General features: G+C 43.4%; 1 protein-coding gene and 1 pseudogene across 2 annotated transcripts; both read left to right on the top strand.

Moving 5' to 3' along the window:
• Positions 1–9,771: 9,771 nt before the first annotated feature.
• LOC120056619 (butyrophilin-like protein 1) lies at positions 9,772–24,337 on the top strand. 2 transcript variants are annotated; one of them, XM_039004820.1, is made up of 7 exons: positions 9,772–10,194; positions 12,651–12,962; positions 13,308–13,574; positions 21,352–21,690; positions 21,824–21,955; positions 22,168–22,230; positions 23,674–24,337. In XM_039004820.1, the coding sequence occupies exons 1-7, from the start codon at positions 10,116–10,118 to the stop codon at positions 23,742–23,744; spliced, it is 1,263 nt and encodes a 420-aa protein (XP_038860748.1). In that variant the 5' UTR covers positions 9,772–10,115; the 3' UTR covers positions 23,745–24,337. The 2 variants fall into 2 exon arrangements, with proteins under 2 accessions (XP_038860748.1, XP_038860749.1); XM_039004821.1 differs by lacking the exon at positions 21,824–21,955.
• A 10,587-nt stretch (positions 24,338–34,924) lies between these two features.
• LOC120057573 lies at positions 34,925–36,207 on the top strand (annotated as a pseudogene).
• Positions 36,208–57,261: the final 21,054 nt, after the last annotated feature.

The following is a 57,261-nucleotide window of genomic DNA, read 5'->3' on the forward strand; positions in this document are numbered from 1 at the left end:
GTACACTTTTGACTACTTTAATACACCTAGAAGTGAATTTGTCCCAAAACTTTTGCTCCTCTAAAATGGGGGGACTATGTACAAAAAGTGCTGTAATTTAACAACGGTTCACCCAATATGGATACAAATATCCTCAAATTGAAGCTCATAGTCTGCACTTTAACCCCATAGTCCAAAGTGCTGGAGTAAAGCGACAATACAATGTGTCACTGTCCCAATACTTTTGGAGTTCACTGTATGTCTGTTCTACATGCTTATTCTGAACTAATTTGTATAAAAGCTGCTATGGATTTATTTAAACCATTGATCATAAAAGAGGTTTAAATATGCCAATATTTTCAGTTGCTTTTCTGTCTGCACAACAAAACTATTCATTGTACTCCTGTAAACCAACCCTATTTTCCAGTGTCTCGCAAATGCCAGTGATTTAAACCTCATGCAATCTGCTAACCCCAAATATTTACATCATATCACTTCATCCTCCTAGATCCTCCTCTTAATATCTGCAAAGCATCAACATCCAGCTAATCTGGAAGAATGGGGATAGATTGCCAAATACCAACCATCGAATGTTGAGCATCTGTGAGCCAAAATGAGGTGAGGGAGAGATAGAGGAGCTATATTTGAGATAATGAGCACGGATAATGAAAGAGGAACAGAGACCTCCAAATTGGTGGATTATTACAGGAATGTTAATAGTAATAAGTAATAGTGTTTACAGGGGCATAGGCACGGCCCATCCACTGGGGAGCCAGGCCCACCCAATCAGATCTTTTTTTCTCTACTTGACAGTGTTCCAAATGGGACATAATTAGCATTTTTACCTAAACACAGTACTTTACTTGGGCAGGAACTCACTGGAGCTGATTACCAGCACCTAAAATGTTCTTCTGCTTGAGTTCCTGCACCTCCTATAGAATATTATCTCAAAAGTATTGAGGAGTCCCTGTGCCCAAGAACGCCAAGGTAACCTGCCTAAATGACTACCGCCCCAGAGCACTCACGTCTGTAGCCATGAAGTGCTTTGAAAGGCTGGTCATGGCTAAAATCAACACCGTCATCCTGGAAACCCTAGACCCACTCCCATTCACAAGCCCTTTCCAAACCTGGGCAAAAGGAACACCTATGTGAGAATGCTGTTCATTGACTACAGCTCAGCGTTCAACACCCCCAGTGCCCACAAAGCTCATCACTAAGCTAAGGACCTTGGAACTAAACACCTCCCTCTGAAACTGGATACTGGACTTCCTGATGGGCCGCCCCCAGGTGGTAAGGGTAGGCAACAACACATCTGCCACGCTGATCCTCAACACGGGGGCCCCTCACCCCTCAGGGGTGAGTGCTCAGTGCACTCCTGTACTCCCTGATCGCTCATGACAACAACATCTCCCTTAACGTGATCAAGTAAAAGGAGATGATTGTGGACTACAGGAAAAGGAGGACTGAGCACGCCCCCATTCTCATCGACAGGGCTGCAGTGGAGCAGGTTGAGAGCTTCAAGTTCCTTGGTGTCCACATCACCAACAAACTAGCATGGTCCAAACACACTAAGGCAGTCATGGAGAGGGCACGACAAAGCCTATTCCCCCCCAGGAGACTGAAAAGATTTGGCATAGGTCCTCAGATCCTCAAAAGTTTATACAGCTGCACCATCGAGAGCATCCTGACTGGTTGCATCACTGCCTAGTATAGCAACTGCTCGGCCGCTGACCACAATGCACTACAGAGGGTAGTGTGTACGGCCAAGTACATCACTGGGGCCCAGCTTCCTGCCATCCAGGACCTTTATACCAGGCAGTGTCAGAGGAAGGCCCTAAAAATTGGCAAAGACTCCAGCCACCCTAGTCATGGACTATTCTCTCTGCTACTTCACGGCAAGCGGTACCGGAGCGCCAAGTCTTGGTCCAAAAGGCTTCAGATTCTACCTCAAGCCATAAGACTCCTGAACAGCTAATCATAGGGCTACCCAGACCACTCTTTTACGCTGATGTTACTCTCTGTTTATTATCTATGCATAGTCACTTTAACTCTACCTACATGTACATATTACCTCAATTACCTCGACTAACCGGTATCCCCTGTATACAGCCTCGTTATTATTATTTTACTCCTGCTGTTTAATTATTTGTTAATTTTATTTTACATTTTTTACTTATCTATTTTTACTGAAAACTTAAGCATTTCACTGTAAGGCGCATTTGACAAATACAATGTGATTAGATATTTTTTAATTTGATGCTGCCACCACCATGCTTTACCGTAGGGATGGTGCCAGGTTTCCTCCAGATGTGACGCTTTGCATTCAGGTCAAAGAGTTCAATATTGGTTTTTCAGACCAGAGAATCCTGTTTCTCATGGTTTGAGAGTCCTTTAGGTGCCTTTTGGCAAATTCCAAGTGGGCTGTCAGGTGCCTTTTACTGAGGAGTGGCTTCCGTCTGGCCACTCTACCATAAAGGCCTGATTGGTGGAGTGCTGCAGAGATGGTTGTCCTTCTGGAAGGTTCGCCCATCTCCACAGAGGAACTCTGGAGCTCTGTCAGAGTGACCATCTGGGTCTTGGTCACCTCCCTGACGAAGGCCCTTCTTCCTCGATTGCTCAGTTTGGGGGCCAGCTCTAGGAATAGTCTTGGTGGTTCCAAACTTCTTCCTTTTAAGAATGATGGAGGGCACTGTGTTCTTGGGGACCTTCAATTCTGAAGACATTTTTTGGTACCCTTCCCCAGATCTGTGCCTCAACACAATCCTGTATCGGAGCTCTACAGACAATTCCTTCGACCTATTGGCTTGGTTTTTGCTCTGACATGCACTGTCAAATGTGGGACCTTATATAGATAGGTGTGTGCCTTTCCAAATCATGTCCAATCAATTGAATTTACCACAGGTGGAGTCCAATCAAGTTGTAGAAACATCTCAAGGATGATTAATGGAAACAGGATGCACCTGAGTTAAATAACGAGTCTCATAGCAAAGGGTCTGAATACATATGTAAATAAGGTATTACTGTTTTTTATTTTTTATAAATTAGCAAAAATGTCTAAAAAACAGTTTTTACTTTGTCATTATATGGTATTGTGTGTAGATTGATGAGGGGGAAAAACAATTTAATCCATTTTAGAATACGGCTGTAATGTAACAAAATGTTGAAAAAGTCATGTTAGGCGGAGCGACACAGGGGAACCCAAAGAGCAGACTCAGATGAGGAAACAGGGATGAATGAACCAATATATGTATTGTAACACAGGGAGATATGGAGTGCAGATCCAGGGAAGCTCGGATGAGTTGTAGAAAACCAGATGTGGAGACTGAGGTTGAAATGAGCTGGGTAGAACCGGGTAAACAGGTCCGGAGTGGAATCCAAGGTAGTGGTGGTGAGCTAAATCCAGAACAGGGTAGTAGGGTGGTGAGATGTGGAACGGGAGACAGGAGCCAGAGACAGAGCGGTAAACTGCAATGAGAGGATAAACAGCGTCAGGCAGGGAAACAGGCACAGCAGAGTTACAGGATCTTGAATAATCATAAATAGCTAGAAGCATGAACTGACTGAGCAGAGATTACGATCTGGCAGAGTGGAAGTGGCAGGACTGAGTATTTGTAGAGGTCTTGATTATGGAACGAGTTGCAGCTGGTAGGGATCTGCTCTGACTCCAGCACACCTGTCTCCAACCACACAATCACACAGAGAGGGAGAGGGAGAGAGAGAGTGTGTACTGGGGGAGTAACTGCAGGTCAAGAAGACACCGGATGAACACAAGAAGGCGTAGCAGGAGCAGATGTGACAAGTCAAGGGGTCTGAATACTTTCCGAATGTACTGTATATACACTACCGTTCAAAAGTTTGGGGTCACTTAGAAATGTCCTTGTTTTTGAAAGAAAAGCACATTTTATGTCCATTAACTTATTTGGGAACGGGGGGCAGTATTGAGTAGCTTGGATGAATAAGGTGCCCAGAGTAAACTGCCTGCTACTCAGGCCCAGAAGCTAGAATATAATTAGTAGATTTGGATAGAAAACACTCTAAAGTTTCCAAAACTGTTCAAATTATGTCTGTGAGTATAACATAACTCATATGGCAGGCAGAAACCTGAGAAGAATCCAACCAGGTAGTGGGAAATCTGAGGTTTGTAGTTTTTTTAAGTGATTGCCTATCCAATATACAGTGTCTATGGGGTCAGATTGCACTTCCTAAGGCTTCCACTAGATGTCAACAGTCTTTAGAACATTGTTTCAGGCTTCTACTATGAAAGGGGAGCGAATAAGAGCTGTTTGAACCAGGGGTCTGGCTGAAAGCCTTTAGCTAAGTTTCGCGCACGGCCGTGAGCGCGAGCTCCGTTCCCTTTCATTTCTAAAGACAAAGGAATTGTCTGGTTGGAGTATTATTGAAGATGTATGATTAAAAACCTCCTAAAGATTGATTATATACATCGTTTGACATTTTTCGTCTGGACTTAGTGCCCGCGCCTTGTCCATTTGGATTACTGAACTACACGAGCGAACAAAAAGGAGCTATTTGGACATAAAGATGAACTTTATCGAACAAAAACAAACATTTATTGTCTAACATGGAGACCTGGGAGTGCTATCAGATGAAGATCATCAAAGGTTAGTGATTCATTTTAACGCTATTTCTGACTTTTGTGACACCTCTCCTTCTTTGGAAAATGGCTGTATGGTTTTCTGTCGCTAGGCGCTGACCTAACATAATCGCGAAGTGTGCTTTCGCCATAAAGCCTTTTTGAAATCAGACACTGTGGCTGGATTAACAAGAAGTTTATCTTTAAAATGTTGTATAATACTTGTATGTTTGAGGAATTTTAATTATGAGATTTCTGTTGTTTGAATTTGGAGCCCTGCAATTTCACTGGCAGTTGGCGAGGTGGGACGCTACCGTCCCACATATCCCAGAGAGGTTTTAAAATAACATGAAATTGATCAGAAATACAGTGCAGACATTTATAAATGACTATTGTCGCTGGAAACGGCAGATTTGTTATGGAATATCAACATAGTCATTCGGAGGCTCATTATCAGCAACCATCACTCCTATATTTCAATGGCACGTTGTGTTAGTTAATCCAAGTTTATAATTTTAAAAGGCTAATTGATCATTAGAAAACCCTTTTGCAATTATGTTAGCACAGCTGAAAACGGTTGTGCTGGTTAAAGAAGCAATAAAACTGGCCTACTTTAGACTAGTTGAGTATCTGGATCATCAGCATTTGTAGGTTCGACAGGCTAAAAATGGCCAGAAACAAAGACCGTTCTTCTGAAACTTGTCAGTATTCTTGTTCTGAGAAATGAAGGCTACTCCATGCGAGAAATTGCCAAGAAACTGAAGATTTCGTACAACGCTGTGTACTACTCCCTTCACAGAACAGCGCAAACTGACTCTAACCTGAATAGAAAGAGGAGTGGGAGGCCCCGGTGCACAACTGAGCAAGAGGACAAGTACCTTAGAGTGTCTAGTTTGAGAAACAGACGCCTCACAAGTCCTTAACTGGCAGCTTCATTTAATAGTACACCAGTCTCAAAGTCAACAGTGAAGAGGCGACTCCGGGATGCTGGCCTTCAAGGCAGAGTTGCAAAGAAAAAGGCATATCTCAGACTGGTCAATAAAAATGTAAGATTAAGATGGGCAAAAAAATACAGACACTGTACAGAGGAACTCTGCCTAGAAGGCCAGCATCTCGGAGTCGCCTCTTCACTGTTGACGTTGAGACGGATGTTTTGCGGGTACTATTTAATGAAGCTGTCAGTTGAGGATTGACGAGTTTCATAAGAAAGGTCTTTGTTTCTGGCCATTTTGAGCCTGTAATCGAACCCACAAATGTTGATGCTCCAGATACTCAACTCGTCTAAAGAAGTTTTATTGCTTCTTTAATCAGGACAACAGTTTTCAGCTGTGCTAACATAATTGCAAAATGATCAATTCTAATGATCAATTAGCCTTTTAAAATGATCAACTTGGATTAACTAACACAACTTGCCATTGGAACACAGAAGTGATTGTTGCGGATAATGGGCCTCCAAACGCCTATGTTGATATTCCATAAAAAATCTGCCGTTTCCAGCTACAATAGTCGTTTTAAACATTAACAATGTCTACACTCTATTTCTGATCAATTTCATGTTATTGTAATGGACAAAAATGTGCTTTTCATTCAAAAACAAGGACATTTCTAAGTGATCCCAAACTTTTGAAAGGTAGTGTATATTATTCATTTATTTTTAATTAAGCATAATGATAATGGCACTAAATTGCAGGGGAAAGCTGTTTCAGGCTTTTGAAAAATGTAAAATTCTCCAACTTCCAGACGGGGGCTTGTGGTACAGGGTAGCCTAATTTAATGATGGCCCTGCTGGCCCTACCATCAATGGATTTCTGCCCATTTCACTGAATAGTATAGTAATAGTACTATGATCATGATCATTCATAGAATACACCCGTGAATATGTTCATGAAAGGAACAGAAATGTGCATGTACTCTACATGTTTCTGTATTGGTTGTGTGGATTATAAAGTTGACTAAAATAGTGGTGTCATAGCTGCTTTTATATTATTAGATATTGGCTATGCAATGTCTATAGTTCAAGGCTATCAGTGCATGTTTTCCAGTTATTTAAAACAATGATTTACTTTACTGACTAATGTAGGCCAGTCATGAATGTCAGGCCAGTTAAATGTTGGCTCTTATCAACCAGAGAGTCTGCTAATGTCACCACAAGGGGTTTGGATTACTGCTGGTAATATTCATAGGTATAATTGCCTGGGAATGGATGGAAACAAGGTTTAGTCACTGGAATATAACCAGAATTAAACCATATTACACAGAGAGAGAAAAAATACATGATCACTACATTATAGTGATGACTAAACACACATTATTAGAAAATCAAATAATAAATCAAATCAAATCAAATTTTATTTGTCACATACACATGGTTAGCAGATGTTAATGCGAGTGTAGCGAAATGCTTGTGCTTCTAGTTCCAACCATGCAGTAATAACCAACGAGTAATCTAACCTAACAATTCCACAACTACTACCTTATACACAAGTGTAAAGGGATAAAGAATATGTACATAAAGATATATGAATGAGTGATGGTACAGAACGGCATAGGCAAGATGCAGTAGATGGTATCAAGTACAGTATATACATATGAGATGAGTAATGTAGGGTATGTAAACATAAAAGTGCATAGTTTAAAGTGGCTAGTGATACATGTATTACAAAAAGATGGCAAGATGCAGTAGATGATATAGGGTACAGTATATGCATGTACATTATATTAAGTGGCATTGTTTAAAGTGGCTAGTGATACCAGAGGAAGTATAAAAGTGAGTCAGGAAGAGACCGGTAGAGAATCAATGATCAAATGAATGCGCCCACAGCATAATCTCAGTCCAGTGGCATGCTCCTTTAATCTGGGATTAGCGTTGATTGAGGGCAGAGATGAGTGCTGCCATCTTTAAGAGGCATTGACGTGGAGCTGGGGTTTCCCTTCACACGCGCCTCCTAAGGACCGTAAAGGAGAGGTGTAGCTACACATCATGGAGTAAATACATGATCATCTCTCAATCACACACTTTAGTGCTCGTGTAGCAGTGTGATGTTGTTCCCCTAGATTACGCACCAAATTGCACACAAGGACCAATTCAAATAGGCCAGGTCAAGAGGGGATGTTAATAATCTGATAATAATAATAATAATTCAGTGTATTTTTTTATTTAATTACAGCTGCATAGCTAATGTTTTTATTTGGTGTACAAACACTTTTTCATACCAATATTGTACATACAAGTGATTGTAAAAGTTTTGTATATTTTGGTTTGGCCCATCGCGGGTTATCTGTATTCCCATACCACTTTATCGTTCTCTTTTGCCTGACCCTCGGCTAGCAAGGTATGTTGTCCTTGGCTCCGAAACTGTTTAATATAAAACCGTCATAAGGTTATACAATGTACTGTTTTGCAACCATACGTTTGTTATAGTGTGGACAGTGTAGGAATTTATGTTAACAAGTTTCACAGAGCTCACTGACTGGGGTATCTGTTGTAACTTCTGAGTACTTGTGACAGTGGTTGAGTGAGTGTCCATGTGCTCGCGCAGGTGCCGGAGAGCTGTGACTGCACCAAGGGTAACGTGTGTGTTGTCTCTTCGTGTGCAGGTATGTCTTTTATTTTGTCAGAATTATGTTCTGTATAGTTTTACTTGTATATGCTGTTGTGCAGCGAGTGTGTGCACGCAGCACCTGTTAATTCCTTTTGGCGCTCTTTTGCCTGACCCTCGGCTAGCAAGGTGCCGGAGAGCTGTGACTGCACCAAGGGTAACGTGTGTGTTGTCTCTTCGTGTGCAGGGCAAATAAAAAGATTTCAACGAGCAGACCATCAGTTGTGGCAGCGTCCTAATTAAAAACACACAACGCAGAATGAACCACGCTACACTCGCTGTTGGTTAATCATGGCAACAGAGTGAGGCCTCCACACTAAAACATGTTTGCTATGATAGACAGATACTCTGGCGTATTAAAACCCCAACCACTCATTATTGACACATATTTCTGCTTTGAAATGATTGTGCGTTTCTTCTGTGCTCATCTCTGTTTATCGGCTACTATGGGATAAATAGGACATTTATCATTAGTGACTCATCATAATGTGGCATTGTTATGGTTTTATTTCACCCCTTGGAGGCCAATGACACTGAACACAAGGAACTAACGTGAGAAAACATGTTGCATCATCCAACGTGAGGGCAAACTTCCTGAAAGGTTCCTGAACGTTAGGTGCCGTCAGCCACAACAATAAATAGATTAGGATTCAGGTTTAGTGTGGTCTGTGATCGTGTGTGTATAACACAGTGGCAGTAGTGCCCAGTGGGATGCAGACAGAAACAACAGTGACTGAATATGTTCCACATTGAACTATAATTGACCTTGTGGTTCACCTCATGCCTGCCTGCTAGTGGCAGGGCACTTTGACATCCCACGTTTCTTGTCCAAACCAGTTCTCTATGATTAATGAAGGCATTGAAGGCTTGAGACATAAAGAACATGCCTTTCATGGAACTAGAAGATACAAGAAAATATACTGTTTCAGTGGAAACTACAATATGAAAAGAGCAGTATACCTAGTCTACCGTGTGCACAGTTATTATTCGGAGAAGGCGTGAGATGTAAAAGTGGTGACATACAGAGTGACATGGAAAGAAATCAATCAGATGACAAGAGGTTCTATGAGGCACTGAGTGTGAGGGGTGGGGAAGGGGTGGGGAGGTTTGACAGGGAGATAAGAGGGAAAGAGATATTTCCAAGTAACACAGTGTGACCATTGATTCCACCGTGCCTCGATGTCTCTGTAGATGGGTTTGTATTTCAGAAAAGCCTGTCTGCCCTGCCGCTCCCTCCTTCTCGCTCTCTCTTCCTGTTACACTCCCTCTTTTCTCACTGTGAGAGGAGCTAGTTTCTCTGACAGGGAAACTGCTTTTCTGCTCTGACACAAGTGGTTCCAGGTGGGCCCTTTTGTATGTCTGTGGCAGTGAGTTTCAGACTCATTGGCTCTCATTTGTGTTAACAAGGATATTTTCCATCTGGATCCTTTAAAGTGACAGCAAAGCAAAGTGACAGGCAGGTAAGAAGCAAAGAGGCGTTTCCAAGTAACACATTGTAACCAATGATTCCACCGTGCCTCTGCCTCTGTAGAGGGGGGTGTATTTAAAACCTGCCTGTCTGCCCTGCCGCTCCCTCCTTCTCGCTTTCCCTTCCTCTTACAGTCCCTCTCTTGCACTGTGAGAGGAGCTAGTTTCTCTGACAGGGAAACTGCTTTTCTGCTCTGACACAAGTGGTTCCAGGTGGGCCCTTTCGTATGTCTGCGGCAGTGAGTTTCAGACTCATTGGCTCTCATTTGTGTTTACAAGGATATTTTCCATCTGGATCCTTTAACCTTTAAAGTGACAGCAAGTGCTTTTGATCTACACCAACCCAGAGGCTGAAATGTGAGATCTAAGAGAGACCAAGACACTAATTGTGATTCAGAGCTCCTAATTGCTTTACGATTGCTACTGATTGAAATCAGGACGGGAGTCAACAGCAACCATACTTGTGACTTTGTGAATGAATGAGAATGGTAAAGGCACTTGCTCAAGCTTTTTTGAGGTTGTTGTGGATTCTCCCCTTGGCAAAGTGTAAGATCCCAGGTAAGGATAAGATCTCTCTATCCGCTTTTGAAGGTAGTAGTGCAAGAATTGTCAGGATAGGCTCATGGGTCAAGGTTCAAGGCACGGGATGTCTTTAGTGTAAGGAAACAAATAATCTGACTACTTTAAATACTTACATTTGATCTAATCTTAAAATACATCTCTATCTAAAAACATTCCTTACCCCAGGACACTTCAATGGGTGACTGTCCAGGAAAATAAAGACAAGCAAACTTACTTACCTGTTTCTGATGGAGGTGATTACGCCAAAATGTAAACCTGTTTGCATGTTGTCCCGTCAATAAATAATCAGATCTATGCAGAAACAATGTACTCCTTTTTCTTTATTTTCCTGGATAGTCACCAGTTTGAAGTGTCCTGGGGTAAGGAATGGTAGTCACCAGTTTGAAGTGTCCTGGGGTAAGGAATGGTAGTCACCAGTTTGAAGTGTCCTGGGGTAAGGAATGGTAGTCACCAGTTTGAAGTGTCCTGGGGTAAGGAATGGTAGTCACCAGTTTGAAGTGTCCTGGGGTAAGGAATGGTAGTCACCAGTTTGAAGTGTCCTGGGGTAAGGAATGGTAGTCACCAGTTTGAAGTGTCCTGGGGTAAGGAATGGTAGTCACCAGTTTGAAGTGTCCTGGGGTAAGGAATGGTAGTCACCAGTTTGAAGTGTCCTGGGGTAAGGAATGGTAGTCACCAGTTTGAAGTGTCCTGGGGTAAGGAATGGTAGTCACCAGTTTGAAGTGTCCTGGGGTAAGGAATGTTTCCCTTTTTGTTCAAGAGCGTTTTGGTACACTTTTTTTCTCTAAATCTCTTGTTCATGGAACAGATGCTTTTTGCATTGTGTCCCTTTCACTGCACAAGAAATCATAGTTCTTCTTGGCAAAACTAAAACGAGACAGACATCTGAAAAATAACAAGAACTACTTTAACATGTGGTCCCAAAAGGAGAGGGATTTTCCATAAGACAAATCCAGTGTAAAGTATTAGTTTAAAGAGAATGGTTGGGCCAGGAGTTTTATGAATACAAACAACCATTCCTATACAACAGAAATTACATATTGTCACTGCACTGTTCCTGTAACTTGTCGATGAAGTCTTTATCCACCCTCAGCAAATCTGAGGATTTATGAAGTAAAAACCTCCTTCAAGGCAATGCTGAGCCTCTATTGCTGTGCATGTGGAAATATGTTGTCCATTTCCCTGTAAATCCTTGAGAGGTGGTCAGTCAGTGGGCAGTGAGCAGGAGTCGAGATGTGTTCTCTCTGAGGAATCCAGTAGCCCACGGCGTCTGTGATAGCTGGCCCTCTGGCCCTCGGCATGCCTCTGTTTGTTCTGGTTGGGAGACTAGGGAGGCCGGGTCCCACTGTCCTGTCCAGTATTTAGACTGGCCAGACCATGCTGGGAGCCAGGTCAGCTGTCTCCTCTGTTTGGAATGTTGCTGAGGAGATGAAAGACTCACAGTCCCACAGGGACATCATTGACTCTTTACACATTTGCACACATGCTAATTCTATATAGTCATGCACTATATTTGACTCTGAGTGGGTGCCCTGTCTATGAAGGACTTCACTGGTGTTACCACTGTTATTTTGGCAGTAAAAAGCCCATAAATTCACCTGTGAACATGGATGTTACATTTACTCATTCACAGTGCAATGTCTTGTTGCAACCACATTTAGTGCAAAACAAATGACTGAAAAAAACAGATGTTGAGAATAGGCTGTGTGATTACCAGTTTCAAGGGTATTATCTAATACTTATCCAGTCAAACTCTGCATTTAACTCAAAAATTGTAATGTATGTATGTAATGTTTGGCTTTAGATGTGCCACCATAACCATAGGTGCCGGCGCTCACTGTGAGTTGTGTGGTGGCTAAAATGCTGGGACTGCATGTTACAGTTGGGTAAGACAAAACATAGTGAATGTTTCAGAACCGTGAGAATAACACAACCTATAGCAAGATGGAAAAAGGGGGAGAAAAGTTCACTCGTTACCATGAGGTTTCAGTACACGTCATACGTGATATACCGATATGGAAAGGACATACTGTGAGTAGGTGTTGTGGGCTGAAATAAAAGGATAGGAATGGAGAGAACATTTAGTTAATTCCGCCTTCTACTGCAGTGGGCTAAATAGGGGGTCACACATAGTGTTTCTTGGTAGTCTTAAATCTACTTTGAAACAAAATTATATACCTCAAACACATAGTTATGGGCTTTAAAAAATAATATACCTGTACCATATCAGATATGGAGTTGAAATGTATTACATTTTAAGTTTGCATTGAAATATTGCACTTTATATACGTCACAGAAGACTGAAATATAAAATATAACAAAACCGTTTGACATAGCAACACTGGATTTTTTGCGGGTTTTTTGAAAGAATGTTAACTAATTATTAAATGAAGGTCACCTTTTCCCAAACTGTTATCTCTCTACTTCTCCCTTAGATGCCCATTTGACATGCCTGTTCTCAGAAGACTGTGTGCTACCCTGCAGCTTCAAACCTAGCGGAAATGAGATCATCAGCTGGTACCGCCAGGAGGTACTCCTCCTCAGCCACTTCCATCAGGGTGGAGACCAGTCGGACCAGCCTCCCAAGGACCACCGTACCAGGATGTACCTGCTTCAGGACCAGCTATCCCGGGGCAACGCCTCGCTCCACCTCAGCCAGTGTGGCATCAAGGACCGAGGCCGCTACAGGTGTCTGGTTAACAGCACTCTGGGACAACAGGAGTCCTTTATCATCATGAAAGTGGAGGGTTAGTAGTACTGCTGGCGCTAGTATCGAGGCTAGAGTATACTGCTGAGTATCCACTTCACATATCAAATTCTTTCAGCATAGCTTGTGGTAAAATACCCTCTGTTAAGAGACATGAATCATTTTTTGTCGACCAGCTGCCGCTGTATTGGAGCTGTTAGAGCTAGAGCCAAATTGCTAAACTGATGCCAAGCCAAGAGTCGAGTATTTGCTTTTGTTATTGGTTTTGTGACTTTGCTGTACAAAAACCTTTTGAGTGGTTTTTTGCTCTCAAATTCACTGTTTGTAGTGAAACCACTCAAGGCTGTTACTCTCTAACCTTGGCTCTCTATCACTGTTATTCCAGCTCCCATCAAGATGGTTACTATGGAGATAAGTAAGAACACAGAGATTCAGTGCCTGTCTAAGGATATCTTCCCTGCTCCCCGTGTGCAATGGTCCACTCTGCCACCTAAAGCCAACCTGAGATCCACCACACATATGGCACCCAACACTGAGGGCCTCTACTCTGTTCAGAGCAAACTGAGAATGTTTGGAAATACCCCCACTTACGTCTGCACCGTTAATTCCACATATGGATCACAGTCATGGAAGAGCTCACTACAAAAAGGAGGTACGGAATAATCAGCATTGTCTTTCTCATTCTCTCTTTCTCTCTCATTTTGCAGATGCATAGTTTATGGTTGATACATTCTAATTTAAACAGTAATACACTGCTGGGAGTGACTGTTATTTAAAAAAAATTATGATTATTTAACCTTTATTTAACTAGGCAAGTCAGTTAATTAAGAACAAATTCTTATTTTCAATGACGGTCTACCAAAAGACTACAGGCTTCCTGCGGGGGCGGGGCGGGGTCTGGGATTAAAATGAAACACTACATAAAGAGAGACCCAAGACAACAACACAGCATGGAAGCGACACAACATGACAACAACATGGTAGCAACACAACATGGCAGCAGCAAAACATTTAGGAATTCGAACACTAGAATGGACAGTAACTTTCTTATGATGGGATTAAGGTCAGCCATTTTGTTCAGGGAGTTGGTCAACCATGGTTTGCCAGTGCTGTGATAAGATATGGTGTAAAATAATGTATATAGATACATTATTCAAATTCATTATTTTACACAGTATTTTTGTCAGCTAGCTAGACATTACATTTTTCAAATTAACTGCCAATATGCAAACATTCCATTCAAACAATGCGGTCAATCTACAGTCATACACTGGCTGTAATCAGTTGATGTTAGGACTTAGACAAGTTGTAAATGGACCATAATAGCACTCACAGCTTTCCAAGAAAAACATTTGAGACAATTCTGATCTGTTTACATACAGTACTAGTCCAAAGTTTGGACACACCTACTCATTCAAGGGTTTTTCCTTATTTTTACTATTTTCTACATTTTAGAATAATAGAAAAGACATCAAAACTATGAAATAACACATATGGAATCATGTAGTAAGCAAAAAAGTGTTAAACGGGGGGAAAGTTTGCGGGACTCTACCCGGAGGGGCAGATTCTGAGTAGACAGCCATACCCTCTGCCCAAGAAGATAGCGGGGAGCCGGGGTCCGGTGGCAGTCTGCCTGTCAACGGTACCTGGAGGTAGTCTTGAGAAGAGCAGACCCGAGAGGGTATGATGACCTCTTCCTCTTGCTCAGGGAAGAGCGTGGGCTGATAACCCATGGAGCACTCGAAGGGCGAGAGCCCAGTGGCGAGCAGGGAAGGGTGTTCCGGGCGTACTCCAGCCACACAAGTTGTTGGCTCCGGATGGTGTGGTTGGCCGAGACGATGCACCGAAGAGTTGTATCCAGGTCCTGATTGGCACGCTCCAACTGGCCGTTGGATTGGGGATGAAAACCGGAGGACAGGCTGGCCGATAACCCAATGAGTGTGCAGAACGCCTTCCAGAACCGGGACGAGAATTGACGACCACGGTCGGAAACCATGTCCACTGGAAGTCCATGGATCCGGAAGACGTGCTGCACCATGAGCTGGGCCGTCTCCTTGGCCGAGGAAGCTTGGGGAGGGGAATGAAATGGGCAGCTTTGGAAAACCTGCCCACCACCTTGAGGATAGTGGTGTTGCCATCAGACGGAGTGGGACCAGTGACGAAGTCCAGGGATATATGTGACCAGGGATGGTGAAGGACAGGAAGAGGTTGAAGTAGGCCAACCGGAGCTTACCGAGGAGTCTTTTTCTTAGCACAGACAGTGCAGGCGGCAATGAACGGCGATGTCGGAGATGTCGGAGATGCCGGAACTATGGTGGGCCACCTGCCACCCTGGCTCTATTCCCCAGACGAGGGTAGCCACCAGGCACGAGGTAGGAAGAACAATTTAGGGGTCCGAGGGTGTAGAAGCGGGGCAATATCGGCGTGAAAGTGCGTCCGGCTTAACATTCTTAGACCCCGGGTGGTAGGAGATGGTGAAGTTGAACCGGGTGAACAACAGGGCGCATCGAGCTTGCCTGGAGTTGAGATACTTGGCGGTGCGGAGATATTCCAGGTTCTTGTGATCCGTCCACACTATGAATGGAAGTTCCGCCCCATCTAACCATTGTCTCCACTCCTACAAAGCCATCTTCACCGCGAGTAGTTCTCGATTCCCCACATCATAATTCCTCTCCGTGGCGTTAAGGTAATAGGAGAAGAAGGCGCAGGGATGCAGCTTAAGTTCCAGGGCAGAACGCTGGGACAGGACAGCCCCCACTCTAACATCCGAAGCGTCTACCTTGATCCGGATGGATCAATATGGGAGGTGTGGTGAAGCGGTGCTTAAGGTCCAGGAATGCCCGGTCAGCAGCTGGGGACCACATGAATGGGACCTTCGGAGATGTGAGTGCTGACAAGGGAGAGGCCAGGGTGGATAAAACGGTGATAGGAATTGGCGAATCCTAAGAAACATTGCAATCTACTACCGCTCTCACCTTTCCCGGATCCATCTGCACATTCCTAGCACTGATGATGTATCCAAGGAAGGAGATGATGGAGAGATGGAACTCGCATTTGACAAACAGCTGGTACTCCAGGAGACGCTGGAGGACTTGTTGGACGTGGAGAACGTGTTCTTGAGCTAAGCGGGAAAAGACGAGGATGTCATCAAGGTAGACCGGTTCAACATATCCCGGTTCAACATATCCCGGAGAACGTCATTAACCAGGGCCTGGAACACAGCAAGAGCATTGGTCAAACCGAATTGCATCACCAGGTATTTATAGTGTCCGCTAGCAGTGTTGAAGGCTGTCTTCCACTCGTCACCTTCCCGTATCCGTACCAGGTGGTAGGCGTTCCCCTAACTTAGAGAACATAGTGGCCCCCTGGAGCGGCTCAAAACCGAGGCGATGAGTGGGTAGCGGTTCTTAACCGTGATGTCATTGAGGCCCCGGTAGTCGATGTACGGGCGCAGAGTTTCGTCCTTCTTCTCCACAAAGAAGAACCCTGCGCCGGCGGGGGAGTCAGAAGGACGGATACCCCCTGCAGCCAGGGACCCGACAGTGAATACAGCCATCCCCGGGGTGGTAGTGCCCGAGAGAAGGTCAATCCCGCAGTCATTGGGTCGATGCGGAGGAAGCGAAGTGATCCGGGCCTTGATGAAAACCTCCCATAGATCCTGGTACTCTGCAGGAATGGCAGAGAGGTCCGAGGCTTCGTCCCGGGGCAGGCAATGGGCGTGGCAGAACGGGCTCCAGCCCATGATAGTACTAGCAGTCTAGTTGATAAGGGGATTGTGGCACTGGAGCCAAGAAAACCCCAATACCACGGGAACCTGAGCAGACTTTATGAGCATAAACTGTATAGATCACTGTGGTTCCCGGACACACACAGGTGGATAGGAGTAGTATTGTGGGTAACTGTCAAGAGAATTTTCATTCACAATGATAATAACTAACAATCAATAAACTTTGACCAATCCCCGAGGTTTGTAAGACCTTGTCACGTTCGCTGGAATAAATATCGGACCAAGGTGCAGCGGATGTTGAGTTCCACATAATTTAATGATAAAGTGAAACTTAGCAAAGACAAAAACAAATAAATAATAAACTAACCGTGACTACAGAGGTGCTACATGCACTAACTCAAAACAATATCCCATAAAACACAGGTGGAAAAAATGCTACTTAAATATGATCCCCAATTAGAGACAACGATTACCAGCTGCCTCTAATTGGGAATCATACAAAATCACCAACATAGAAAAACAAAACTAGAACCAGAAATAGAAATAATAAACTAGACTAACCCCCAGTCACGCCCCGACCTACTCTACCATAGAAAATAAGGGCTCTCTATGGTCAGGACGTGACAGACCTTGGGTTTAATAATAATTAGGCAAAGACTCAGCTTATGCAAAAGGTTCGTACAGTTTATTCACGAGAACGTTCTGAAGTCCATAATACAAAAACATCCATTTTATAACTTGCTCCCTACTCACGCGCATACCTCCACAAAACAGTAGATATCCTACGCACATACATACACACGAACAGTAGGTGAGTTCTCACCACTGTTTATCACTACCCAGCCAACAGTTCCATTCCCCCGAGATTAGAGGAACCTTGAGAAGGACTCCCTGTCCTATCATAAGTTTCTCAGAGTTCTAGCCAGGTCGGATCAAACACAGTTGAAATGTTCTCTGTATTTTCTTAGGCACATACATACACACACATTTCTCTCCCTCACAGGTCTCTTCTGAACCTTGTTGGACTTACGTTTAATACTTTAATTATTCATTATACATGCTACATAAACTAATAATCACTAATTAGTTACGTTTCAGGGTGGGGTTCTTTAATCAGTACCTTTAAGCATATAATTCCCTACTCAGTAATCCTGCCTAGAGAGCGCACATCCAGTGCTCTAACATCCACGTGACTGGAGAGGGGCTGAGTGGGGATGCCCAGCTCAGACACCAGGGTGGCGTCCATGAAACTCTCATTGGCCCCAGAGTCTATGAGAACCCAGGGAGATTTAGATTGGTCGCCCCACAGCAGGATGGCATGGAGAGGGGTGCGAGTAAGGGGAGAAGAAAAACTCTCCGTATGGCCCACCAGAGTACTCGTACCTACTGACGAGCCTGGTCTTCTTAAAAGACAGGTTGACACATAATGACCGGCAGTTCTGCAATACAGACAACTCTGGGTGTTAAGTCTGCATAAGTGTTCGGCTGGAGACAGCCTAGCTCTGCCAAGTTGCATCGGCTACGAAAAGGGGAGTCAGCAGACCTCAGAGACTCTCGGGGGAACTCGGGTAAGCTTGGATTCTCTCGGGGACGTAGACGCCGGGATCTTCCGGAGTTCCTCAGAGGCAAGGTGGGATCCTTAGGGCGAGAGATTGGGACCGGAATCAGACCTCTTCTCCTGCCTATGTTCCCGTAGCCGCCCATCGATTCGGATAGTCAAGGCGATGAGAGAATCGAGATCCGTAGGCAGTTCCCGGGCTGCAAGCTCATCCTTAACATCCTCCGATAATCCATGAAGGAATGTGTCAAACAGGGATTCCGAGTTCCAGGCACTCTCGGCAGCCAAATCAACCGCATAGTCCACCACAATGCGGGAGTCTTGGGGAAGCTGGAGTAACTTCTGGGCAGCCTCTCTCCCAGACAACGGAGAATTTAAAACCTTTTTCACCTCATCCACGAACTCCTCCAGGCTGAAACACTCGGTAGATTGTTGCTCCCACACCGCAGTAGCCCAGGCAAGAGCCCTCCCGGACAATAGCGGTCCGAGGGGAAGGACGAGGGCAGCAGCTCAAAGATGAGGGAACACTGGGAGAGAAACACCCGACAGGTTCCTGACCGTCCAGCGAAGTGTTCCGGAGGAGGTAAGCGGGGTTATCGGGAAGCCAGGGTGGCCTAGAGAGACGCACTGCTGACAGCGGTGTTACTGGGGGGCTGGGAGGCTACTGTCGTGGCCGGTGGACTCACAGATAATCCGCGGAATTGCTCCAGCAATGTAGTCAAGGCACAGTCATGGCGTTCTGCCAAGGTCTGGAATCCGTCCATTAGACCTCGGAGTAACTCCTCGTGTCTCCCAATGGTGGCTCCTTGGGAGGAGATGGTGTTGTGGAGTTGGTCCAAGTCTACTGGGTCAGTCATGGCCAGGTCGTACAATCAGACCTCAGGAGAAGACCTAGATGCAGACAGTTCGAAGCAACAAAAGTTTAATAAAAAAACAGGTGGCAGGCAAACAACAGGTCAAGGGCAGGCAGAGGTCAGTAATCCAGAGCAGAGTCCGAAAGGTACAAAACAGCAGGCTCAGGGTCAGGGCAGGCAGAGGTCATTAATCCAGGGCAGTGTCACAAGGTATGGAATAGCAGGCAGTCTCAGGGTCGGGGCAGGCAGAATGGTCAAGACTGGGAAAGCTAGAAAACAAGGACAAGAGAGAAAAACAGGAGTACAGGAAAAATGCTGGTAGGCTTGACGAGACAAGACGAACTGGCAACAGACAAACAGAAAACACAGGTATAAATGCACAGGGGATAATGGGGGAAATGGGTGACACCTGGAGGGGGTGGAGGCAAGCACAAGACAGGTGAAACAGATCAGGGTGTGACAATGACAGCTTTGCACACTCTTGGCATTCTCTCAACCAGCTTCATGAGGTAGTCACCTGGAATGCATTTCAATTAACAGGTGTGCCTTTCCTTCTTAATGCTTTTGAGCCAATCAGTTGTGTTGTGACAAGGTATGGGTGGTATACAGAAGATAGCCTTATTTGGAAAAATACCATGTCCGTATTATAGCAAGAACGCCTCAAATAAGCAAAGAGAAATGACAGTCCATCATTACTTTAAGACATGAAGGTCAGTCAATCCGGAAAATGTCAATAACTTTTAAAGTTTCTTCAAGTGCAGTCGCAAAAACCATCAAGCGCTATGATGAAACTGGCTCTCATGAGGACCCCCACAGGAAAGGAAGACCCAGAGTTACCTCTGCTGCAGAGGATAAGTTCATTAGAGTTACCAGCCTCAGAAATTGTAGCCCAAATAAATGCTTCACAGAGTTCAAATATCTCAACATCAACTGTTCGGAGGAGACTGTGTGAATCAGGCCTTCATGGTCGAAATCCTGCAAAGGAACCACTACTAAAGGACACCAATAATAAGAAGAGACTTGCTTGGGCCAAGAAACACGACCAGTGGACATTAGACCGATGGAAATTTTCCTTTGGTATGATGAGTCCAAATTTGAGCTTTTTAATTCCAACTGGATGATTTCCGCATGTGTGGCTCCCACCATTAAGCATGAAGCATGGAGGAGGAGGTGTGATGGTGTGGGGTGCTTTGCTGGTGACACTGTCTGTGATTTATTTAACCAGCATGGCTACCACAGCATTCTGCAGCGATATGCCATCCCATCTGGTTTGCGCTTAGTAAGACTATAATTTGTTTTTCAACAGGACAATGACCCAAAACACACCTCCAGGCTGTGTAAGGGCTATTTGACCAAGGAGAGTGATGAAGGGCTGCATCAGATGACCTGGCCTCCACAATCACTCGACCTCAACCCAATTGAGATGGTTTGGGATGAGTTGGACCGCAGAGTGTAGGAAAAGCAGCCAACAAGTGCTCAGCATATGTGGGAACTCCTTCAAGACTGTTGGAAAAGCATTCCTCATGAAGCTGGTTGAGAGAATGCCAAGAGTGTGCAAAGCTGTCATCAAGTCAAAGGGTGGCTACTTTGAAGAATCTAAAAGATATTTTGATTTGTTTAATAGTTTTGATTTCTTCACTATTATTCTACAATGTAGAAAATAGTAAAAAATAAAGGAAACCCTTGAATGAGTAGGTGTGTCCAAACTTTTTACTGGTACTGTATATTTTAGAGGCTATTTATACAGAAAATATGTGTAAAACCTGTATAAACTGTATTTACAATTATTTGACAATATTTTATGTTGACAATAATTCTATTACACCATTTCTGATATATCCCATGTCTTACTTTTATTTTCCTGCAAGTGTGTTTTGGGTCAAATCTGGATTATATACCTCTATTGCCATTCGTTCCAATTAGAGTGGTTTGTATTTTGCCCTGACCAATATGGCTGCCATTTCCCCACCTTTCTGGAACCTTGAGGGTTTATGAAAACCCCTCTAGTAATTTAATAGGGTCTCTATGGTAACAACGCCCTCTAGTGTTGAAGAGAGTGACTACAGCGGGAAGTCTGCTAAGGGACAATGATATATACCTTTTACGTTGACATTTAGCAGAAACTCTTAACGTGAGGAACTTACATAAGTCAGTGCATTCATTTTTGTACTGGTCCCCCGTGGGATTCGAAACCCACAAACCTGGCGTTGAAAGCGCCATGCTCTACCAACTGAGCCACAAATAAAATGCTTTCACTGGCTCACAATTCATAAACTTATTTCATCAACAGAGTTGATTGGAGAGGCAGGGCGAGAGCTGTCCATCCCTTGCATGGCTCCACAGAACTTCCAGAACTTTTTCCTCACCTGGACCTTCACTAGAACCAATGATAAACCCAAGGACATCCTCAGCTATGTCAGCCAAACCAGACGGACCTCCAACTTCTGGGAGGGCCGGGTTGAACTGGAGCAGGACCGAGTTCTGATGGGAGATGGATCCCTCCTTCTTCACAACCCAGAGAGTCAGGAACACACAGGAACCTACACCTGTACATTCTCAGGCTTCCAGAGCAGACACATGGTCCAAACCCAGGTCGCCATCAGGTCAACATCACGGCGGTCGTTGACAGGTACATAAAAGTTATACCTTTAAATTATTTACACCTTATGTGCTTATTATGCATGCACGGTTATTGATGATAAGTGTTCACATCTTTACATAATGCTGAATTTTTCACACATTTACATTGTCCAAACGTCTAGACAATATGCCAAATGCTGAAGACCAGGTTGGGCGTACATGGGAAAGTCACTCCAAGATGTGGGTTATTGCTGTAGTAGTTGCAGTGGTTGCACTAGTAACAACAGCTCTACTACTGTATAGAAAACAAAGAGGTAAGTATAAAGACAGGTCTTGACCCGGGCCTGCAGTGGGAGTATATCAGCGTATCAAAGAGATGTCTGCTATCCTACTGTTCACTCTACTATAACTAATGTGATGGAATACCTGAGAGTAAATGAATCACTTCTGAACACCATGCATTCTGTACTCATACTCACATGGCAATGAAGGAAGTGATGACTCATATGATTTATGAACTCCCTAGCCAACCAAGGGAAGGCTGATAGGACCACTCTGGAGGACACAGAGATGCAGCCAATGGAAACTAGTAAGTGAAGGTCTATTTTAGTAGTTGTCAGGACTCATCATTATATGGCCTTTGTCCTATTATAATCCAATCCAACAATCTTACACTATATATACAAAAGTATGTGGACACCCCTTCAAATGAGTGGATTCGGCTATTTCAGTCACAACCGTTGCTGACAGGTGTTTATACAATCGAGCACAAATCCATGAAACCTCCATAGACAAATATTGGCAGTGGAATGGCCCGTACTTAAGAGCTCAGTGACTTTCAACGTGGGACCTAAATAGGATGCCACATTTCCAACAAGTCAGTTTGTCAAATTTCTGCCCTGCTAGAACTGCCCCGGTCAACTGTAAGTGCTGTTATTGTGAAGTGGAAACGCCTAGGAGCAACAACGGTTCAGGAGCGAAGTGGTAGGCCACACATGCTCACAGAACGGGACCGCCAAGTGTGGAAGTGTGTAGTGCGTAAAAATCGTCTCTCCTCGGTTGCAACAAACTGCCTCTGTAAATAACTGTTCGTCAGGAGTGGTGTACAGCTTGCCGCCATTGGACTCTGGAGCAGTGGAAATGTGTTCTCTGGAGTAATTAATCACGCTTCACCATCTGGCAGTCTGACGGATGAAACTTGGTTTGGCAGATGCCAGGAGAATGCTACCTGCACCAATGCATAGTGCCAACTGTAAAGTTTGGTGGAGGAGGAATAATGGGCAGGGGCTGTTTTCATGGTTCGGGCCTTAGTTCCAGTGAAGGGAAATATTGATGCTACAGCATATAATGACATGCTAGACGATTTTGTGTTTCCAACTTTGTGGCAATAGTTTGGAGAAGGCCCTTTCCTGTTTCCGCATGACAATGCCCCCGTGCACTAAGCGAGGTCCATACAGAAATGGTTTGTCGAGATCGGTGTGGAAGAACTTGACTGGCCTGCACAGAGCCCTGACTTCAACTCCATCGAACACATTTGGGATGAATTGTAAAGCCGACTCCGAGTCAGGCCTAATCGCCTGATCTCACCAATGCTCTTGTGGCTAAATGGAAGCAAGTCCCCGGAGCAATGTTCCAACATCTAGTGGAAAGCCTTCCCAGAACAGTGGAGGCTATTATGGCAGCAAATGGGGGACCAACTCCATATTAATGCCCATGATTTTGGAATGTTCGATGAGCAGGTGTCCACATACATATGGCCATGTAGTGTATCTGATTTTATCCTATTCTGCAAGGCCAAAACAAAAGTGACTTGTGTAGCCTTCAGCCCAGATACCTTTAGCCTTAACAACATTCATAAAACTTCTACTTTTCTATCATTTGAATGAATTTATCTGTATACTAAAGTTCTTATTTATTCACGTTTGGTTGAAGTACACTGAAAGGAAATACTGCTGGCTTTAGAGTTATTCCTTCATTGGCTAATACCTATTGCCCTGCCTTACTAATGGGCCTTTCCATCTCTCCCTCACAGTTAAAACATCTGATGATTTGCCAATGGATAACTGCCAGCTGACAGCAGGACACAACAACGGCCATACATAGCTCTGACTGACAAGACGTACTAGATGACAGTCATACTGTTCCTAATCACAGACCTGACATCATCAGTCAACCATGCATTTGTAGCTTGACTGATTGTTAGAAAATATGCCCATGGACAACAACCCACATGTTTTGCTCAAGGGGGGAAATTATATCATTGGAGAGTACTGCTCTACAGTGGAGTACATCTGTGTTCTAAACAATAAAATAACTGTACAGTCTTCATAATTTACATTAAAGTTTTGAATGACGTGTTCATTGTAGCAGTCATCTGTGAGTGTCTGAACAGTTGTCAACTCTGAGATACCTTACCCTTCTAAGGTATCTAGCTAGCTACAGCAGGCTACCGAGACAGAAATAGACATTGCCATGCTGTTCGTAATGGAGCGTAACATTTTCGTCCCGAATTTGAGCTTTCGTTTTAACAACAAGACCAAACAACTTTGGAATTCTATATCGGACAAAATGCGTGTTGCAGGCATATTTTGATATTTAAGATTGTGAAAATGTTGTACAGTTATTCCCTCTTAGAAAAAACGGTTCCAAAAGGGTTCTTCAGCTGTCCCCATAAGAGAACACTTTTTGGTTCCTGGTAGAACCCTATTTTTGGGTTCCATGTAGAACCCTCTGTGGAAAGGGTTCTACATGGAACCAAAATGGTTCTAACCTGGAACCAAAAGGGTTCTACCTGGAGGCAAAAATAGTTATTCAAAGGGTTCTTTTATGGGAACAGCCGAAGAACCCCTTTAGGTTCTAGATAGCACCTTTTTTTCTAAGAGTGTACACCTAGATGTGTGAGTAGAAGTATACTTGTAAAGGAAACAAAGGAATAACAGGGTAATCTTGTTATTTACCCTGCAACTGGCTGAAAATGTCACTACAGGTAAGAATACTACAAATGTTGATTATCAGAAATGTTTGATTGCAATTATATAACATTATCCTCTGGAATCTAAACTTCTATTAAAGATTTTTTTTAAAGTCCATGTCTTGTCTCTCTGGTGACCTGTCTCTACTCTGAGGACTGTGTGCTGCCACGTAGCTTCAAACGAAATGAAGATAAGGAGATTCATTGGTACAGACAGCAAACACCCGTCCATAGCTACTACAATGACATTGACTAGTTACAATTTCAGACTGAACATTTCAGTGGAAAGACATCTTTGTTTAAAGACCAGCCTTTTCATATAAATAAATCAGTCCTACTCAGGAGGGTAGATGTTTCAGATGAGGGTATATACACTACCGTTCAAAAGTTTGGGGTCACTTAGAAATGTCCTTGTTTTTGAAAGAAAAGCCAATTTTTTTGCCCATTAAAATAACATAAAATTGATCAGAAATGCAGTGTAGACATTGTTAAAGTGGTAAATGACTATTGTAGCTGGAAACAGCAAATATTAAATGGAATATCTAACACTACTGTTCAAAAGTTTGGGGTCACTTAGAAATGTCCTTGTTTTTGAAAGAAAAGCAAATGTTTTGTTCATTAAAATAACATAAAATTGATCAGAAATGCAGTGTTGACATTGTTAATGTTATAAATGACTATTGTAGCTGGTAACAGCAGATTTTTTATGGAATATCTACATAGGCATACAGAGGCCCATTATCAGCAACCATCACTCCTGTGTTCCAATGGAAAGTTGTGTTAGCTAATCCAAGTTTATAATTTTAAAAGGCTAATTGATCATTAGAAAACCCTTTTGCAATTATGTTAGCACAGCTGAAAACGGTTGTGCTGATTAAAGAAGCAATACTGGCCTTCTTTAGACTAGTTGAGTATCTGGATCATCAGCATTTGTGGGTTCGATAACAGGCTCTAAATGGCCAACAACAAAGAACTTTCTTCTGAAACTCATCAGTCTATTCTTGTTCTGAGAAATGAAGGCTATTCCATACGAGAAATTGCCAAGAAACTGAAGATCTCGTACAACGCTGTGTACTACTCCCTTCACAAAACAGCGCAAACTGGCTCTAACCAGAATAGAAAGAGGAGTGGGAGGCCCCGGTGCACAACTGAGCAAGAGGACAAGTACATTAGAGTACATTAGAGTATCTAGTTTGAGAAACAGACACCTCACAAGTCATTAACTGGCAGCTTCATTAAATAAACTCAGCAAAAAAAGAAATGTCCTCTCACTGTCAACTTTGTTTATTTTCAGCATAAACTGAACAAGTTCCACAGACATGTGACTAACAGAAATGGAATAATGTGTCCCTGAACAAAGGGGATGTCAAAATCAAAAGTAACAGTCAGTATCTGGTGTGGCCACCAGCTGCATTAATTACTGCAGTGCATTTCCTCCTCATGGACTGCACCAGATTTGTCAGTTCTTGCTGTGAGACGTTACCCCACTCTTCCACCAAGGCACCTGCAAGTTCCTGGACATTTCTGGGGGGAATGGCCCTAGCCTTCACCCTCCGATCCAACAGGTCCCAGACGTGCTCAATGGGATTGAGGTCCGGGCTCTTCGCTGGCCATGGCAGAACACTGACATTCCTGTCTTGCAGGAAATCACGCACAGAACGAGCAGTATAGCTGGTGGCATTGTCATGCTGGAGGGTCATGTCAGGATGAGCCTGCAGGAAGGGAAACACATGAGGGAGGAGGATGTCTTCCTTGTAATGCACAGCATTGAGATTGCCTGCAATGACAACAAGCTCAGTCCGATGATGCTGTGACACACCGCCCCAGACCATGATGGACCCTCCACCTCCAAATCGATCCCGCTCCAGAGTATATACAGGCCTCGGTGGGACGCTCATTCCTTCGACGATAAACGCAAATCCGACCATCACCCCTGGTGAGACAAAACTGCGACTCGTCAGTGAAGAGCACTTTTTGCCAGTCCTGTCTGGTCCAGCGATGGTGGGTTTGTGCCCATAGGTGACGTTGTTGCCGGTGATGTCTGGTGAGGATCTGCCTAACAGGCCTACAAGCCCTCAGTCCAGCCTCTCTCAGCCTATTGTGGACGGTCTGAGCACTGATGGAGGGATTGTGCATTCCTGGTGTAACTCGGGCAGTTGTTGTTGCCATCCTGTACCTGTCCCGCAGGTGTGATGCTCGGATGTACCGATCCTGTGCAGGTGTTGTTACACGTGGTCTGCAACTGCGAGGACGATCAGCTGTCCGTCCTGTCTCCCTGTAGTGCTGTCTTAGGCGTCTCACAGTACGGACATTGTAATTTATTGCCCTGGCCACATTTGCAGTCCTCATGCCTCCTTGCAGCATGCCTAAGGCACGTTCACGCAGATGAGCCGGGACACTGGGCATCTTTCTTTTGGTGTTTTTCAGAGTCAGTAGAAAGGCCTCTTTAGTGTCCTAAGTTTTCATAACTGTGACCTTAATTGCCTACAGTCTGTAAGCTGTTAGTGTCTTAACGACCGTTCCACAGGTGCATGTTCATTTATTGTTTATGGTTCATTGAACAAGCATGGGAAACAGTGTTTAAACCCTTTACAATGAAGATCTGTGAAGTTATTTGGATTTTTAAGAATTATTTTTGAAAGACATGGTCCTGAAAAAGGGACATTTCTTTTTTTGGCTGAGTGTAGTACCCGCAAAACACCAGTCTCAACGTCAACAGTGAAGAGGCGACTCTGGGATGCTGGCCTTCTAGGCAGAGTTGCAAAGAAAAAGCCATATCTTAGACTGGCCAATAAAAATAAAAAGATTAAGATGGGCAAAAGAACACAGACACTGAACAGACTAATCTAAGTTTGAGGTGTTCGGATCACAAAGAAGAACATTCGTGAGACGCAGAAAAAATTTAACGATGCTGGAGGAGTGCTCGATGACCTGTGTCAAGCATGGTGGAGGCAATGTGGTGGTCTGGGGGTTGCTTTGGTGGTGGTAAAGTGGGACATTTGTACAGGGTAAAAGGGATCTTGAAGAAGGAAGGCTATCACCCCATTTTGCAACGCCATGCCATACCCTGTGGACGGAGCTTAATTGGAGCCAATTTCTTCCTACAACAGGACAATGACCCAAAGCACAGCTCCAAACTATGCAAGAACTATTTAGGGAAGAAGCAGTCAGCTGGTATTCTGTCTATAATGGAGTGGCCAGCACAGTCACCGTATCTCAGCCCTATTGAGCTGTTGTGGGAGCAGCTTGACCGTATTGTACGTAAGAAGTGCCCATCAAGCCAATCCAACTTGGGGGAGGTGCTTCAGGAAGCATGGGGTGAAACCTCTTCATATTACCTCAACAAATTGACAACTAGAATGGGCTGTAATTGCTGCAAATGGAGGATTCTTTGATGAAAGAAAAGTTTGAAGGACACAATTATTATTTCAATTAAAAATCATTATTTATAACCTTGTCAACGTCTTGACTATATTTCCTATTAATTTTGCAACTCATTTCATGTATGTTTTCATGGAAAACAAGGACATTTCTAAGTGACCCCAAACGTTTGAACGGTACCGTATATGTGTTACACCAGTACCATTATGGGTAACCAGGAAACCTTTGTGGATGTTATTAAGGTGGAAGGTTAGTTGCTGCTGTTACTGTGTGAAACATGTCTGAAGTAAGCAGTGCTTTGTTTTATCATGCTTATAAAAACGTTTTTTTTTTTTTATTCAACAGAGAACACTTTTTTCTTAATCTCAGAACATCTATCCTGTCTCTCAGGTGGCATGGACCACAGAACCACGATCTGTCCCAAAAACACTACAGAACTCCACCATCAAAACCGCCGACACCAAAGGTCTGTACACATTGGAGAGCAGAGTGAGGATCCTGGGTAATGTCTCTAACTACCCCTACTTCTGTTTGGTCATCTCTGCAGACAAGGCCCAGGTGTGGAGCACCTCCATAAAGCAGACAGGTATTCTGATCCTTCACCCATTTATCCACCATAACAATATTAAGGCTCCAAAAGTTGGACAAAACCAGCCTGTGACACTTTGGGTGAATGTGTCTCTATTTCAGAGGAATGTGTTGGAGTGGCAGGCTGAGTGCTGTCCATCCCCTGCATTGCTCCACATAACCTCCAGAACTTCTCCCTCACGTGGACCTTCACCAGAACCAATGAACCTACGACAGCAGAACCAGACTGACCTCTAACTTCTGGGAGGGCTGGACTGGAGCAGGACCAGGTTCTGATGGGCAACAGATCCCTCCTTCTTCACAACCCAGAGAATCAGGAACACACAGGAACCTACACCTGTACATTCTCAGGCTTCCAGAACAGACACATGGTCCAAACCCAGGTCACCATCACAGCCAGATGAGCCACTGCAGGTAATATAGGATGAATATTAAAAGTAAAATTACCATGATATTTCCAATTACTGGTGTAACATGCTGTGAATGATTCCTCCAGTGTCAACACTTCTGTGGCAGTGCTTATGGTACCATATATATTAATGTAAATAAATAATAATTTTTGTACTTTGTCTTATGTGGTGTGATTTCACATGGATGAATTTACAATTTGGGAAAGAGGTTAAATGCCAGCAACCTTTTTTAAATGGTAAACAAAGGCCAGACACACACTTACACTCAGGCAGTTTTTATGGCACACGCTGCATGGTTGATTGGTCTGTGAACTCAATTCCTGTGGCCTGGTTTAATGGAGTAATGTGTCATGTGTACTGAAGCAGACAGTGGCTTGGGAGGTGCACTGTAAAAAAGGACACCTTAGGTCAACCTAAAAAAAAAATGGTTCAACTGGTTACAATTAAATTAGTTAGGTTTTCTCTATAAAAAAAACGACATTTGTTGCAAACAAATATATGATTCAATGTCAACTGTTATATTTGATTATTAATAAACCTATATTTCAAGTTGTAACCTATTTCATTCAACACGCAACCTACATTTCTCCTTTGGTTAAACCTAAAAATAACAAATACAAACAAATATTTCATGTAAATACAACCCGTTCTTTAATCTTGTTCCAAGTCACTTTTTACTTAGGAATTATTGATCCAGATTTCTTCAACTGGGTTACAAGCAATTGAATCAATTCCCTGTGAATTAAGAAATAACATTTGTTCAATATCTTAAAATAATGTTTTCAAACATATTCTTTAAAGAAGACTTTCACATTTAGTAATCACAATATAATAACTAAGCAATTGCTGCCTTAATACAGAAACCTTATCTGACTCTCTAATATCACATGCGTTACCAGTGGTGATTTTAGCATGTAAATCTTGGTGGGGTAAATACATTATTTTTTATTTTTTTGCATGTCAGCAAAGCCACAACATAACGCAACCCTAAACAATACATTCATTGCACTATAACGGCGACAAGCGGTGCCCACAAACTCTTAGGGCCTACATAAAGCTGTCCCAACAGCAGAGCTTTCTTTTCAGCACCATGGAGTGAATCCTTACCACTGCTACACCTGGCTATCAGCAGAGCCTTGTCTGGCAGCGAAACAGTTCATTCAGCCTCATTTACTGCCTTTAAAAAAAACATAGCTGATATGGCTGACTTGCTTAAACAAATGTGGTTTCTACTGACAATTGAGATGTACAAACTATGGCATAAGGGAAAGATGAGTGGATAAGAGGCAATCCGTAATTTCGATTAAGACATTAAACAGCGAGCTAAGATGGTCGTAGTCAATATAACTATTTGTTCAGCACTTTTGAAATGTACAGTGACAAAATTCAGAACATGCGCCATTCTTATAGTATTCTCCCTGTACACCAAGTCAGAACCGTGGGATAAATAAAGGGGGCATATAAGCAGACAATGAAAGCTCTTACAATATTCAATGATGGCACTTCTCTAAAACAGGCTATAGACTGCATGTGCACCACCAAGTCAGAACAGTAGGCTAAGTTATGAGGGAGAAAGGGACCAAATTATTAGGGTGAGGCAAATGGGCTACTAACAGCTTACTACACAACATACACTTAGTATTACTTTCTTAGCTACAGTATGCATATCTCCCTGGCATATTACATCATTTATGTAGCAGTATACAATAAAAATGTTGTGCTCACTTGAACAGGAAGATGGCATGGCAGACCTTCAAATTTTGTCATCAAACTTTGTCATCAAAGTTTGGCATTCTCTGGATTTATGGTGCTTTCAAGACAACTGGGAACTCGAAAAAAAACAAGGTTGAATCATGACGTCAGTGATCTTCAGGTCGGAGCTCTAGAAAGAGGCCCGATAGATGACCAGTTGTCTTGACCTCACTGAAGTCAAAAACTCCCATTTTGGAGTTTCCAGTTGTTTTGAACGTAGCAGAAGTCATGCTGGATTGACAGCATGGCCAATGTATTCAACATTTTCTGGCCCATGGTATTTGCATGTGAATCTTTATCCTTTAAGCTTGTAAAAAAGACTCTTAAACCCAGACTTGGACCACACACCCTCTCCAACGAAAACTGTAGCAGGCTAGTGATTGCTTTGCAATGCTTGCAGTTAGCCACTGATTCCTTCCAAACCACTCGTTGTTGAATTTGTGATTTCCAACTTGTTGTGTAATGTTTATGTCAAAGGCCGATGAGCACCGATACGTTTTATCTATAATTTCTCTTCATATGACAAGGATTGAAAATGAATTGCCAGTAGATGGTTGACTTGATTAAATAAGGATTTGTTCTTAACTGACTTGCCTAGTTAAATAAAGGTTAAATAAAATAAAATAAGTAAGCATTGTTACTAGGGCTCTGTGAATCTCTTGACTTAGAACATTTGAATGATCCATATCGACACAAAATGCTATAATAGCAGTTCAAATCATGATTAATTGAATTCTATTGGGTAATTATAGGCGACATCTCTATTAGTAAAAAGTTTGCATGCCCATGAAAGAATTTATGTACAAGTATCTGTGTATTGATGTCTTAGTTTAGTGGCCAGTACATAGTGTACAGTAGATAGAACTGCAGTGAAACTTTCCAAAGCAAAGATAAGAGAGACATTTCTTTGGGAATAATGTCTCAGGTAATGGCAGGAAAGGAACTGCATTTATTCATGAATAACTTTAATGAACCGTTTTATTGAACATTAGCAGATTAAATATCAATGCCAATATGTTGGCCCGTACTTTTATTTTACATTTGATTGTATATGTACATAGTCTCAATAACATGATATCGAAATGTTTTACATATATATATTTTTTCTTCATATTACTGCACAACAGTGCCTTGTGGCCTGCTGGAGGTCATTTTGCAGGGCGCTGGCAGTGCACCTCCTTGCACAAAGGCGGAGGTAGCGGTCCTGCTGCTGGGTTGTTGCCCTCCTACGGCCTCCTCCACGTCTCCTGATGTACTGGCCTGTCTCCTGGTAGCGCCTCCATGCTCTGGACACTACGCTGACAGACACAGCAAACCTTTTTGCCACAGCTCGCATTGATGTGCCATCCTGGATGAACTGCACTACCTGAGCCACTTGTGTGGGTTGTAGACTCTGTCTCATGCTACCACTAGAGTGAGAGCACCGCCAGCATTCAAAAGTGACCAAAACATCAGCCAGGAAGCATAGGAACTGAGAAGTGGTCTGTGGTCACCACCTGCAGAATCACTCCTTTTTTGGGGGTGTCTTGCTAATTGCCTATAATTTCCACCTTTTGTCTATTCCATTTGCACAACAGCATGTGAAATCTATTGTCAATCAGTGTTGCTTCCTAAGTGGACAGTTTGATTTCACAGAAGTGTGATTGACTTGGAGTTACATTGTGTTGTTTAAGTGTTCCCTTTATTTTTTTGAGCAGTGTATATTTTGATTTGTATAACACTTTTTTGGCTACTACAAGATTCCATATGTGTTATTTCATAGTTTTGATGTCTTCCTATTATTTTACAATGTAGAAATAGTAAAAATAAAGAAAAACCCTTGAATGAGTAGGTGTGTCCAAACTTTTGACTGGTGCTGTAAGTATTCAGACCCTTTACTCAGTACTTGGTTGAAGCACCTTTGGCTGCGATTACAGCCTTGAGTCTTGGATATGATGCTACAAGCTTGGCACACTTGTATTTGGGGAGTTTCTCCCATTTTCTCTGCAGATCCTCTCAAGCTTTGTCAGGTTGGCTTAGGAGCGTCACTGCACAGCTATTTACAGGTCTCTCCAGAGATGTTTGATTGTGTTCAAGTCTGGGCTCTGGCTGGGCCACTCAATGACATTCAGAGACTTGTCCCGAAGCCACTCATGAATTTTCTTGGCTGTTTGCTTTGGGTCGTTGTCCTGTTGGAAGGTGAACCTTCGCCCTCAGTCTGAGGTCCTGAGCACTCTGGAGCAGGTTTTCATCAAAGATCTCTCTGTAATTTCCTCCGTTCATCTTTCCCTCGATCCTGACTCCCTGCCGCTGAAAAACGTCCCCACAGCATGATGCTGCCACCACCATGCTTCACTGTAGGGATGGTGCCAGGTTTCCTCCAGATGTGACGCTTCGCAGTTCAATCTTGGTTTCATCAGACCAGAGAATCTTGTTTCTGATGGTCTGAGAGTCTGAGAGTCCTTTAGGTACCTTTTGGAAAACTCCAAGCAGGCTGTCATGTGCCTTTTACTGAGAAGCGGTTTCCGCCTGGCCACTCTACCATAAAGGCCTGATTGGTGGAGTGCTGCAGAGATGGTTGTCCTTCTGGAAGGTTCTCCCATTTCCACTGAGGAACTCATGAGCTCTGTCAGAGTGACCATCGGGTTCTTGGTCACCTCCCTGACCAAGGCCTTTCTCCCCCGATTGCTGAGTTTGGTTAGGTGGCCAGCTCTAGGAAGAGTCTTGGTGGTTCCAAACTTCTTCCATTTAAGAATGTTGGAGGCCACTGTGTTCTTGGGGACCTTCAATGCTGCAGACATTTTTTGTTACCCTTCACCAGTTCTGTGCCTCGACACAATCCTGTCTTGGAGCTCTCCGTACAATTCCATTGACCTCATTGCTTGGTTTTTGCCTTGACATGCACTGTCAACTGTGGGACCATATATAGACAGGTGTGTGCCTTTCCAAATCATGTCCAATCAATTTAATTTCCCACAGATGGAAACAGGCTGAGCTCAATTTCAAGTTTCATAGCAAAGGGTCTGAATACTTTTATTTTATTTTATTTTTAATACATTTGCAAAAATGTCTAAAAACCTGTTTTTGCTTTGTCATTATGTGGTATTGTGTGTAGATTATTGAGGATTTTTATTTATTTAATCAATTTCAGAATAAGGCTGTAACGTAACAACATTTGGAAAAAGTCAAGGGGTCTCATTACTTTCGGGAATGCACTGTTTATCAAGTTAAAACACAAATTACAAATACTGTGGTTTTCCAAAAAGGCCAGTAGATGGCATTTATTCCCCTTGATTAGATACGTACACAACAGTGATTGGACAATTGCAGGCTCTAATTTTCAAACATTGCTTTTCAGAGGCCTTTGTGACCTGTCTATTCCATGAGGACTGCATGCTGCCCTGTAGCTTTAAACCCACCGGTGCTGTCGTCATCCACTGGTACAAACAGCAGATCCCTGTCCATAACTACTCCTAGTTTATTCCTCTTTCATGCAGCATTTCTCAATAGACAGTTCACCACCTTCTTTCTGACATCAGTATGATTCCACATTTCAAATTCTCTCCAGACGTGTAAAGCATTAAAAAGATGGCACCCACTGGGCACAGTTTTGATTTACATTTGGTTGAGTTGACAACTAACATAATTTCAACGTGAAATCAACAAAAAATATCACCTTGTCATTGGATTTAGGTTTTCAAATCACATTACAATTTTTGGGTTGAAATGACGTGGAAGCAACGTTGATTCAACCAGTTATTTCACAGTGGGCAGGCTTTGTTAGCCATGTCTACATCTGTCTCAATATCCCTATGTTAAATTTGTCTGTTTATTTGTTTTGTAATATTTGTTCCTCAAACCTCTTTAGGAGAGCCAAGCGGAGTGTGATTGTCTATAGAGTTTAATAAAAGCTTGAGCCTAGTATTGAACATTACAGAGTTTTGTGGGACAGTGTTTGTTAGTGTTCCATAATTAATTAGTCTACCCTCATGGGCGTGACTGCAGAGTGGAATAAAACACTCTCTTTTTCCACTGTAACACTTAACTGGGCTCTGCCGGCAGTAGTTTACAGGGCACACAATGTTTCCACAGGGGCCGGGGTCATATTTCCATGAAAACCGAAGTTGTCAGACTAACAATGCAAGCATCACTCGATAAAACAAAAAACATTACTGATATACAATAATATGCCATGATTGGCCATGGAAACTCTAGAGGGCTAGTGAACTAATGTTATCAATGTAAAAAAACAACACCTCATGGTTCATACTTTATTCAACACTATCAAGAACAGTTTATTTCTATTTTGCAGCTCTCATCCAGTCAGTGAGAATAGAGATGACTTGGGAGGTTGTCTCCTGTTCATCTCAGAACGTCTATCCTGTCCCTCAGGTGGCACGGACAACAGACCCAGTGTCTGTCCCAGAAACACAGAACTCCACCAGCAAAACCCCAGACTCCAACACAGTGGAGAGCACGGTAAGGATCGTGGGTAATGTCTCTGACCACATCGACTTCTGCTCTGTCATCTCTGCAGACAAGGCCCAGGTGTGGACAGTCTCTATGAGGCAGCAAGGTATGGATCAACATCCTGGGAATGCAGTGTTATGTTTATAAAACCAAGTCTCACGAAAATTCACAGTGAGCAAGTTCTCTCCTAGATTTAGCCTGAAAAGGCGTTTTACCAAGAACTGACTAAGCTTGTATTTGATATGCTCCTTGGAACAGGAACTAGGAATTATTGGTCAGTCTATTTAGTGTCTCTAGAGATAACCTACAACCTGTCCAGAGATATAGTGGCATTTAAAGGCACGTTAAATATGTGCCTCATAAAAGTGTGGTACTTATGGTTAAATATTGTGCTTTTTAGGGGTCATGAAGGTTGTTGACAAAGGGGAGAGGTTTCATTGACACAGGATTTGTGATGTTTAAACTTGCAGAGGAATTGATTGGAGAGTCGAGAGCTGTCCATTCCTTGCATGGCTCCACAGAACCTCCAGAACTTCTCCCTCACATGGACCTTCACCAGGACTAATGAGCCCACAGTCATCCTAAACTACGACAGCAGAACCAGACGGACTACCAGCCTCTGGGAGGGCCGGGCTAGACTGGAGCAGGACCAGGTTCTGATGGGCAACGGATCCCTCCTTCTTCGCAACCCAGAGAATCAGGAACACACAGGAACCTACACCTATACATTCTCAGGCTTCCAGAACAGACGCATGGTCCAAACCCAGGTCAACATCACAGTTACTCCAATAGGTAGGTGCATACTCACTAAATGTATAGGTATTCTACACTATTCATATACATCGCTACAAACACACACAGACAAGCAGATAGTTAATGAAGAAACACAATCTGTTTCACAGTGGAGGATGAGCACAACAGTGAGAGGTCATTGTGGGGAACAGCAGCCTTTGTAGCCTTCTTTTGGCTTCACAGTTTCTGTGGCAATTCCACGGTGTCTAAGACACAGAGGTAAGCGACTACAGACCTCTAAAAATAACGTGACACCTGATTGTAGTAGGATAGCAAACGATGAACAATTGTAAAGACGGGCGACCGTTGCCTCTAATGGAGACCCTCACATGCAGGTAACCGTAGACTAGAGGGTCATAACCGTAACACGTTTCAAACCGTTCTCGAGGAGGATGACTTGCTGTTCTAAAACGCTGCATTGTTGTGGTGTAGATACAGCAATAATCATGATTGGATCAACTTTACGCCAACAAAATGGAGCAGGTCTGGATGAAACAGGATCCCCTGAACATAGACCACATACACCAACAAAATGGAGCAGGTCTGGATGAAACAGGATCCACGGAACATAGACCACATACACCAACAAAATGGAGCAGGTCTGGATGAAACAGGATCCACGGAACATAGACCACATACACCAACAAAATGGAGCAGGTCTAGATGAAACAGGATCCACTGAACATAGACCACATACACCAACAAAATTGAGCAGGTCTGGATGAAACAGGATCCACTGAACATAGACCACATACACCAACAAAATGGAGCAGGTCTGGATGAAACAGGATCCACGGAACATAGACCACATACACCAACAAAATGGAGCAGGTCTAGATGAAACAGGATCCCCTGAACATAGACCACATACACCAACAAAATGGAGCAGGTCTGGATGAAACAGGATCCACGGAACATAGACCACATACACCAACAAAATGGAGCAGGTCTGGATGAAACAGGATCCCCTGAACATAGACCAGATACACCAACAAAATGGAGAAGGTCTGGATGAAACAGGATCCGCTGAATATAGACCACATACATCAACAAAATGGAGCAGGTCTGGATGAAACAGGGTCCACTAAACATAGACCACATAGCCAAGGATTGTACATATCTGTACCACACACACCAGAGGGTGATATAATACAACCATATGCTCCAAGACCAGATTAATTTGCAAATTATTTTCCAGAGACAGCAGGACGTTATTCACCAGGATCACATTCGCTACTGAGTGAGATGCTAGACACAATCGGACCACAATCACCAGGCAATGATGGACCAGAACCACACATAGCAGAGAGTGATGAACTAGGAAATGATGCCTCTATGCTTGGAACCTTTGCACAAGACTTTGATGCAACAATATCATCTGCCCAAGAAGGGGATATATCGGGACCATGTACATCAGGAGATGATGAAGAAGTAGGACTTCGTCACCTCCACACACATACGGAGGTCCTGTCTGACCAAACACCAGAGGAGTCGATTCCTCTGGACCAGATGACTCAGGAAGAGGTGCACATGTCCAGGACTTAGTAGGTAGTGATGCACCAGGACCTTACATAACATGGGGTGGTCTACCAGAACTAGACAGCATATCATTTTGGAATAGTGATTGAGGAGATACAGTACTTCTCACAGTGGTCACAGCTGATGGATACATGGCTACATCAATATCCTCACAGAGTCCATGTCTAATGCAGACCAATGTGTCCAGACCCATGAACAAAGCTACTATAGTTGCCTGAGTAAAGTTTGGGATGGGTTGGAATAATGTTGGAAAGTAGCACAAATTCCTTGCCCTGTTACGGTAACCTACTTACATATTCTGACTAACATTTGAATACATTTATTAAAGATATCTGGGTCAAGTTGTGTCTTTTCCCGACTCCTTGTTCGTTGCTTGGGCATAGTCACAGGAAATGAGACTGCAGGCTGCCCTGTGTTAAATGAGGTCAACGTGTGCATGTTTATCCTGGCCTCACACAGTGGAGGTAACACATACCATTGGTTGCAACTCGTCCCTGAAATGTATGGAAATGATTGACTAGTCACGTCCTTTCTGGACACTGTGGTTCCAAAAGGATGGCCAGGCTAAATTGTGCCAGGACAACCCTTCCCACTGGGCAGAAACTGGTTGAATCAAAGTTGTTTGTAAGTCTTTTTTTTCCTTCTTCAAAGTGATGATGTTGAATCAACATGTAAAACTGATTGGATTTGCAAAACATCAACATAAGGGAATTCTGTCTTTTTTTCACCCAACTTTTAACCTAAATCCATTGACATGGTGCAATTGTTTGTTGAATTCACGTTAGTTGACAATTCAACCAAATGTAAATTAAAACTAGACATCGAAATGGCCTCGAAATGCCCAGTGGGTTATCCCTGTGTATACACTGGAATTAGGATTAATGTACAGTACTAGTCAAAGTTTGGACACACCTACTCATTCAAGGGTTTTTCTTTATTTTTACTATTTTCTACATTGTAGAATAATAGTGAAGACATTAAAACTATGAAATAACACATATGGAATAATGTGGTAACCAAAAAAGTGCTAAACAAATCAAAATATATTTTATATTGTAGACCAGGGGTTCTTAAACCTTTTCATCCTGGTACCCAAATGAGAAATTCTGTGTTTTCCGGGGACCCAAGCGGTACATTTCATTGCCCTTATACTTCAAACAAATGCAATATAGACAAATAACAATTAAATTATATAAATAGCTATTCATATTTATTTTTCCCCATTAAAAACACTCTTACATATCTGTCTAGGTTGGAACTGTTGCTGTTAAAATACAATAAACAATTTTCCTTCTGAACTGGAATTAACTGATTGATCATCTAACACAGACGTAGACCAGAAAACACACACATGCACACAGTCCTAATGAGAGGTGTGTGACCGGTTGAAGTTTTCAACAAGCAGGTCTATTCTGGGCTCAGTTTTTGACAGTGCAACCCTGAAGTCATGCTCAGCATTGAGTTTGTTTCTGTACTTATTTTTTAAGTATGCCAGAGTTGAGAACCCTGACTCACATAGGTATGTGGTGCCAAACTGGAGCAGAACATCTACTGCTTTCTCAGACAGGCAGAAGACACAGGCAGGCAGGCAGATTCTGCTATAGATGTGTGTGTGTTTGCCTCAAAAAGCATCTCGCTTCAATCAGTTTATTCCAGTTCAGAATAAAACATATTACTTGTATTTTAACAGCAACAGTTCAACAATAATTTCTACAGCAAGATGCACAGTAGGCCTGATCATGTTTCATCTTCATATGTACTGTTACTTATGGTTGCACTATCAGTAGCTAGCTAACTTGCTTTGGCTAACGTTAGCTAGCTGGCTATTAGCTGTGTACAATGGGATTGTTTGAAAGTGAAACTCACATCGACTACTACAAGAGATAGTAAGAATTAACACAAAACAGAGCAAACTAGAATGGTATTTGGCCTTAAACAGAGAGTTCACAGTGGCCGAATAACTGACCACTGTGACTGACTAAAAATTAAGGAAAGCTTTGACTATGTACAGACTCAGTGAGCATAGCCTTGCTGTTGAGAAAGGCCGCCGAAGGCAGACCTGGCTCTCAAGAGAGGACAGGCTATGTGCACACTGCCCACAAAATGAGGTGGAAACTGAGCTGCACTTCCTAACCTCCTGCCAGATGTATGACCATATTAGAGACACATATTTCCCTCAGATTACACAGATCCACAAAGAATTTGAAGAAAAAAAACGAATTTTATCAACTCCCATATCTATTGGGTCAAATACCACATTGTGCAATTACAGCAGCAATATTTGTGACCTGTTGCCACAAGAAAAGGGCAACCAGTGAAGAACAAACACAATTGTAAAAACAACCCATATTTATGTTTATTTATTTTCCCTTTTGTAGTTTAACTATTTGCACAACACTGTATATAGACATAACATGACATTTCAAATGTCTTTATTCTTTTGGAACATTTGTGAGTGTAATGTTTACTGTTAATTTTTTATTGTTTATTTCAGTTATGTTTATTATCTATTTCACTTGCTTTGGCAATGTAAACATATGTTTCCCATGCCAATAAATCCCCTTGAATTGAATTGAATAGTACTCACTTATTTCTGCTTATCATCACCTGTTATAAAATGACAACAATGCCTTGCTAGCTGACTTACTCTTCCACTGTCGAAGCACTGTTTCCTGAAGCATTCTGCCCTGTTCTGAAAGAACTTCCTGGGTTTACCATCATGCTGTGGATGTTTGGTCAGGACATGTCATTTTAATTTGTTCCGATTTGAGAGACTCATTACTAAGGACTTCCCCGCACAAAACACATTGTGGTTGCTCCTCGTTATTTCTCAAAGTTTGTATTAATCCGTTCACCTACTCAGCGCTTCACAAAGACACAGCGGTTGGAACCAAAAATCTCAAATTTGGAATCATCAGACCAAAGGACAGATTTCTACCGGTCTAATGTCCATTGCTTGTGTTTCTTGGCCCAAGCAAGTCTCTTCTTATTATTGGTGTCCTTTGGTAGTGGTTTCTTTGCAGCAATTTGTACATGAAGGTCTGATTCACGTAGTCTCCTCTGAACAGTTGATGTTGAGATGTGTCTGTTACTTGAACTCTGTGAAGCATTTATTTGGGCTGCAATTTCTGAGGCTGGTAACTATAATGACTTTATCCTCTGCAGCAGAGGTAACTCTGGGTCTTCCTTTCCTGTGGCGGTCCTCACTAGCGCCAGTCTCATCATAGCGCTTGATGGCTTCTTTAAATGTTCCGTATTGACTGACCTTCATGTCTTAAAGTAATGAAGATAGCGCCGGGGGGGATGGCTGCCGTTTTATGGGCTTTTAACCAACCACGCTATTTTGTTTGGTTTTTCGCATTGTTTGTAACTTATTTTGTACATAATGTTGCTGCTACCGTCTCTTATGACCAAAAATAGCTTCTGGACATCAGAACAGCGATTACTCAACTTGAAATGGACTAATAATTTTTCTTTAATGAGTCGGACGAGAGGGATTTACTCCAGACACCCGACAAGGCCCTCATCCTTCATTTGGAGGAGAAAGAGACAGAGGTATCATGGAAGGAGATCGGGGTGCCTTGTAAGGATATGGCAACGAGTGGCTAATCTGCCTTTGCCATCGGTACTATTGGCCAACGTACAATCGCTGGATAGTAAAGTGGTCGAACTACAAGCACGTATATTCTACCAACGGGACATTAAAAACTGTAATATCTTATGTTTCACCGAGTCGTGCCTGAACGACGACATGAATAACATCCAGCTGTTATACACTGTATCAGCAGGATAGAACAGCAGCCTCTGGTAAGACAAGGGGTGGCGGTCTATGTATATTTGTAAACAACAGCTGGTGCACGATGTCTAAGGAAGTCTCGCCTGAGGTAGAATATCTCATGATAAGCTGTAGACCACACTATCTACCTAGAGAGTTTTCATCTATATTCTTCATAGCTGTCTATTTACCACCACCAACCAATGCTGGCACTAAGACCGCACTCAATGAATGAGCTGTATACGGCCATAAGCAAAGAGAGAAACGCTCATCCAGAGGGGAAAAAACTCTAGACCCCCTTCACTCCACACACAGAGATGCGTACAAAGCTCTCCCTTGTCCTCCATTTAGCAAATCTGACCATAATTTTATTCTCCTGATTCCTGCTTACATGCAAAAACTAGGGCAGGAAATGCCAGTGACTCGCTCAATAAAAAAGTGGTCAGATGAAGCAGATGCTAAACTGCAGGACTGTTTTGCTATCACAGACTGGAATATGTTCCGGGATTCTTCCGATGGCATTGAGGAGTACACCACATCAGTCACTGGCTTCATCAATAAGTGCATCGATGACGTCATCCTCACAGTGACTGTATGTACATACCCCAACCAGAAGCCGTGGATTACAGTCAACATCCCCACTGAGCTTAAGGGTAGAGTTGCAGCATTCAAGAAGCGGGACTCTAACCCGGAAGCTTGTAATAAATCCCGCTATGCCCTCCGACGAACCATCAAACAGGCAAAGCGTCAATACAGGACTACAATTGAATTGCACTACACCGGCTCCAATGCTCGCTGGATGTGGTAGGGCTTGCAAACTATTACAGACTGCAAAGGGAAGCACAGCCGCGAGCTGCTCAGTGACACGAGCCTACTAGACGAGCTAAATTACTTCTATGCTCGCCGATGTGAGTAACATCTTTAAACACGTCAACATTCACAAGGCCGCAGGGCCAGACGGATTACCAGAACGTGTACTCCAAGCATGCGCTGGCCAACTGGCAAGTGTCTTCATTGACATTTTCAACTCTCCCTGTCTGAGTCTGTAATACCAACATGTTTCAAGCAGACCACCATAGTCCCTGTGCCCAAGAACACTAAGGTAACCTGCCTAAATGACTACTGACCCGTAGCACTCATGTCTGTAGCCATGAAGTGCTTTGAAAGGCTGGTCACTCCAATTTGCATACCGCCCCAACAGATCCACAGATGATGCAATCTCTATTGCACTCCACACTGCCATTTCACACCTGGACAAAAGGAACACCTATGTGAGAATGCTATTCATTGACTACATATCGGCCTCCAACACCATAGTGCCCTCAAAGCTCATCACTAAGCTAAGGACCCTGAGACTAAACACCTCCCTCTGCAACTGGATCCTGGACTTCCTGACGGGCCGCCCCCAGGTGGTAAGGGTGGGTAACAACACATCAGCCACGCTGATCCTCAACACAGGGGCCCCTCAGGCGTGCATGCTCAGTCCCCTCCTGTACTCCCTGTTCACTCATGACTGCATGGCCAGGCACAACTCCAACACCATCATTAAGTTTGCCGATGACACATCAGTGGTAGGCCTGAATACCGACAACGATGAGACACCCTACAGGGAGGAGGTCAGAGTGGCCGTGTGGTGCCAGGACAACAACCTCTCCCTCAATGTGATCAAGACAAAGGAGATGATTGTGGACTACAGGAAAAGAGGACCGAGCACTCCCCCATTCTCATCGATGGGGCTGTAGTGGAGCAGGTCAAGAGCTTCAAGTTCCTTGGTGTCCACATCACCAACAAGCTAACAAGGTCCAAGCACACCAAGACAGTCGTGAAGAGTGCACGGCAAAACCTATTCCCCCTCAGGAGACTGAAAAGATTTGGCATGGGTCCTCAGATCCTCAAAAGGTTCAGCTGCACCATCGAGAGCATCCTTACTGGTTGCATCACTGCCTGGTATGGCAACTGCTCGGCCTCTGACCGCAAAGCCCTACAGAGGATAGTGTGTACGGCCCAGTACATCATTGGGGCCAAGCTTCCTGCCATCCAGGACCTCTATACCAGGCGGTGTCAGAGGAAGGCCCTAAAAATTGTCAAAGACTCCGGCCACCCTAGTCATAGACTGTTCTCTCTGCTTCCGCACGGTAAGCGGTACCAGCGCGACAAGTCTAGGTCCAAGAGGCTTCTAAACAGCTTCTACCCTCAAGCCATAAGACTCGCTGAATAATAAACCCCGCACATTGACTCTGTACCGGTACCCCCTGTATATAGCCTCGTTATTGTTATTTTACTGCTGCTCTTTAATTATGTGTTACTTTTTTTGTATTTTTCTTAAAACTGCATTGTTGGCTTGTAAGTAAGCATTTAACCTGTTATATTTGGCGCATGTGACAAATATAATTTGATTTGATTTGATTTAATGATGGACTATTGTTTCTCTTTGCTTATTTGAGCTGTTCTTGCCATAATATGGACTTGGATCTTCTGTTCACCACCCCTACATTGTCACAACACAAATGATTGGCTCAAACGCATTAAGAAGGAAAGAAATTCCACAAATTAACTTTTAACAAGGCACACCTGTTAATTGAAATTTATTCCAGGTGACTACCTCATGAAGCGGGTTGAGAGAATGCCAAGAGTGAGCAAAGTTGTCATCAAGGCAAAGGGTGGCTACTTTGAAGAATCTCAAATATAAAATATATTTGGATTTTTTTAGCACTTTTTGGGTTTTAACATGATTCCATATGTGTTATTTCATAGTTTTGATGTTTTCACTATTATTCTACAAAGTAGAAGATAGTAAAAATAAAGAAAAACCCTTGAATGAGTAGGTGTGTCCAAACTTTTGACTGGTACTGTACATGGAAACAGTTGAGGTCACTGGGGTTTCAGGGTAGCACTAATAAAATCTAGGATGGCAACACATTTAAGTGGTTAAATCATGTTCTTTATACTAGCTTAATTTGTATCTGACTTAATGAAACAGAATGACAAAAGGGAAATTAGGTTAAATAAGAGCTTGCACCTCATGGATAATTTATAGGCTGTAGACATTTCAAACAAATCTAAAATACAAATCTGTAGACAAATATATTTTGGGAAAGCTCACACACACATATAACTCCCCCTTGAGTCCTGCCACCCCTCACAGAGAGGAGTAGAATAAGATGCAGGCGGCAGAGGTGTCACGCCCTGACCATAGAGAGCTTTATATTCTCTATGTTGGTTAGGTCGGGGTGTGACTAGGGTGGGTTATCTAGGTGATTTATACATCTATGTTGGCCTGGTATGGTTCCCAATCAGAGGCAGCTGTTTATCGTTGTCTCTGATTGGGGATCATATTTAGGCAGCCATTTCCCCATGGTACTTTGTGGGATCTTGACTATGTATAGTTGCCTGCGAGCACTATAGTAGCTTCACGTTTTCGTTTTGCGATTTATTGTTTTGTTTTGCTGTGAATTTCACCTAGAAATAAAAAGATGTGGAACCCAGATCACTCTGCGCTTTGGTCCACTCATTATAACGATCGTGACAAGAGGACTTGACTGAGGAGGTGGAGATGTCTGACATCTCCTTTTTGCCAAACTTGTACCAGCCCTGTTTGATGGCGTTCTTATGTCGTTCCTATGTCGTGACCACCATCCAGACCCTCATTGTGATTAGAGGTTGTACATCTTGAGCCTCTGTTTTGGGCCGATGATATACTGGGTCAGGTCCGGGTTCCCCTGAGGAAAGCCAACATTGGTCTGGAGCTTTTACCCTTGTCCGCCAATGTAGGATAATTCTATCGGTGGAATTTTTCAGATCTCCAATTTCCTCATGGAGTCTCTGCGAGCTTTGCAGTGACTGCAGAACTCCTTGTCGGGATTATCTAGCTTCTCCTCTCTACTGCACAGCTTCAGACAGTTCAACAGGGAGCACTCTTGCTGTACGATTTGAAAAACATTTTGATGTTTTATCGTTTTTGTTAATCATACTGCACGATTCCTCGTATTTTGGCATTTGGAAGCTTCTGTATTGCCCTCGTCTACAGCATATTACAAATTCCATGGTGCATTTCTCAGTTAGTTTAGCTAGCTGGCTATCAAGCCCAGATTAATCTTAGCCTAAATATATTGCTTGTGTCGTAAGTTATAAATCCATTTCACATTAATTTTGGATTGTAAATATATTATAATGCTTGCATGAGTGTCATGCTGAATATATGTTCATATATGTTTGTCACCAATCAACTGCAGTACACAAAAATAATTAGGCGCTAACTAGAAATGCTATAACACAGAGTTACTGTATCTAGTTAGCTTGCTAGCTAGCCTGATTGCTACATCCAAAATAATAGTGCTTGCAACAATAATAGCCAAGTTTCATGTTAGCATCTTAAACAACAGTTCAAACAATATGTAGGCCTGTTAGAAGAACAAAACATTTATTATGAAATGTACAGGCAAATCATTACAGAATCCTAGTCTCTCTGCCTGTATCTATGGTGCTAAAGCTAGCAATGCTAGCTGGCTAAGTAGCTAAGACTGCTGCATCTGAAATAAAGTGTTTTCAATGATAACAGACAAAAAACACAGCCTCAGCAACTGTCCAAGCAACCATTCAACAACACTGGAGGTATATTGGAACTAATAAAACATATGAAGTTAGCAAGTAATGCAATACGAAAATATAGGCTATTTGGAAAGGAATCCTATTTGAAAACGTTGCAGAGAAGAAATTTCCAGTTTTGCTCATCATTAAACAGTCAATAGACATGAAATCATAAAATTACACAAAAACTGTGTAGGACATCAAGGCTCTCTTCAGCTGTACTGTTCCTATCCATACAGCCAGCTGGGTTCTCAGTACATTGCGCAGACAGGAATAAAGTACCCTCTGGGAAAAAGAAAGGCAGAGGTGTAAGTTTTCATGATTAACGTACAGGAACTCAAATCCTTTTGTTCACCTGACCATTACAATCAAATGCAGACCGCATTTCCTCCCGAGGTAATTATCTTCGATCATTGTCACAGCCTCATATATTCCCCCTCAAGCAGATACCACAACGGCTCTCAAGGAACAACACTGGACTTTGTGCAAACTGGAAACCGCATATCCTGAGGCTGTATCTATTGTAGCTGGGGACTTAAATAAATCAAGAACTCTCCATTTATTGCTACTCTCCCTTCCGGTACGGCTACAAGGTCCTCCCCCACCCTCCCTTCGGAAAATCAGATCACGCTTCCATCCTTCTCCTCCCTTCCTAGGCAAAAACTCAAACAAGATGTACCTGTGGTAAGGACTGTTCAACGCTGGTCTGACCAATTGGAATCCATGCTTCAGACTATTTGATCACGCTGACTGGGATATGTTCCCGGTTGCCTCTGAGAATAACATTGACATATACACTGACACAGTGACTGAGTTCATCAGGAAGTGTATAGGGGATGTTGTTCCCACTGAGTATTAAAACCTATCCAAACCAAAAACTGTGGATAGATGGCAGCATTCATGCAAAACTGAAAGTGTGAACCACTGCATTTAAACAGACAAGGTGACTGGGAATTTGTTTGAGTACAAACAGTCCAGTTATGCCCTTCGTACGGCAATCAAACAGGCAAAATGTCAGTACAGAGTCAAAGTGGAGTCACAATTCAACGACTCCAGACAATCACATCGCAGAACCCGACGTCTTGCTCCCCGTACAAGCTAAACAGCTTCTTTGCCCACTTCGAGGAAACACAGTGCCGCTGATGTAGGCCATCACCGCTCCCGTGGACTATGAGCTCTCGTTCTCCGTGGCCCATGTAAGTAAGACATTAAAGCGTATTAACGGGGGAAAGATACCTAATCAGTTTTACGACTGAATGCATTCAACTGAAATGTGTCTTGTGCATTTAACCCAACCCCTCTGAATCAGAGAGGTGCGGGGGGCTGCCATAATCGACATCCACGGTGCCCGGTGGGTTAACTGCCTTTCTCAGGGGCTGAACGACAGATTTTTACCTTGTCAGCTCGGGATTTGATCCAGCAAACTTTCGGTGGCCCAACTCTCTAACCACTAGGCTACCTGCCGCCCCCTCAGAGCATGCACAGACTAGTTGGCTGGAGTGTTTATGGACATATTCAATCTCTCCCTATCCCAGTCTATTGTCACCACTTGCTTCACGATGTCCACCATTGTTCCTGTACACAAGAAAGTGAAGGTAACTGAGCTAAATGACTATCTCCCTGTAGCACTAACTTCTTTCATCATGAAGTGCTTCAAGAGGCTAGTTAAAGATCATAGCACCTCCACCTTACCCGACACCCTAGACGGACTGCAATTTGCATACCGCCCCAATAGATTCACGGATGATGCGATCGCCATCGCACTGCACACTGCCCTAACCCATCTGGACAAGAGGAATACCTATGTAAGAATGCTGTTCATTGACTACAGCTCAGCCTTCAACACCATAGTACCCTCCAAGCTCATCATTAATCTCCGGGCCCTGGGTCTGAACCCCGCCCTGTGCGGGGTTCATGTTTCATGTCTATTTGACTGTTTAATGATGAGTAAAACTGGATTTTTTTTCTCTGCAACGTTTTCAAGTAGGATTCCTTTCCAAACTGGGGCCTGGACTTCCTGACGGATCGCCCCCCAACAACGACGAGACAGCCTACAGGGAGGAGGTGAGGGCCCTGGTGTAGTGGTGCCAGGAAAATACCTGTCTCTCAACATCAACAAAATGAAGGAGCTGATCGTGGACTTCAGGATACAGCAGAGGGAGCATGCCACCATCCACATTGACAAAGCCACAGTGGAGAAGGTGAAAAGCTTCAAGTTCCTCTGCGTACACATAACTGACAATCTGAAATGGTCCACCCACACAGACAGTGTGGTGAAGAAGGCGCAACATCGCCTCTTCAACCTCAGGAGGCTGAAGAAAATTGGCTTGGCCCCTAAGACCCTCACAAACTTTTACAGATGCACCATTGAGAGCATCCTGTCAGGCTGTATCACCGCCTGGTATGGAAACTTCACAGTCCAAGGCTGTCCGGAGGGTGGTACGGTCTGCCCAATGCATCATCAGGGCCACACTGCCTGCCCTCCAGGACACCTACAGCATCAGGTGTCACAGGAAGGCCATAATGATCATCAAGGACCTCAGCCACCCGAGCCACGGCCTGTTCACACCGCTACCATCCAGAAGGCGAGGTCAGTACAGGTGCATTAAAGCTGGGACCAAGAGACTGAAAAACAGCTTCTATCTCAAGGCCATCAAGGCCACTGTTAAATAGTCACCACTAGCCGGCCTCATCCCAGTACCCTGCCCTGAACTTTAGTCACTGTCACTAGCTGGCTACCACCCGGTTACTCTATCATGCACCTTAGAAACTGCTGCCCTATGTACATAGTCATGGAACACTGGTCACTTTAATAATGTTTACATGCTGTTTAACCCACTTCATATGTATATACTATATTATAGTCAAGGCCTATCCTCTTTAACTATTGCTGTACATATACTATTCTTCAGACATACTACATATTCTATCCATATACTGCTCATATTGTCTATACATCCCATGACATATACAGTGCATTCGGAAAGTATTCAGACCCTTTCCCTTTTTCCACATTTTGTTACATTACAGCCTTATTCTAAAATGGATTAAATAACATTTTTTCCTCATCAATCTACACACAATACCCCATAATGACAAAGTGAAAACAGACATTTAGAAATCTTTGCAAATGTATAAGAAATTCACTCCTCAGTAAAGGTACATGACAGCCCGCTTGGAGTTTGCCAAAAGGCACCTAAAGGACTCTCAGACCATGAGAAACAAGATTCTCTGGTCTGATGAAACCAAGATTGAACACTTTGGCCTGAATGCCAAGTGTCACATCTGGAAGAAACCAGGCATCATCCCTACAGTGAAGCATGGTGGTGGCAGCATCATGCTGTGGGGATGTTTTTCAGCGGAAGGGACTGAGAGACTAGTCAGGATCGAGGGAAAGATGAACGGAGCAAAGTACAGAGAGAACCTTGATGAAAACCTGCTCCAGAGAGCTCAGGACCTCAGACTGGGGCGAAGGTTCACCTTCCAACAGGATAACGACCCTAAGCACACATTCAAGACAAGTCTCTGAATGTCCTTGAGTGGCCAAGCCAGGGCCCGGACTTGAACCCGATCAAACATCTATGGAGAGACCTGAAAATAGCTGTGCAGCGACGCTCCCCATCCAACCTGACAAAGCTTGAGAGGATCTGCAGAGAAGAATGGGAGAAACTCCCCAAATACAAGTGTGCCAAGCTTGTAGCATTATATCCAAAGAAGACTCAAGGCTTTAATTGATGCCAAGGGTGCTTCAACAAAGTAGTGAGTAAAGGGTCTGAATACTTAAAAACGTATAAAATCCAGTTTTTTCTTTGTCATTATGGGGTATTGTGTGTAGATTGATAAGGGGGAAAACAAAGACGATACGCTCATGTATCACTGAAAGAAAGTGTTATGAGTGAGTGCACCACAAACATTTTTCCAGGATGTTGCTGCATCCTCTTCCAACACCACGGGTAAGGAAATGGTATTCATCTGCAAAAGGGAAGTTTTGCTTTGATGTCAAGTCATATTGTTGCTACCTTAGCTATTGTGCGTACTAGCTAACACATGCTACTCAACAGTGACGCTAGCATGTTGACATGCATGGAATTAAAAGACAGCAATGTCATCATTCAAAATAATGTGATTAAAATATCCAGCAAATCATCAGCTATTATCACGTTTCAGGAGAAGACCCAGACGCAGACAGTGTCGAAGTAACAAAAGTTTATTACTAGAACAGGGGGCAGGCAAAACGACAGGCAGGCAGAGGTCAGTAATCCAGATCAGAGTCCAAAAGGTACAGAACGTCAGGCAGGCTCAGGGTCAGGGCTGGCAGAGGTCAATAATCACGGGTGGTGTGACAAGGTACAGAACGTCAGGCAGGCTCAGGGTCAGGGCTGGCAGAGGTCAATAATCACGGGTGGTGTGACAAGGTACAGAACGTCAGGCAGGCTCAGGGTCAGGGCTGGCAGAGGTCAATAATCACGGGTGGTGTGACAAGGTACAGAACGTCAGGCAGGCTCAGGGTCAGGGCTGGCAGAGGTCAATAATCACGGGTGGTGTGACAAGGTACAGAACGTCAGGCAGGCTCAGGGCTGGCAGAGGTCAATAATCACGGGTGGTGTGACAAGGTACAGAACGTCAGGCAGGCTCAGGGTCAGGGCTGGCAGAATGGTCAAAACCAGAAAAACAGGAACGAGAAAAAGACAGGAGCAAGGGGAAAACCGCTGGTAGGCTTGATGAACAAAACTAACTGGCAACAGAGAACACAGGTATAAATACACTGGGGGAAGATAGGTGACACCTGGAGGGGGGTGTAGACAAGCACAAAGACAGGTGAAACAGATCAGGGTGTGGCAGCTATCACATTCAATGTGCAAAAACATGATAACTAACGTTAACTATCCAGCTAGTTAAACACCTGGCACTAGCTAGCTAGCTAGTCGGTGGCACTGAAAGGTTGAAACTGATATAGCAAAGTTTCAGTCTATGAACTGATAGTTGCCTAAACAGAGAGCTCCTGAAAATATACTGAACAAAAATATCAACTCAGCGTTCAACAATTTCGAAGAGTTTACTGAGTTACAGTTCAGATAAGGAAATCAGTCAACTGAAATACATTTATTAGGCCCTAATCTATGGATTTCACATGACAGGGCACGGGGGGCAGGAATGGGTGGGCCTTAGAGGGCATAGGCCCACTCACTTGGCAGCCAAGCCCGCCCAGTGGGGAGCTAGGCCCAGCCAATCAGAATGAGTTTTTCCCCACAAAAGGGCTTTATTACAGACAAAATTACTCCTCAGCAATGCTGTTTAATCAGCCTTTTGATATGCCACACCTGTCAGGTGGATGGATTATCTTGGCAAAGGAGAAATGCTCACTAACAGGGATGTAAACAAATTTGTGCACAAAATTTGAGAGAAATAAGCTTTTTGTGTATATGGAACATTTCTGCAATTTTTTATTTTAGCACATGAGACATGGGACCAACACTTTATGTTGCATTTATATTTTTGTTTCTGTTTTTTTATGATGCTTTTTTAATCGGTTGTTTTTTATAACATTGACTTTAAATTGCATATTTCTGGTTGTTTTGACACACAGATTTGCAGATAGACTGGCAGGTCAACTCTTTTCTGGCTTGTCTAGGTAGCAGCTGGCTAAGAGTTTTTGTTCCAGTGATGCATCTGGACACTGTACCAGCTTTTTTTGTTTCACCTGGCTTCTGGTTCTTTTGAAAACATCAATTGAAGAGTCCCTTGAAGATGGAAAGGAATGGGAGATGCCGTAGAGGAATGCAGTGCTGGGGAAGAGGGCTCGTAGTGAGGACGACTGGATGCTACTCTGAACTGCGTGGGGTGAGCTTTCTGGCGCCCAAGTTGCTGAGGCATCACCCAAGTGGGAGTGTGAAGGAGGAGAAGTCCAGTTTCTACACGACTCAGGCCGGTTTCCCCGAGTAGCCCTCTACAAGATCGTCACCAGACTCCATCTACATCAACCATCTCCCTGACCAACGTCCTGTGATTTAAGACAACTATAGCTAGGCTACTCATGAAGTATTGCTTGTTTGTTTTTGATTTTGAAGCGCTTTGAGATTGTTATGAATTGCGCTATAGAAATGTAATAAATTATTCTTTATTATTATCCCATAGAACAGTGTTTCCCTACTCCAATCCTCGAGTACCCCAAACAGCACACATTTTTGTTGTAGCCTGGGACAAGCACACCTGATTCAACCAATCATCAAGCCATCAATGAGTTGATTCAGGTGAGTTTGTCCAGGGCTACAACAAAAATGTGTGCTGTTCTTGGGTGTACTCAAGGACTGGAGTTGGGAAACTGCCATAAAACATGACATTGCTAACAAGGCATCAATTAGCTAACACAATTCAACGTTTATTAGCAAGTTAAATCAATACATAGCTCATCTGTAAATAGCCCATCCAATCTACCTCCTCCCCATGCTGTATTTATTTATTTATCTTGCTCCTTTGCACCCCAGTATCTCTACTTGCACATTCTACCATTCCAGTGTCTAATTGCTATATTGTAATTACTTTGCCACCATGGCCTATTTATTGCCTTACCTCTCATTTGCACATGCTGTATATATATTTTTTTCTACAGTATTATTGACTGTATGTTTGTTTATTCCATGTGTAACTGTGTTGTTGTATGTGTCGAACTGCTTTACTTTATCTTGGCCAGGTCACAGTTGCAAATGAGAACTTGTTCTCAACCAGCCTACCTGGTTAAATAAAGGTGAAATAATTTTTTAAAGTTAGACACTCACTGGACAAATTTAGTAGGTAGATCGCTTGGTTTCCATTTCCAACAGATTTTTTTCTCCACTTGAATGGTCCTCAATGGTTACTAGTCATGAGACTGTGTTCACCAGAAACAAGTTCTTGTAAACTGTTTGCCACTAGTGGAAATACATATTGTTGCCACAGGTTTGCCACAGATTACAATAGAATGTCGAGACAATTGTAGCGGCAATCAGTGGTGGGCCGTCAGGGCCATGTAACGGTGTTCCTCCTCCTCTTCATAAGAGGAGGAGTAGTGATTCGACCAAGGCGCAGCGTTGTGATATGACATGATATTTATTTAAACAAGACGAAAACAAACTATACTTGACTAACTAACAAAACAATAAACGATGTAGACTGACCTGAACGTAAGAACTTACATGTAACACGAAGAACGCACGAACCGGGAAAACAGACTACACAAAAACCGAACGAACAAACATACCGAAACAGTCCCGTGAGGCGCAACATACACAGACACGGAAGACAACCACCCACAACAAACAGTGTGAAAACACCTACCTTAATATGACTCTCAATCAGAGGAAATGACAACCACCTGCCTCTAATTGAGAGCCATATCAGGTCACCCTTTAAACCAACATAGAAACAGAAAACATAGACTGCCCACCCAAACTCACGTCCTGACCAACTAACACATACAAAACTAACAGAAAACAGGTCAGGAACGTGACAGGCCAGCAAGGCCTTCTCTGCTGGCCTAAACATCATCAGAATATACTTTTTTTTTTAAATATATTTTCCCACAAATATGTATTAAATTATTCCCCAGAGTAAGAGTTATACTCTTCATTTCATAGCTTTCCTCTTGGTTGCACTGCTTCCAGCCCCAGGTTGAGATTTGGAGGGCTGGTCTTTATGTTAGATCTTTTATCCAATCATATTCAGCCATCATGTGTTGCCAGGGGTCTAAAATCTGCCCTCAGGCCTTCAGAATCAACAGTGCGGGCGCTTGTAGCTTATTAAAGTGAATGGAAATGAAAATTTTGTGTCAACCAATCAGCTTTAGAGTTGGCTATTGTACGCCTGCTGGCTGGCTCCAGTGTTACACAGGAGCCAGCTAGCAGGCGTAGTGCGTGCACGTCTTTTGATTGGATTACCAATATTGAGAGGCAGGTCCTATGGGCAGGTCTATGCAGAACCTCAGAACTAGGAAACTGAATTTGATAAACAAATTAATTCGCATACTACTAAGCTGTTTTTTCAACCCACAATGGCGGAAGGAGGAGAAGATATCGATTTGGTCGAGGATATAATTATAACGCCATTCTCAAGACAAACTTTTCAAGAAAAGTTAGACATTGTAAGGAGAGGTCGCCCGACGCCGATGCTACAAAGCCTGTCACAGGCGGGAAAGGGGTTCGTTCGCCACTTTCAAAGTTCCAACTACGAGCGCTATCAATGGCTCACAGGCTCCGAGAAGCACTGCAAACTGTACTGCTGGGAATGCCTATTATTTGCAAGTGATCGATTTGGTGTTTGGAGCCACACTGGCTTTGCAAACTTGAGTTGTCTAACCAAGGCAACAACGAGACACCAAAGTACGGCTGGGCACTTACAAGCAATGGTGCTTTTGAAAACTTTTGGGGACACCCGAGTGGATCTACAGCTCAACGAACAAGCGCGCAGGGCAACGGAGCTGCACAATGAAAAGGTGAAGAAAAATAGGGAAATATTGAAAAGACTCATTGATTGTCTCATGTTTTTGGGTAAACACTGTTTACTCAAAAATGTCAATTTTTGTCAATTTCAAGGTGACGCAACGCCTGGTTATACTGCGTTTCTGTCTAAATGTATAGTTTCTAGAGCCATGGCATCATAATGATGGTAATAAGAGGTGGATTAATTCGGGTGGGACTGTGTAGGACCTCACTGAAGGCCCAGGCCCCAGGCCCACAGCACGCCACTGGTGGCAATACATATTATTGTTACCAAAGGTTTGTCGCAAGTTCACCACTAGTGGCAAACATTTGAAAACTGCTGAAAACATTTTGTAGCACGCTATTGAGATTGCAGCTAATTTGACATAAACTTGTGGGAAGTTTGCAGCAACAAATTCATTTTTGTAAGCGCTGGAATAACTTTTAACATACAGTATGTGGAGGGTGTAATGTTTTACCAATTGACTCAATCTATAGATCAGGAGCTGACTCTTGAACAATGGATATTATGCTAAATATAGTGATATAGTGACTGTTCTGTCTGTCCCCTCCTGAGCTCATGATGGACTAACAGACATATAGCCCACTAGAAAGACTCCATGGTCCATTCCCGGAGCCTAAACACGGTATTGGTGTTTCGACCTGCAATAACAAAGCTGAGTGAACACACAATCTGTTTCTGCTTAGGTGGGTTTTTAACAGAGTGGCTAAGGGGTGCATAATCCAAGAGATTTAGTGTCTAAGGGGGAGACATCCTACAAGTCACAGACAGGAATGTACTTCTTTGCAAATGTTTACTTTTGTGAACCGCACCACAGACACTGGCCCTAGGCGGCCGTTCCATCTGTGTTTTACTGACCCAGGGAAACGTCTCTGTTCAGCGTGGTGTCAGACAGGGTGATCTGGAGATGTTGTATAAAGACCAGACTCAGCTTGGTATAGAGGCCACTATTTTCACACTGTGACAGTGTTGCACAGGCCATTCCTCACATAGATGAAAATGGTCTCACAATACAGCATCACGCACCCTACTGACCTGATGTGCTCCCAGGTACAGGAATCACTTTTGTACTGTGATCCACTGTCTGATTGTCGTATTAGCTTAAACGTGTTTCTAACTACTCGTAGTTTTCTGATTATCTGTGGATTTAGGTTGTAGTCCCTCCCAAACCGCACTGGAGTTTGCATTTGTATTTATTAAGGATTCCCATTAGCTGCTCTTCCTGTGGTCCAGCAACATTAGGGCAGTTAAATACAATTACAAAGTTATGGAATAATATGACGGTATAACCAGGGACCTGACTGTTCCTCATTTTCTCTCCTGAAACACTCGCATTCCTTTTTTCCGTCACATTCTCCTTCCTTCCTTCCTTCCTTCCTTCCTTCCTTCCTTCCTTCCTTCCTTCCTTCCTTCCTTCCTTCCTTCCTTCCTTCCTTCCGTCCTTCCGTCCGTCCGTCCGTCCGTGTGTCTGTCTGTGTGTGTGTGTGGCTAGGCTAGCATCCCTCTCTGTTGGTTTGTAGGAGGTATTTTCATCAATGTCTAGCAGCTTCACCCATGGTGAGTACACACATACACACACACAAACATACAAGCACACTCGCTCTCTCTCTCTCTGTGTTTTTTTTAGAGCTTGGGTCACAGCAGAACTCCAGGACTCTACCTCACTCTCTCTTTCCCAACAAAGGCCATCACTGGACCTGATTGAGACTGGAGGAGGCCTAAAGGTGCAGACGACCGCCTCACATGGCCATCCTAGGCAGTGGCCGGCTCAGTGTGGCCATCACCCTTATACCCCTAAATTAAGGGATGTCCGATATACACATACACACACAAATAAATAACCCAGATGCATTTACATAAATAAAGGCCAGTTGATATCTAGAGAACACACACATAGTTTTGTACACTTCCTCTTACCTCCCTAAGGGATCTACTGAACTGCAAGTGGCCCAGTGTGAGTGTCTCTCTTGGCTGCTACACCCTTAGAAAAAAGAGTTCCTAAAGGGTTCTTCGGCAGTCCCCATAGGAGAACCTTTCTTGGTTCCAGGTAAAACCCTTTTTGGTTACATGTAAAACCCTCTGTGGAAAGGGTACTACATGGAACCCAAAAGGGTTCTACCTGGAACCAAAAGAGTTCTACCTGGAAGCAAAAGGGGTTATTCAAAATGGATTGCCATAATATCAGCGCATAGTTTAGTGCCTTTTAAATGTAAAACCAGTGTTATATTTAGGCGGCCAATAACAGTACAGAATCCTACTCTATTTATGGAAGAGAATGTGTTACTGTTTCAAATATGGTTCGATAGAGATACGACTGCTGTAGCTTTCAAACACCAGACTTTTCTCTCTATCAACACACACACACAAACACACACACACACACACACACACACGTTAAGTGGTCCAGATTAAAGCAGAAATAGTTTAGGCTGATCTGAACCACTCTGGCCTTGTCTCGGGATATAATCTCCTGTAGTTAGAGGGAGGAAAACAAACTGTGAGAATGAATAGTTTCCTGTCCATGGTTACCCATCAGGCCAGGCTGTTGACATAGGCCCGCCCTATTGTGATTGGGCGAGGCTCTTGGTGGGGTGAGACGTCACACATGCTGTGACTCAGACTCTCCCTAGGAGTATTACTGAAAATGATCATACACCCACTCCTCTATTTCCTCCCCTCCTCTGATCCTTCTCACTGGGATCTCCCTAGCCTGCGAAGGGGGCAGGTAAATATTTACAGTAGTAAGGGGGAGTAGTCGATAGAGATTTCTATGCACGCCGTTTCTAGACACACAAATATAGTAAGCAGGGTGTCTGTCTGATCCAACTCTTTATGCCTGTATTCGCTCCCCTCCTCCACATGCAGTGTATGAAATAACATTCCATACCGACTTGTTCACCA

The sequence above is a fragment of the Salvelinus namaycush genome, chromosome 12, assembly GCF_016432855.1.
Source record: "Salvelinus namaycush isolate Seneca chromosome 12, SaNama_1.0, whole genome shotgun sequence".
In the NCBI taxonomy this organism is placed as follows: Eukaryota; Metazoa; Chordata; class Actinopteri; order Salmoniformes; family Salmonidae; genus Salvelinus; species Salvelinus namaycush.

What these genes read in the sequence shown, in the direction of transcription:
- LOC120056619 (XM_039004820.1), top strand. Translation starts at nt 10,116, where the DNA reads ATGAGAATGGTAAAGGCACTTGCTCAAGCTTTTTTGAGGTTGTTGTGG. An exon ending in GGCAAAGTGTAAGATCCCAG is followed by an intron (nt 10,195 to 12,650) that starts GTAAGGATAAGA and finishes CTTCTCCCTTAG; the next exon opens with ATGCCCATTTGACATGCCTG. An exon ending in GAGCTCACTACAAAAAGGAG is followed by an intron (nt 13,575 to 21,351) that starts GTACGGAATAAT and finishes TTTCATCAACAG; the next exon opens with AGTTGATTGGAGAGGCAGGG.